The sequence below is a fragment of the Saccoglossus kowalevskii genome, chromosome 12 (genome assembly GCF_978046115.1).
Source record: "Saccoglossus kowalevskii chromosome 12, keSacKowa6.1, whole genome shotgun sequence".
Classification (NCBI taxonomy): Eukaryota; Metazoa; Hemichordata; class Enteropneusta; family Harrimaniidae; genus Saccoglossus; species Saccoglossus kowalevskii.
The window spans coordinates 25,088,765-25,160,853 of NC_140652.1; the positions used below are offsets into that span (position 1 = coordinate 25,088,765).

At 41.7% G+C, this 72,089-nt stretch overlaps 1 long non-coding RNA gene and 2 other non-coding genes across 3 annotated transcripts; 1 reads left to right on the top strand and 2 right to left on the bottom strand.

The window, feature by feature from the left end:
• Positions 1-18,111: 18,111 nt before the first annotated feature.
• Positions 18,112-18,182, bottom strand: TRNAG-CCC (transfer RNA glycine (anticodon CCC)). The gene has a single exon. It is a non-coding gene; the product is annotated as a tRNA-Gly (tRNA).
• Positions 18,183-18,794: 612 nt separating this feature from the next.
• Positions 18,795-18,865, bottom strand: TRNAG-CCC (transfer RNA glycine (anticodon CCC)). The gene has a single exon. It is a non-coding gene; the product is annotated as a tRNA-Gly (tRNA).
• A 9,082-nt stretch (positions 18,866-27,947) lies between these two features.
• On the top strand, positions 27,948-28,843 carry LOC146735663 (uncharacterized). The gene is made up of 2 exons (XR_014931177.1): positions 27,948-28,160; positions 28,654-28,843. It is a non-coding gene; the product is annotated as an uncharacterized LOC146735663 (long non-coding RNA).
• The last annotated feature ends 43,246 nt before the right edge of the window (positions 28,844-72,089 follow it).

Genomic DNA, 72,089 nt, shown 5'->3' on the forward strand with positions numbered 1-72,089 from the left:
GACTGTTAAAATTTCACAGCATTGTGAAAAGTAGAACATACTCAAAAGACGATTTTAAAATATTGAGAACTGGTACAAACATTCTCTCTTTTGAATGCTTAGAAAGATTTAGCAAGGCTGTACATAAATAATCAAAAAGAAACATGGTGAAAAAAAAGTAATGACGGGATCTCCATATTATGCACTATATTTAACTTTTTACAAAACGATAATAGGTTTAAATTTGGAACTGTTACAGCCATTTTAATTATGAGCATTAGTAAACTTCTTACTGAGTGAATGGTTATGCAAATTAGCCATTATCTCCACTTGTGTTTTTCAGTTTATCATGGAAGTTCAAATCTAAATAGCTCGCACAATTCTTGTTTATTTTGAGTAAAACTTTCACACAACGTTTATCAGTTGTTTATTAACAAAGGGGCGTCCAGGCGTATATATAGTATGTTTTGTTTTCATATTACAAAGTTGACAAGCAGGATGTGTGCCGTATAGTCAATCCCGGTCAGTATTTCGCACTTCGTCGAATGTCATTGTCCGAGAATGCAAAGCTTTAAAAATAAGCCCAGACGTCCTTTTGTTCGTAGAGACGTTGTCAAAATAGTGTGAAAATGTCAAGACAAACTGACAAAAACTGTGGGAGCTAATTAATTTTCAATTTCTCTTACCAGCCAGAAAACACGAACGGAGATAGTGGCCGTTTTATGAAAGTGAAGTTAATCGCCCACAAAAATGGCTATTGCATCACGACGACATGCCAAAATCCATCATACACCGACGCTTGCTGATGTTCAATCGTCAGATAAAAACATAAAATAAAAATATTTAGAATACTAGGGAAACGGACGTAAAATCGTCTGCGGAGTCAAAACCTTGCGTGAAAAATGTCATGGCGTCGTGTTATCTTTTCCACTTAGGGAGGGGCACAATGGATTACGTAAAGCCGATGAGATATTCATACAGTTATACAAACATAGCGATCCCCATTGGGTGGGTTGAATCTAAATTTACCTTTCCTCAAACCTTTAACAAATACTCTGTGTGACCATGGAACTATAATTATAGTTATAATTATAATTATAGTTCCATGGTATGACGAAGTTTTTCACGATCTCCGGTGAAATGGATCGTGCGAAGCTAGACGGCCAGGTTGAAATGGGCCGTAATATTTTGCTACACAACGGCTATTCACAGTTTTTGTACTCAATCGCTCAAACGCCGGTGAAAAAAGTCGAAATGGAAGACAACTATTGTAAATCGAAACCGGTTTCATTCAACTACGAGCAGACGCGATGGGTCGATAAAAATTAAAACGAACCCTGACCTCTGGAAATACCTCATTCACAGAGTGCCATAGTACCAGAGGTCACCGAGCACGGCTGTACAACGTACTTTGCGACATCGCTACAGATGCATGCTAGATGACAAGGGGGTTTCCGATTAAGGTAACCAAGATGGCATCGCAGAGTGCGTGATTTTTCCGCGGTGCTTAAAAACAGGATCTCCTTGCCGATGTTTCTGTAATTTTCGGGGTATTTTTTATTTTTAAGTAACCGAGCATTTCACGTTTGTGTATTTTGCCACTGAAAAGTTAGTTATCGATGACAGCACAGCAATGGTCTGAATGGTTTTTATCCACTACTACATCGCAATGCTATCAGCACGGTGATCGTTACAGCGAAACGACAAATGTATAATTAGTCAGTTTTATAATGCCTTCGGAGAAAAAATGCGTGAAAAAAAAATATTGAACAGTACTCCACTGGAAGCTGCCAGGCTAGAAGTTGTCGACGTGTTGCGAGATAAGGGTGAAAAGGTTTACTTATCATTTAGAACTGTATGTTTTTTGTATTCCGCTTGCATGCTGGAAGCGTCTACGTCTGGTCTTTTTTTTTGTAGTTTGCAAGACTAGTTGGTAGCGCTTGAGGTAAGTTAAACAGGGCCGCGGACAGGAAGTTACACATTGCCGCACCGTAACTGAGGCCAGCAACTCATTTGCATATAACATCAACAGTGACTTGTCAATCAAAGAGCAACGTAAACAAACTTTCGGGACTTTTAATCACATACGCGTGCCTCGATTCCCTATATTTTAAAATCCATTTTTGGGCATGTTCCTGCATTGACAATGCTCCGAAATTTCAACACTATCTAGCCAAGACTGTCTGGGTAAGAAAAGCAAAAAAAAAAAAAAATTCACTCCGAGTGCCCACGAACATGCATCTATACCTTAACCCGTTTAATTGATATGTTCTCTCCTTTTTACCCAAAGACTAAGTAGTTAATTATGCGATAAAGAAACAGAATAAAGGTCAAACCGTGAACACAATGAACAAACGATTTGGTCTCTCGAATATATGAAATGAATAGAATGAATAAGAAGTAAACGTCTTGACCAGCCATCATGGAATGTTTACCTGGTAGAATACATTGCATATCATAGACAACAGCTGTAATTATATTTAAGTTAGCTTAAACATCTGTTATTATTGTGATATATGATATGACAAAATCAATAAATATAATCAAATATATAAGTTGTTTTATTCCTTGTTGTATTGTTGTGTCTTAAGTAAAAACACTTCTGAACCCATATTGTTGAGACAGATGCAGAAAACATGTTAAATATTGTGTAATTTTGGTTGAACTGTTAAATTATGGTTTCACATAGAACTTGTATGTGCAAACAACTAACATGGATAATTAACAGCATCTTACGCATTCTGAGTTGAATATTTTCAACATTATCACAAGCTGCAGTAGTCACTGCTAATCTGTGCAATCCAGTAGAAATATTATTAAAATAACACAATTTATAGAAATACATACGCCGTATGCACGATTGCATTTTGAGGTATGGCAAAAATTCCAGGTTAATGAATGTAATTCTAAAAGTAAAATGTTTTCCACACATCTTTTTTACACACCATAGGATCGTAATATCCTTCAATACGTTATATGTTTAACACCAACTGTGTCACGTTTGGGTCACACATCTTAACATGCGAAACCGTTGTATATGGTGTATTTTACCGCGGCTTGCATAATTAAAAACACGCTCTCGGTCAACCAGAACGACGTATTTGTTTAACTAAGGTGCTGGTATGTCACACAGATTTGTTAACGAAAGCAGATAAATGAGATAAATACAACATAGAAATTCGTGATCCGCGAAATTCGGTTTACGATCAACTCACTATATCGTTTCTATAGAAGAAAGTTACCGCCTAATATACTATATCTTGCTCGTAAAGCTGCTTGATTCAAGTGACAACTCGGGACATTCGATGTAATGAATTTTCAAAGAAACGTAATTATGCCAATAACGGATACATTTCAAGTATAATACGACACACAAAATAATATTACATGAGTGAAAATAGCCTTATATGGTAAGAACATACGACATAAAAATTAATTAATTTACATACAAAAATATTTGGAAAATCTTTAACGCAGAGTAGTTGTTACAAACACATTTGCAAGAGCGTCTGTATGGAGTTTTCGGCGTAACACAAATATATATCCTTATACTCATACAAACGTATCTGTATCTGTATCTATTTTCGTAGGCCAACATATTAATTTTATAGGATAACATTAAATCAACAAAAGAATCGCATTCATATCACAAATCTATTCCGTTAGACAATAAATTTACACGTCGGACAAAGCAATTCGATGAATCCAAACAACGTCACGTGAACTCTCTAACCAATCATGTGAATCTGCTTTAAATATATCTATTCCATGGCACTCTAGGTATTGTTTGATTGACCATTGTTAGAAACATAAGAACACATTAGTAGCTATAGACCCCTTTCATAAGCTGAGCGCCCTCAAACACTTCCTGTTTCAGAATAACTGAAAGCGAGGCCAGTAGGTATAGAAACCCCACTGTCTCCATAGACAGACACAGCAGCAGGAAGTACTGTTTTAAAAGTAAGAAACTCTGTGAATTTTGACTTATTTTTATTTTGACCCAGTGCTAAGTGTTTGAGGGCGCTTGATTTATGAAAGTGTTCTATTACACAGAACACATTTATTAATATCACACTATATATCGATATATATATTACAATTTATACCTGTTTGCGAAAACCCTAATATATAAATAAATAAAACATATTATTCCTATGATACCATAATCTTTTAATTGACACTAATTTAACTTGATTTTTTTACAAAGAAAATAAATCCGTTCTATAAATATTTTCCCCCATGATGCCGTATTTTGTCTATTGACCGCCTGTCACGACCCAATTAATTGTATCACTTGTGTGTCTTATGCTACTCGTCTTGCTCGGGCATTTAAGAAGAAAATTTATGTTAGTCAGTCTGGCGTCTACAAACTGCTGCTACGATGGATACAGTTCTTATTGATTTTACAACCATCGTTTTAGACACTATCATTTTCATATTCCTCAATTAGCGATGTGGCAAAATACTACCACCTGTTCCACCTGTCCTGCCAATCATCGGAAACCTGCACATGATATGGAGTCGAAACGATTGGCAGGATTTGATGAACATTGCCAAAAGATACGGTAACGTGTACAGCTAGACACAAAAGAAATGGTTGTGTGGAATGGTTATGATGAAATTAAGCAAGCTCTTCTGAGACAGACAGAAAGAGAGTTTCAATGAAAGACCCGTCAACATTCAGAAAGAGATTCTGGACAACCATGGGAGAGGTGAAACACATCTCATTGGCATTGAACATTGTTCTCAATTTCATTCATCGACAAGTTAATATTTAAAATCCGCCTATTTGCATGAAAAACGTTGAGAACCGTCTTTTTGAGTGAAAAACAATTCAACTAACTTAATTATTAGAAGGAGAGTAGAACAACTGGAAATTAAGTGAACGTATACACGGGCAGGGACATAGGAAGTTTAATAGAGTTTTAATCCGTGAATTTGGTTGAGGAAGTTTCAGGAAAACATGCACCATTAAAACCGAGGGGTAAAGGTACGCGTAGAAGTACAGACAAGCCTTGGATAACTAAAGTAATTAGAAAGTCGATTAAAAGAATACATGCACTTTACCATAAACTTGTCAGCAATAATTTTAGTGATCCATGATGATTACACACTCATTATAAAAATATAGAAATATTCTTACGAAAATATTGAACTGTGTTCATTGCAAATCAGAACAACATGAAAGAAACATGGGCCACTATAAATGATTTACTTGTTAACAACAAAAAGATTCCGTGAGTGTTATTTCTGTACTACTGTGTTATCTAATTAACCTCTCTATATCACAAGGTGTCTTTCCCGATGATTTGAAAACAGCACGGGTTATTCCAGTACAAAAAAAGAAAAATCTGAGGATATGGGAAATTACAGACCTATGTCGATTTTGCCTATAATTAGTAAATTATTTGAAAAAAGTATGAATAAACAACTAGTTAAATATTTTGATAGTCATAACATGTTCTACGAACACCAATATGGTTTTAAACAAAAAACAGTACACTCTCACTCATTAGCTTGACTCAATATCTACTTCATGAAATTGACCAGGGAAATGTTACTGTTGGATTCTTCATAGACTCTAAAGCATTTGACAGTATCAATAACAATATCATACTTGCCAAACTCGATCATTATGGTGTTAGGGGGTTACCTTTGCAATGGTTCACCAGTTATCTCGCCTCTAGGAGTTCGTTTACGAGGCGCGGAATGTAAATTTATTATTTTTTGTATACTAGAAGAAAACGTACTAATAATTCAAAATTACGTACGTATTGGAGGCCGTGGCGTGTGTGTTTTAAAATGATGTGTGCATTTAAAAAAAACGGCGTGACTGTGCGTTTTAATGGTATGTGCTTTAAAAAAATCATGTGTGTATATTAAATGGCGTGGGTGTTTTAAAAAACGTGTGTTTTAAAAATGACGTGTGTGTTTTTAAAAATGGCGTGTGTTAAAAATGACGTGTGTTTAAAAACGACGTGTGTGTTTTTAAAAATGGCGTGTGTTTAAAAACGACGTGCGTGTTTTTAAAAATGGCGTGTGTTTAAAAACGACGTGTGTGTTTAAAAATGACGTGTGTGTTTTTAAAAATGACGTGTGTTTAAAAACGACGTGTGTGTTTTTAAAAATGGCGTGTGTTTAAAAACGACGTGCGTGTTAAAAAATGACGTGTGTGTTTTTAAAAATGGCGTGTGTTTAAAAATGACGTGTGTGTTTAAAAATGACGTGTGTGTTTTTAAAAATGACGTGTGTGTTAAAAACGACGTGTGTATTAAAAAATGACGTGTGTGTTTTTAAAAATGGCGTGTGTTTAAAAATGACGTGTGTGTTTAAAAATGACGTGTGTGTTTTTAAAAATGACGTGTGTTAAAAACGACGTGTGTATTAAAAAATTACGTGTGTGTTTTTAAAAATGGCGTGTGTGAGGTCGAATGAAAATTTCGTGTGTGTAAAAAGAAAAAAAAACGCGTGCATTAACTTATTTACGCCTGTGGGGGCGCTGTTTTGAATGATTTTTTTTTCGTGTGTGTGTGCAAAAAAACGCGTGCGTTAACCTTTTTACGCCTGTGGGGGCGCTATTTGAGAGATTTATTTCATGTGTGTGTTAAAAAAATCGCGTGCATTAACCTATTCACGCCTGTGGAGGCGTCGTCTCAAGTGGTAGCCATTTTCGTTTGTGGATTTCTATAGCGTCAATAAGATACGTAAAAAGGAACTTGTCCAGCACGAACGTTTTATTCATTTTGCCCTATAAATTTACCGACACTGTGTATAACTCAGAGACCTGGTGATTTATTTGTGTGGTTGGTTGCTGAAGACAATGTGTGGACGTCTGGTACAATGGGGCAGAAGAAAGTACTCATACTGGTCTCACAGGCGTTCGGAACGTTTCTTGGATAATAAAAAATGACCTAAAGTAGGCTCGGCATATTTAGTCAGTCGCCGGTACATTTGCCTACCACTCATATAAAAAAAGTCGATCGATTGTTTCTACCGATATCATGCTTGAGTTGTGTGAAGTTTCGAAATACAATTTTGAAAATCGTGTTATTTTCGGACAATTTCGGTGTCATGGTGTAAACGCTTTCCCACATTGTGTTATCATATGAGTAGTAGGCGAATGTACCGGCGACTGATTAACTATGCCGACCCTACTTTAGGTCATCCAAGAAACGTTCCGAGCGCCTGTGAGACCAGTATGAGTACTTTGTTCTGCCCCATTGTACCAGACGTCCACACATTGTCTTCAGCAACCAACCACACAAATAAATCACCAGGTCTCTGAGTTATACACAGTGTCGGTAAATTTATAGGGCAAAATGAATAAAACGTTCGTGCTGGACAAGTTCCTTTTTATTTCCTTATTGACGTTATAGAAATTTTATTTTCTTTATTGACGTTATAGAAATTTTCTTTTCTTTATTGACGTTATAAAAATTCACAAACGAAAATGGCTACCACTTGAGAGGACGCCTCCACAGGCGTGAATAGGTTAATGCACGCGATTTTTTTAACACACAAACGAAATAAATCTCTCAAATAGCGCCCCCACAGGCGCAAAAGAGTTAACGCACGCGTTTATTTGCACACACACACGAAAAAAAAATCTATTCAAAACAGCGCCCCCACAGGCGTAAATAAGTTAATGCACGCGTTTTTTTCTTTTTACACACACGAAATTTTCATTCGACCTCACACACGCCATTTTTAAAAACACACACGTCATTTTTTAACACACACGTCGTTTTTAACACACACGTCATTTTTAAAAACACACACGTCATTTTTAAACACACACGTCATTTTTAAACACACACGTCATTTTTAAACACACGCCATTTTTAAAAACACACACGTCATTTTTTTAACACGCACGTTGTTTTTAAACACACGCCATTTTTAAAAACACAGACGTCGTTTTTAAACACACGCATCGTTTTTACACACACGTTATGTTTTTAAACACACATTATTTTTAAAACACACATTATTTTTAAAATACACATGTCCTTTTAAACACACACGTTTTTTTAAATACACATAATTGTAAAACACACACGTCATTTTAAGACACACATCATTTTTAATTCACGCGTCATTTTTAAAACACACGTTTTTTAAAACACCCACGCCATTTAATATACACACATGATTTTTTAAAGCACATACCATTAAAACGCACAGTCACGTCGTTTTTTTTAAATGCACACATCATTTTAAAATACACACGCCACGGCCTCCAATACGTACGTAATTTTGAATTATTAGCACGTTTTCTTCTAGTACACACAAAATAATAAATTTACATTCCGCGCCTCGTATTACGAGGCGCGGAATGTAAATTTATTATTTTGTGTATACTAGAAGAAAACGTGCTAATAATTCAAAATTACGTACGTATTGGAGGCCGTGGCGTGTGTGTGTTTTAAAATGATGTGTGCATTTTAAAAAAAACGGCGTGACTGTGCGTTTTAATGGTATGTGCTTTAACAAATCACGTGTGTATATTAAATGGCGTGGGTGTTTTAAAAAACGTGTGTTTTAAAAATGACGTGTGAATTAAAAATGATGTGTCTTAAAATGACGTGTGTGTTTTAAAATTATGTGTATTTAAAAAAACGTGTGTGTTTAAAAGGACATGTGTATTTTAAAAATAATGTAAAAATAATAACGTGTGTGTAAAAACGATGCGTGTGTTTAAAAACGACGTGTGTGTTTTTAAAAATGGCGTGTGTTTAAAAACGACGTGCGTGTTAAAAAAATGACGTGTGTTTTTTTTACAATGGCGTGTGTTTAAAAATGACGTGTGTGTTTAAAAATGTCGTGTGTGTTTAAAAATGACGTGTGTGTTTAAAAATGACGTGTGTGTTTTTAAAAATGACGTGTGTGTTAAAAACGACGTGTGTGTTAAAAAATGACGTGTGTGTTTTTAAAAATGGCGTGTGTGAGGTCGAATGAAAATTTCGTGTGTGTAAAAAGAAAAAAAACGCGTGCATTAACTTATTTACGCCTGTAGGGGCGCTGTTTTGAATAGATTTTTTTTCGTGTGCGTGTGCAAAAAAACGCGTGCGTTAACCTTTTTACGCCTGTGGGGGCGCTATTTGAGAGATTTACTTCATGTGTGTGTTAAAAAAAATCGCGTGCATTAACCTATTCACGCCTGTGGAGGCGTCGTGTCAAATGGTAGCCATTTTCGTTTGTGGATTTCTATAACGTCAATAAGATACGTAAAAAGTAACTTGTCCAGCCCGAACGTTTTATTTATTTTGCCCTATAAATTTACCGACACTGTGTATACCTCAGAGACCTAGTGATTTATTCGTGTGGTTGGTTGCTGAAGACAATGCGTGGACGTCTGGTACAATGGGGCAGAACAAAGTACTCATACTGGTGTCACAAACGCTCGGAACGTTTCTTGGATAATAAAACATGACCTAAAGTAGGCTCGGCATATTTAGTCAGTCGCCGGTACATTTGCCTACCACTCATATAATAACAGTCGATCGATTGTTTCTACCGATATCATGCTTGAGTTGTGTGAAGTGGATCGATATACAATTTTGAAAATCGTGTTATTTTCGGACAATTTCGGTGTCATGATGTAAACGCTTTCCTACCTTGTGTTATCATATGAGTGGTAGGCGAATGTACCCGCGACTGATTAACTATGCCGACCCTACTTTAGGTCATTTTTTATTATCCAAGAAACGTTCCGAACGCCTGTGAGACCAGTATGAGTACTTTGTTCTGCCCCACTGTACCAGATGTCTACGCATTGTCTTCAGCAACCAACCACACGAATAAATCACCAGGTCTCTGAGGTATATACAGTGTCGGTAAATTTATAGGGCAAAATAAATAAAACGTTCGTGCTGGACAAGTTCCTTTTTACGTACCTTATTGACGTTATAGAAATTCACAAACGAAAATGGCTACCACTTGAGACGACGCCTCCACAGGCGTGAATAGGTTAATGCACGCGATTTTTTTAACACACAAATGAAATAAATCTCTCAAATAACGCCCCCACAGGCGTAAAAAGGTTAACGCACGCGTTTTTTTTGCACACACACACGAAAAAAAAATCTATTCAAAACAGCGCCCCCACAGGCGTAACTAAGTTAATGCACGCGTTTTTTTTTCTTTTTACACACATGAAATTTTCGTTCGACCTCACACACGCCATTTTTTTAACACACACGTCGTTTTTAACACACACGTCATTTTTAAATACACACACGTCATTTTTAAACACACACGTCATTTTTAAACACACACGTCATGTTTTTTTAAACACACGCCATTTTTAAAAACACACACGTAATTTTTTAAACACGCACGTCGTTTTTAAACACACGCCATTTTTAAAAACACACACGTCGTTTTTAAACACACGCATCGTTTTTACACACACGTTATGTTTTTAAACACACATTATTTTTAAAATACACATGGCCTTTTAAACACACACGTTTTTTTTAAATACACATAATTGTAAAACACACACGTCATTTTAAGACACACATCATTTTTAATTCACACGTCATTTTTAAAACACACCTACGCCATTTAATATACACACGTGATTTTTTAAAGCACATACCATTAAAACGCACAGTCATGCCGTTTTTTTAAAATGCACACATCATTTTAAAACACACACGCCACGGCCTCCAATACGTACGTAATTTTGAATTATTAGCACGTTTTCTTCTAGTATACACAAAATAATAAATTTACATTCCGCGCCTCGTATACATGTATATTGTTTGTATATGTGTTATGTTGAAATGACCGCTGCGCACTGTATAGGCGTGTATGTGTGAGCGGGAATCATGAACGCGTTGATGTTATATACAGTATACAGATTACAAGGCCCACATAACGTAGACGCGATTCTGTTGAATGTTTTCGGTCGTTTCTTCCAAATTATCTTAGTTTTAACGCGTGAAAATTCACTGGCATTGCCAATGTGACAAAATAATAACAATAATTATAACGTACTTTGCTCTTTGTTTTCGTTCTTCATGAGCCACCCGGGAGTGCATTATTATTTAAAACGCGGTGGTCGTCGCACAGCGCGTGTTCTAATTCCATGTAAACAAACAATGTATTTTACACACGTTGTATACGTCCCTGCATGGAAGCACAGTCCCTCAACATCGGGTGTTGAGGGACTGTGATGGAAGGTACTAACGGAAGGAGCCACGACGCTATTGTTTTAGCTTTACCCACAGTCCCTCAACACCGAGGGACTGTGCTTTACCCCATGATCGTTTGTCAATGTTTGTTCACAAACATTGTTCTTGTCAGCTTTTAGCACCTTAGTACAATGGGTTACGACCATCTCGAGCATTTGGTAATATTCGGAGCATCTTCGGAAGCGATAGTCGAACCTCGCATGTACAATATTGAAAATGGCGTTTAGTTTGAATGCTGTTGTTTCCGGGGATCTTGGCGAACTTTAATGGAAAATTGTCAAATATAACATTGATATAACATTGATTAAAGAAGAACTGATGAAATATCGTGAATTTTGTATTCGCAATGGTGATGAGACGTAATCAATGATTGCTTGACACGATTGCATTATTCAATGGTACCATTGTCAGTGCGTGGGTTTGGCGCCCGAAACTGTCGAAATTTTTGACCACCGACATCAGCGAACACCAACAGAAAAGATAGTTTCGAAAGAAGAGCATGCCTAGACACTTTCTCTGTGATAATATTTTTTAGGAGTCCTTAGGAATTGTTGTTGTATGCACTCGGAATCTTGTTATAGTCACAGTTACTAATAATTAAAACATGTGAAATTTGTGAAGTCAAACGTTCATCTGTTGAATTTCCGGTTGTGAAATACGTATTTTGACCTTTCACACCTAAACAAACCCAGTGCGCATGTGTGATGACCGTAGTTTCATAATGCGCATGTTTTTTTATGGTCACATTAAAAATCGGCGAAGTTATATCATATTCCGCTAACTTGGTACTTGTGTAAACAATCGCAAACGATCATCGACATCAAAGATGAGCTAGACAATGTCCTTATCAGGATTAATTTGGGTTGAAACAAAAGGAAATAAGCCAGTTAAGAGGCTTAACTGGCCACTTGATAGGCGTCGTGGCTCCTTCCGTTAGTACCTTCCATGGTCGCTGTGAGTCCCATATCGAACAGGACGCGGCACGACGACTGCCGCCCTTTTAAATACATCACTTGTAAATAACTATTATGGACTTTTGCGGGCCATGAGACTATTGTTTACAGCACAACTCACTTGACTTGACTTTACATATTATTGTGCCGGTAGTACACAGATCTGAAGTGGCACACCTCTCAAACCGACAGTTTGGTTTATTTAAGGACATGATTTCAAGCGATTTAGTTTTAAAAATGACAGCAGTATATTTATCAGTGCTTACCAGAAACAACTAACGAAAACCGTCTCCGATAACCCCCGGGGAGGTCATTGCATATTAAAACTTTACACCATGTGCATTCTTGCTAACAAAAATAATAGGCCCCGAGCCCGAGGGCTGGCAGCACATTGGCACCCCCCCCCCCTAGACCAAAAATCAAAATCGGCCGCCATATTGTATTCCACCTCGTACCAGCATGAAATGTATCAAAAGACAATCATGCTTCAATTAAATAATTTTATAGATTACCATTATATTTTGTGACAATAAACTTTATTTCGGCGAAACAACAATGATTGATAGAAATCTTTCTTCATTGAGGGTAACAGTGCATGACCAAAGTTCAATGTGAAAATGGAAGGTTGCGAACAATGTAGATTTTGATGGTCAATATCGGCGTCGTGCAGGGTAGTAACTTTTTGAAAATTTCATGGTTTATATATTGAAAAAAATTGTCAGTGCTGTATTTAAAGGAAAACGATCATGTAACATGAAAACGACAACAAGGTTCGTATATTTCCCAAGACATACCACAATCGTTATATCTGTACATTGGGTTCTCGGAACTGGCAACTTTTTCAGCTACGTAATTGGAATGACACGATTTTTACACGATTATCAAACTTTCAGCACGCCACGATGTTTTATTTCACCGTGAGCGCAGTTTAAATTCAACTTTTCATAAACAGGAGCACGCGTAACGGTAATTAAAATCACATTTGCATACGACCTTCCCAGTGGCTAGTGGTTGGGATCGCCGGGAAAATCGGAAGGATATGCTATTTTGATTGAAGTGGCCAAGAGAACCAATTCGTGGAGTGTAGTTATCGTATAATACAACCTTCGCTACAACATTTTTGATAAGCAATCTCCAATATAATACATCTAATAGGCATGACCAATACACGATATTTTTTATATGAGATGAGATAAAATTACAAGGTACATGATGATGTTAGATATAAAGTATGGGGTACTTTTTTAAAAGAGACTTTAGCACCGAATCTCTCTCTCTCAGTTTATTTAATTCTCACCAAGAAGCCCTGGGAAAAACCCACCTTGATTTATAATTGATTTGAACAATCGTAACATCTTGGTTTTAAATAAGTCGGTATATTATTCTAATATTAGCAACAGTGGCATCACATATATCAACGATCTATTGATCAACGCCACGCCAATAACATTCTCCACTGGTTAACAAACCCTTGTGCACTTTTCGTAAAGTTGAAAATGAAACAATGTGTCATTTATTTTATTATTGTTCCTACCCCCGTAACGGTAATTTCTGAACAAAATTCTCCAGTTGGTTCCCAGAATGCAATTTAACAGATGTTCGTCCCAGTGCTCACGCTATAATACTCGGTTCAACTGAGTTGTCTCAACTCGCGGAACTCACAAATCATCTTCTCATTCTTGGTAAAATACACTTATATAAATGCATTTTAAATTTTAATATTTACATAACCATGGTCAAAGATATAAAGTAGATTGAGAATATATTGCAATGAAGAATAGTAAGGCCACACTGATTTAATTTTATGGATGACATCCTCTGGAGACCCAAAAAAATGCTGCCAAAAAAATGCTGCTAAAATCACAGGACTACGGAGCTGGTATTACGAATTGAACCACAGAACACAGTGTATCAAAAAAACAACAACAAGTCTTTATTTGTAGGAGGCACATGATGTTGATGTACACATCACTGTCACAGGTATAACCATTTCAGACAAGCTCTAGTACATGTAGTCATGATGAAGTACCTTCAGTCAGAAACACTGCATTCAAGGTACAGCATGAACATCATTTTCAGTACAAGTCAAGGCGGAATGTACATATCACTACTTTATGATAATAACTAACAAAACATTGCAATGATACAGAAATGTCCTTGCTTGCTCCTCTCTACACACCTTGGGTTAGCTTTAACTGTGTTGTCAGGTGAAATGAAGCCTACATGTTAACGCTGCAAGTATGTCTAGTGTCCCATGTCTAGGGATCTCAACCTCAAGTATCAAAAAAAAACAAAAAAAACACAAAAAATGATCTCTTGCACTCCTCTGCACCCCACACATCGATCTCTTCAACAATAGGTGTTTCCTTGCTTCTCAGCTATCCCATCCTTAGGCCACCATACACTTCCACTCCTATCCCATTTCTCTCATCGTTGCATCGCGGGACAGCCACTCTGGACAATATGTCCTTATAGCTGTGTAAACGTCACATCTCCCTGGCCGACGTCAATTGCGTACCAGTCTACAACAATCCCTCCGTTTTCCCTCTGAACTTTTATGCTCACGTATTTTGGTGGCGTGGTCGCCATGTTGGAATTCCAGGCAACACAGTACGCATGTGCAGAAGATCATTTACGACATAACTGACACGTTTTGACGTAGTCCAAACCGGCGTTTTGCGACAATATGGGTTGGCAAGTTCCAGACTGAAAACCGATCTGTGGAGACTCGTCGTAGGAGATTTTTTTTTTTTTTTTGAGAACAGGCGAAAACTAACGCGCGCGCGGATGTCATCCACAAAATTAAGTCGGTGTGGCCTAAACTAAACGTACATTACCAAAAGCTGTCCATCTTACAGGAACAAATCAAACTCGGGCTTATTAAGTTAAATTAAATTCATTTATCCAGGTAGATTTTACCACACTCAGTTCATTTTGAAAATACTAGTATAAACAACAAGAGAGATAACAGTTGAACTTCCGGAAATGAATTTATAATTACTGTTGTTGTTAATGGTTTTAAATATGTCTCCAATTTGGCCTAAGTAGACACACGTCAGTGGTTCTTTCTGAGCAGATATTAATCGAAAACACTCGTATCACCAAGGTTATTGACAATTAATAAAGACGTTTAAGATTCGCGTCATCAAATATAGCCCTGGGTAATATACACTACAGTTCAATTATAACAATCAACTGGCGAAATCAAAACATAAACACGTGACACAAGGGACTTTTATGATAATTAGAGACTACATGACTGATCTATGGATCTTATAGTATAGCCCTTGGTGATATAAACATTTATTTTGTCGTATCAATAAACTGGCTATATTGCACTACTGGTTACGTAACATTATATATATATACGTCATATACGGGTGCAGGATTTTATTCTGCTCATTTTCCGAATATTCCACAGTGTTGCGTTCACCAATGAAAGCATACACAGATCTGGAGCATGTAAGCATATTGAAGAGATGCTGTAGTCGAATTTTACTTGCTGTCCGGGAGAACATTTGCATCAGACCGAACACATATGACATAGCCAAAAGTGGTTTGCAAAAATTGTGGGGATTTAAAGTTTTCCACAGTAAAGGAAGGACATTTCTGCAGAGCTCTTGTCGTTCACTGTCGCCGATATCCAGTATTGTTCCATATAGAAGGTGACCACATTTGATTAAGCAACATTTCATCAACGATGGTGGAACTCAACGATACGAATATCCACGCCAACTACTCTTTAACGGAAGACGTATACGGCCTAAATCTTTCAACTGAAACGATAGTCTGTTTCACGATCATTTTAACAGCGGAAATGTTTTTCACAATAGCAGGAAATCTACTAACAATCGTCACCATTCTGATGCACCATGATCTGCGCAACAACGTTCATAACTTATTTGTTTTGAATTTAGTCATTTGTAATTTCATACACGGAGCTTTTATTCCGCTGCATTTAGTTTTCATACTTGTGCCCGGTTTTACAACGAGACTTGGCTGCTCTTTCTTAATAACAACCCCCTGTAATATTTTTTTGCTGTTATCCCTTTGCGGGATTATTTTGCTATCGATTGAGAAGTACATCTATATTCATCATCCGTTTAAGTATCCAACAATATTCACTTCCAAGACAGTTATGATATTCATTGCCTTATGTTGGATAATACCACTTACGATTATTACTCTGCAGATTGTTTCTAACGCGGGATCATCATGTATTATCGAGATTAAGCTTTATAAGATTGGTTCACAAAATACAAAAATTATTCAAGTCGTGTTGGCTTCTTTGATATTGACAGTGACCTTTTTCACAAACTGTAGGACCATGTTGACCGTTCGTCGACTCAATCGTCGCGCCAAAAATGCTTTTAGCGTGACTGGAAATGCAGTTCAACCAGCGCCACTTTTCACGAAAAAGGAAATGCGTTTATTTTTGGAAGCCATCATATTGACTGTGATGTTCAGTGTACTTGCACTCCCACAAATGACTGTCAGATATATGATCGAGTCATATTATTTTAGTTCGGTTGAAGATATTTTAGTAAGTGTTTATGCAAGTAGATGCGTGACTTTTATTTATTACGTGGTATCGCCGTTCATTCACGCGTACAATAAAGACCTACGTAAAAGTTACAGGAAACTATTTGGATATCGGAGTAATAGAGTTTATAGCTTAGAGCAAATTTGAGACATATATTTTATACTTCGAATATTCAATTATATGCCATTCTATGCTAGCATAGTAACATAGTTTTAGTATGATAAATAATTAGTTCTCTGTATACATCTACTCGTGCTACAGTGTGAATATGTTATCATAATTCACCTATACTTATTATTTCTTAGTCAATTTTAAAATCTTGTCTGTAGATTTCACACGACCTATGTCAACATCAATTCTGATATGCACGGCAACAGAGGAGGATTTTTTTATTTATCATACGTGCATTTTATTCTATTTTACATTTTCACTGATTGTGACTTGCAGTAACATTTCGATTTATATTTGCTTTGCCGCCTCGACATTAATTGAGATGTTTAAATGTAGCTGCATTCAGAATATCATTTGATATTCATTTGAAATTCATTTGATATTCATTTGATATTCATTGAAATGTATCAAGTAAGATCGTAACTTGCATTTGAACTTAAAATTCAACTTGCGTTGAGATTTCATTTGTATTGAGATTTTGACTTAAAGTTGCATCTAAAATTTCACTTGCATTAATATTTAGGTTATGCCATGTTTTTATTTTTGTATTTATTGTATTTTATTTGCAGTTTACGCAATAGTGTGTTGACCTTTATCATAAAATTACAACCTTAATGAAATATACATTTAAAAATGAAAAAAACAAAAATATAGATCCTTGCTAGTTTCTAATGTATCTTCTCATTTACTTGACAATAGTCAACAAATATTTTGTATCATATTAATTGTTATTAAATTAATATGAACTAATTAAGTTTCAATATAACCTAGCTACTTTCTCGTGTACCTCTCATATGACTCTACAATTTTCTTGGTTTTTATTCGTTAATAAGTGTTGTTGTAGACTTGTATCTATGTCACTCACATAAATATTCTTGTATATTTTTCCAAGTTGACATATTAAAATTATGGCGTGCAGTTAGCATGTTTTTTTTGTTTTCATATTACAAAGTTGTCAAGCAGGAAGTTTGCCGTATATTCAATCCCGGTCAGTATTTCACGCTTCGAGTGTCATTGTCTGAGAATGCAAAGCGTTAAAAAGAAGCCCAGACGTCATTTTATTTGTAAGACGTCGTCGAAAATGTTAGAACATTTCACGTCAAACTGACAAAAACTGTTAGAGCTAATAATGTTTTAATCTCTCTGACCAACCAGAAAATACGAACGGTGATAACCATGCGAAGTTCAACACTATTCTAGTTTCAGTACAAGAGGTCGCCATACAACATACTAGTTTGGAGTTTTTTTATAGTAGAACTATAATTGCACTACCCGGGAATCGAACCCGGATCGCAAAAATGGGAATCTTACATGCTACCACTACACCAGTAGTGCTCACATGATGTTTAGAAAGTTACACATGTATAATGTATCGATAATGTATAAACATCGAACTATACAAAACTTTATTTAAATACTGTGTTTGTCAATTTGCCTATCACAGAGTGCTTGATTTTTTTCCCGCGGTGATTAAAAACAGCATATTGTTGGCGACTTTTCTGTGATTTCCAGGGTATTTTTTTTAAATTAACAGAGGATTTCACGTTTATGTATTTTGAGACTGAAAAGTTAGATATTGTTAGATACATTGCATCGTAATGCTGTCAACACGGTGATTGTTACAGCGAAACAAAAATTATTTACTTCAGTGTTAAAATGCCTTTTGGAGAAAAAATGCATGAAAACATTTTATGGTTTCGTCCACATTGCGAGAAAGCATGAAATCTATGAACCAAGATAACAAAAGAAATTGTGACCTTCTTTTTCGCAGTATACCACTGGAAGCTCTCACGCTATAAGTTGTTGGCATGTTTGCGAAATAAGGGTGAAACAGTTTACTTTTATTTATATATATTTTTTTTTATTCTGCTTAGCATGCTGGAAGCGTCTACGTTTTTTTTATTTTATTTTTTATCTTTTTATAGTAGAACAGGCGGAAAAAGTAATTGCACTACCCGGGAATCGAACCCGGTTCGCAAGAATGGGAATCTTACATGCTACCACTACAACAGCAGTGCTCATGCGATGACACTTATTTGCAGTTGTATTTGAAAACATCGAACTATACAAAACTTTATTTGAATACTGTGTTTGTCAATTTGTTGGCTATTACAGCTTACATCATCAATCGACACAGTCTGAGAACAACCTCTTTATTTTGTGTTTGATACTTATTCCTGTTTTTGACACGGTTTTCCAAGTCAAAATGACATTTTACGAATAATTGTAAACAGGGCACATGTTTTTTAACTTATCGATTGAATTCAGGCAGTTACATGTATATGCATTTAAATGATTAACGTATCAATTCATGCAACTCACACGTTGTACCTATGGCTTAATTGTGTGTAATTACTTTTAACTTTTAAGCTGTACATTGCAAAGTAGCACATATTATTTCCAATCGCACGATTTTTAAAAGAACAACATATTTATTTTTATTTAATACAAAGTACTACACAATGTAACACATTGAACAACTGGTACGATTACATAATGTAATATACATATGACAATTAAACGTCGATGTGTTCAGCAATTATACATACATTTATATTCGAAAAAAAATATAAAACACGTACGTGACTGTAAATTGTGGCCGAAACTTCCTACATTCGTTTCGTAAACAGTCTTACTGGCACATGCGGAACACGTGGAAGCAAAACATTTAGTTGATGTCATTGCTTTTCCCGGTCAGTGGCTGTTTGCTATCTAACACAAATAAACGAAAATCGTTTTCCAATCAATAATTTCTGATCGAGTGTCTAAAGCAAATATAAAAAAAATACTATATTTGGTCTGGGCACTGAACACCTTCGTTAAGGTACACCACTCTAGGATTTATCGTCAACTATTGTAAACACATTAATTACTCATTAGATTTCATCTTCTCTGATAAGTGAAATCCGCTCACTTAAAAAAATCGCGAGTGAGTGTAAACGTAACAATTGTTCACACAAAATCCCTCTAAAATGTGCTTTAAACGACGTTTACACCTTTTACTGATATTTAGCATTGTTGCTATGAGAGAAGCTTCTGAAAGTCTAAAACCGAAAACGTTTAATAAAACACAGCAGCTTGCGGAGGTTGGAAACTGAAAAGCGTCTTGAATTGGCAAATTGCATTTTGGTGTCATACATGGTCAATGTACGGACACCTCCAAATGTGCTTCAAACTGAATACACTCGAAACTCCATTTGTGACGCACATTTTGTGTCGTAACAACCATGTGGCCACGATTTAACTAGTATCTTGTTCACACCGGGATAAATTGACCATCATCAAATGTGTATGGAACATTATTAAGCGTAGAAATACCCCAATGTTTACTTTCATGTTTGTCGAATCACACGCGATGTTTGACGTCGTTACGGTGCGGACAATTCCTATAGTTACGTCCGATTTCACGTATGACTCGGACGCGGGATTTCACAATGAACGGAAATTGTCAGTGGTCTATTCAGTTGGGGTTTGATTTTTGTTGGAGATTTTTCGAATCACAGTGAGCCTATTTTACTTTAGATAGATCTATAGTTTTGACACCCTGGTGTCAGTCATACATGTAATATTTTTTTACTAAGTAGGTGAATAACATAATAATAACGAGCATACAACGCTCAATTTGGGACCCACTTGGTGTATAATTAAAACTAGGCTGGTTCCCGCCTGAGGAGTCATGGCGCACCAAGCCACAAGAGGCCGGTAACGAGTAAAGACGTATTGTATGGCCATGAGGCTGCGCCCCGTGAAATAGCAGGTATTGTTGGTACTATCAGGGGGGAAATTCTCTCTCTTTGGGGTTCTCCACACTTGTCAGGGGGTATCTCGTCTCGTCTCTATGTCACGTCCCCTTGAGGTACGGGATCGGGAATGTCACTTATACTGTACAGTCAAATAAGACACACACTACGAAATACGTTTCAACTCTCGTCTTAGTCGATCTTTTGGAGCACTCTATAAGACACAGCGCCCTGGGGAAAAGTCCCCAAGACTCTCACAAGGCTGAACCAAGACTCGCCCAAGACTGGACTGCCTCAAGGCTCGCCAGGACTGGACCACGACTCTCCAGGACTGCACTCTCTCTACTCGACTGCCCAGGACTGCGTCTATCGTGCTGTGCTCCCCAAGACCAACTCAAACTCTCTTTATTCATTTTCACAACTCTAACCAATTACAATGCAGTAAAAAGACTCTAGGGCGTAACCTTCAATCATAAAGCCAATCACACTAAGTACTGAATACGTCATATCTTTTGATTAATCGTTCACTACATTAATAACTATGGATACCAACTGTCAGAATCGCGACGGTTATCTGGTAATAAGTTCCAAATCACTGAGCCAAGTTCCGTCCAAAACTTCAAATAGGCCTGAACGATGACAGACATAACACAGCAATTCAGCTAATAATCAACTAATTAAGTCGGTCAACAGATACGCAAAAACAAATTCATGACAGTACCCACAACCCCGAGGGAAAATAGACGTATTCTAGTGCCCGAATTAGATCATGCAATATGTGTTTTATAACACATTACACGTTCATACTAAACGAAGCCCGGCGTAGAATTGCCGAAGGAACGGGCATAGATCGTCTGTCGTCTTCTTCTCGACGTCTGCTAGCGGTGTCCCGATTTCTTCACAAAACGATGTAAAGACGCTTCTAGAAAACCTGATAGCGTCCTTCGTCCTCGGTGCATCTTTGTTTTCTACTAGTGTGTCAAGTTCTTCTTCTTAACTGAAGCTAAATCGTCCAGTCTTTCGAGGCGGACCATCGATATTAGCGACCGAACTAGCAGGTGACGAGTGACGTCATTCCCGGGCACTAGTTGATGTACTAGTCTCCCAAGGAAACTAGTAATTTTCCTGGCACTACTATGGTAATTTAGCCGATAACACGTGATCCTGTTTTGACCAACTACAGTACTAACGAGTCATGTGTTATAATAGTGATTACAGCTTTCTGATTGGTCCATCACGTTCTTATTCCTTGTTCCATTTCCCTTGCTCACCTTACGTCAGCGCTAGCCCTCGTGGTCGTTGCATAGTACGTCAAGCCGGGGTTACCCACGCTCTCAAAAGTTGTATGAATATAAAACTGTTTTTTGTTTTTTTGTTATAAATTTGCACAAAAATAGCGAGAAATGAAGAACCACCTCAAGTATGAACACTAAGCAGGCGGAATAAATGGACGAGACTTGTTGTAGTATTACAGACACGTTTACGCAAAACGGAACTTGGAATGTTGGCAAGTTACGTCACTTAGTCACATGCCATTGGTCCGGAATCTGGCCCAGTGAAACAATATGGCGTTTAAAAGTAACCCGCGTTCTACTTGCCATTCGCAAGGGCGCCAGGAACCAGCGAATAATCAAAACACGAACCTAACTACAGAGGGCGAGCTACACAGACATAATACATAATTACGCTAGTGTGTGATCACAATCAACATACACCGTACCACCACCGTTGTTCTCATTGTCATTTTTAAAGCGTGTGAACAAGGTATATGCGTAGTATACGTTCAGTGCCCGTATTTCAGCAGGGAGTCTAATTCAAAAGAAAATAACGAATCAGTGGCGGATCTAGGGGGTTCTTCAAGTTGGGGTCCGGACCTCCCCCTTCCCCCAGGTGAAAAATTTATTCAATTTGTTTTTGTATAATATAAAAAAAAACATTAATTTAGTCTGGCGATTTTAAAGTTTGGACCCCCCCCCCCATAAACAAATCCTGTAATCGTCCCTGCGAATTCTGCTGCAAAATCGTCTGTCTGTATCATATGTTTGATACAGAGGTTATCACATGACAACCACGTGATACAAACGACTTGTATCTCTTGCAAAGTTTGAGTTGTGTTTAATATCCCGGGCTACTAAACCTAAAACGTTGGACACACACAGACACATAATGATGTGTGTTACTGAATTTTAGAAATGGGGGTTAAACATGCATTTGATTATGAATCTCATTTGTTCATAGCATATCCAAGAACAGGTACACTTGTTAAACGAACCACTCAAGAGTAAATCTGAATGATAACCAAACATGAAGACTTCATTCCTATGCGTTCAAATACAGTACTAGCGTGTTAAACTTGTATTCCATGAATATCAGTCTTATACAAGACATTCAAAACTCCTGAAATTTGACTCGCGAAATTTAAAACGGTGTCTTCACTAGACTGCACATCCACTCAATAATACGCAATACACGGTATCAATAAGGTAAGGTTGCAGGATTTAGCCACATGACAGTCCGACCAACCATTTATTTGTACTATACAAAAAACGCAATAAAGAATCGCATTACTGAAAAGTTAGTAATAAACTTGAAGATGAAAATTAACTGAAACAAAATGCATATTCCCCTTTGTTTGGCACACAGCCGCCCAGAAAAATCCAGAGATAAAAAACCCTTATTGAGGAAAAATACAGCTGGAAACCTGTACCCGTAGCCTTGCCATGTGTGCCAGAGGGTGGATTTCGGGTTTCATCCAATATGCTAAATTAGACTTAAAAAATAAAAAAATATATATTTATGCACGACTGAACTGTGGCTAGTCCAGCATAGAATAATTGCTCACCGCAGACTTCTGCTTTTATACGTACAAATCACGTGATTAACATAAAGCCAACGATTGGCTGTTATCATCATGTGAAGACAATAGTTTCCCGCTATACTGGCGAACCGCGGGAAACTTTATGGCTTCACTAGACTGCACATCCACTCAATAATACGCAATACACGGTATCAATAAGGTAAGGTTGCAGGATTTAGCCACATAGAATAATAAAAGAACGGGAAAAGGGGAGCTTGTAACAGATTTACAATCCCAAATTCTTCGACACTGCCAAACGGCTGGTTAGCGAGTCCATCACATACCTATCCTTAGATGACTCTGACCTCCAACGGCCATGGCGCTTCCAGCACCTATCACCAACCCCCGCATTGGCGGCAGCTGTAGCACCTCCCGATCGCAAGGAGTGCAACCCGAAGGACAAATTCGCCCCTCCAACCTCTTTAAGACGACGCACTATAGTTTCTCTAGCCCTGGTGTAACTGAGCTTTTTATTGTGTTTAACAAATGCACATTTAACTCCTGACCTAACCATGGGCCTAAACAAAAACAATGAATCACTCAAATCAATCGATGCTGCTTTTACGTATCTCCGTAACATCGACACTGGACATGCTGCCGAATCAATTGTTGCAACAACTACAGAATTGCCCTCACGATACTGGTCAGTTTTACTGAGAGTAATATTTATAGCAATAATGTGGCTGTCAAAAACTGTGACATCGCAACAACGCAACGAACTTACTTCGTCAAACATGAGAAAGGCAGAAAAGCATAATAAAATCATAGTTAAATCACGTAATATTAGCATATCTGAACACTCTACCCACTTAATACAAAGCTTACGTAATAAGTCCGCAGATACCGGATCCTTTCTCACCCTATCCATACGTTGGTTACGCTTAGCTGTTTCAATAAGGCTGACTACAAAAGGATGAATCGTAGATCAGGATGCCCACCTGTAACATGGGCCCACTTAATTGCATAAATACAACTCAAAATAACCCCGGCAGAGGCATTACTTTCTAAAAGGTGTGTGATGAATAAAGAAACATGAACAGCGTTCGCTGGCAATGCCAACTCATCCTTATCCTCGATAAAATATCCGCCACTTTTGAAAGTAGAAAAAATACTTCGTTGTATTGTCACTGCGGGACATCAAAAGATAACTGGGTAACTGTGAAGATAACCGGGTCAGCTCCGGATGCATTGTTGACGAGCTTGCACCAATTTCCCGTGTTACAGATGTGGATAAATTTAAACCTGCAAAAAAAACACAGTCAAATGAGTCTCAACTCATACCATTGCATCATGGTTTACATTGATTACTCAAAGTGTATACGTAGAGCTACCAAATCAAAATGTAGCGTCCCGCCACTAAAAATACCCATATGGCGCTTCGAACCATGTACCACATTAAAACGTGGAAGTACCTTACTGGCACGTACAAAATACGCGAAATCGCCCCCACTGGGACAAATAATTGGCCAAAATGCAGCAGAGTGCCAACACGGTATCAGCAATGTACCAATAGCAGTATCATTTTCCATTTTCTTTATTACTTGTGTTACAAGCTTTGGAGGGGGGACCAGCCAGTTATTTTCACCTTTCCATGTTTGTGAAAATACATCAATAGCTTCAGTGCCTGGACACCACCACTTAGAATTAAACCTTACACATTTCTTACTGAAGTTGGAAGCAAATCTATCAATAGAATGAGGACCCCACATGGAATCCAGTTCATTATATATACTTACATTGATACTCCAATCATCACTATCAATAGTTTTACTAAGCCTATCTGCTTCAACATTCTTCCCCCTTGGCACCCATTCCGGAACTACGTGCGACCCCATTTGTTCGCAAACGTCAGCAATACTCAATGCTACCTCTTGCAGCTCGGGTATCTTACTGCCGCCTTGCAGTATTCTAACCACATTCTGGTTATCTGTGCGCACCAGCACATTAAGCCCGACAAGGCCTGCACTGTTACCCAGTAACATGCGACGAACTGCCTCGAGTTCTCTCCACGTGGAGCTCTTGATGCTTTCAGCATCAGACCATCTACCAATGGTTTCATGTCCATCCAGGCCAACAATATATCCACCATAACCACTGGCAGATGCATCAGTATACATAATACTAGTACATCGTCTAACGTCAACTAGCGACATGCCATTAACTATTTCTATATTGTTCAACCAAAACCACAGCTCCCTTAATGCCAAATTGTCAATTTCAACCACAGAATTCCAACTCGCACGTTTTGCTAAACAAGCAAACAAAAATCGTGTGCGTAATCGCACAGTCGAGCCCACACCGGCATGCATAGAGACAATATGGCCAATAACTGCTGCCAGTGCTTTCGCGTTGCATGTACATTTCCCCGATAAACATGCATTAATAATCTCACACAATACACATTTCAGCCTCGTTACTCTGTCAGCGGATACATAAATCGTACCCTCCTTCATATCTAATTATTGACCTAACCAAGCTAAGCTAGGCGACCATTTACACTTATCAGTTGCTAACAAAAATCCATATTTAACCAGATCCAAACGCACCTGCTTACTCACAATACAGGCCTTCCCGAGGCCAGGGGCGCCACCTATGCCATCATCAACAAACATGACAACTTTGATGCCTTGGGAGCGCCACCAGACGACCATAACCTTACCAATTTTAGTGAATAGATACGGCGCCGTGGAAATACCAAAAGCCAGCACGGAAAATACAAAATATTTACTCACGCTACCAAACTTCCAAGAAAATCCAAGATACCGATTATGACCCTGATAAATCTCGATATGATGGTACGCAGATTTCAAGTCAAATGTGAATAAATAATCGTTACAGACAAATAACCTCCTTGCTATTGAAATATCCTCACAACAGAATTTATACTTGAACAAATGCAAATTTATGTGCCTGCAGTCCAAAACTAGCCTGCGCTTACCGTCTCGATTACATGCTACTGTTAAAGGATTGATAACATGTGGAGGGAGTGAAACTTCCCTTATACAACCCTTACTGAGCAACTTGTTAATCTCATTCACTACAAACTCAGAATTATTAACTGCTGATTTATTGTTGGGCAAATTCGCTGTTGGCGGAGTCGTAATAAAGGGTAACCTGTACCCATTACTAATAACATCCAAAACATAGGAATTAGCACCTGTTAGCCTCCAAAATGGTATTGCACCCTTGAGCCTACCAACCGGAGAGACCAAATTATCTGATACATATTCTGACGTATCGGATACAGTGACGTACTCGCCATCAATAAACGAAGCTAAATTCGAACTCGGTACACTAAAACCCCGACCTGAAAAACGGCCAACATCACTACAAAACACTGAACCAGATTGCACTGCATAATTACAGTATGGAATGTCACTTATCTTATTTGCGTGTCCTGCTGTAATTCTCTGACCACTCCCTTGTGACTGAATCGATGTACACTCATTCCTCCAATGGCCCAATTTTCCGCATGCAAAACACGATCCCGGCTTCAGCGCACTGTCATTACTAGGTGTATTTGTACGGGATGGGATACCACGGTGTTGAGAGGCCTGTCCGTCTTGGTTTGATGCGCATGCGTTGTATGGATTGAACCGTTGACTGTACCAACTTTTCTTCCTTTTTTTCGACACTTGCTCCTTTTGCTTACGGCTGGCCCTCGAAACAGCTTTCCAAATTCGCTTTTCGTCATCGGAATCTTCAGCTAAATCATGCGCTTTGTACTCATCAACAACTTTCCACCCCAATTCCTCGCGATCTGCCAAACGGACAAACTTTTGTCTTTGAGCAAGTAGCGACATACCTTCAGCAATCCGTTTCTTAGCAGCGACCAGATGGACGTTGTCACTGGAAATGCTATCAAGCTCCTTCCCTGCTTCGGCTAACTCGTCAACTACTTTATCATTGAATTTGAATTGTTCCTCGCAAGATTTATTTTGAAACGTAGGAAATTGAGACCATTTCAACTCCTTCCAAGATGCCCGCTGCTCCTGAGTGAAAACTTGCTGGGTTGCTGTGATATTTGTAGTTAAGTCATCCAAACGGGTGGACATCATTGCTTCCATATCTTTCAAAAGCTTGGCACTGCTTTCGCCAACTGACTTGGCAACCTGGTCTTGGATTATCGTGGCAATATTCACGGTTTGTTGGGACGCCATGATAAAAAATATATTTATGCACGACTGAATTGTGGCTAGTCCAGCATAGAATAATTGCTTACCGCAGACTTCTGCTTTTATACGTACAAATCACGTGATTAACATAAAGCCAACGATTAGCTGTTATCATCATGTGAAGACAATAGTTTCCCGCTCAATCTGATTAAAATCTGATGTAGTGTACGGGCTTTAATTATTTTGGCTATAAACTTATTTTAATTTTATTTTTTATTACTTTTGTTATTAATGCCCTTTTATTTTATTTTATTTTATTTTATTTTATTTTATTTTATTTTATTTTATTTTATTTTATTTTATTATTTTACTTTGATTTTGATTTTGTGATTTTTTTAATTCCGCCCTACCTACATCTGAGCCGATGCCTATGTAACGAGATTTCAACGAGACCCACTATCGACGATTTTAGTCAACGAATCACATACCTCCTTCTATAGCGCACATGATGACGTCACCGGGCGGAGTCGGGTGGCAAACACACTCAAATAAAATGGCGGATTATACCGACGTTAGCGACCGAGAATAACACGGCTTTTCGGTAAGTTTATCATTGTCAAATGCAACAAAGTCATTTTTATGTTAATATTGTGGCTCGAATGGTTCGACTTTAGATCGTTATTTTGTATAGTTATTCTGGGAGTGACGATTTTGTTTCCGCCGTTTCGACCGAACACCAGTGTCTTTTTCCAGTCGCCTGCCCTGGAGACGGGTGAGGTTTTGTTGAAGATCGGGCCAACATCGTCTACGGTATTGAAACCGTAGCTGTAAATATTCATCAAATTGTATCATCATTTTGTACATTATACAATAACTCTCTATTAAAGTAATTGAGCTGATTTGGACTGGAATAAAATATTTTTTATTGGAAGACATCGCAATTGATCAGGAAATATTTTTTTGCTCCAATTTTCTGCGTCGATGCCGTGGGCCGGTGATCGTTATACAATTTAAAATCAGTTTGCATTGTTTACTATAGCTGTTTACAGTGTTCTAATCATTACGATTTACTTATTTTTTTGCTTCCATTCTAGATAATTATGCTCAGTGATGTAAAATTGAAGCGATGACTGAATGAACGAACCTTGGCTGGCGAAGATGTATCTGGAAGTGTACACATTTGTTGGAAGTGAAAAAAATATTCAATGTAATGACAAAAATTGTAAAATGCTGTGGAATTTCTTTTGCAAATAAAAATATACTAGCAATTTTCTATTAATGGTTTATTCAAGTGGGCAAAATATAATGTACAGAAAGATTGCCCGTAGAGTATCGCTACACTGAAAAGTAAGCAACCGACAGCCTGTATAAAAGGGGGCTGTGATTGGCTGTTACTTATGCGAGATTTGAACGGGACTTACATAGGCGTCGGATCAGATGTAGGTAGGGCAGAATTAAAAAAAATCACAAAATCAAAATCAAAGTAAAATAATAAAATAAAAGGGCATTAATAACAAAAGTAATAACAAATAAAATTAAAATAAGTTTATAGCCACAATAATTAAAGCCTGTACACTACATCAGATTTTAATCAGACTGTTTCCCGCTATACTGAAGAACCGCGGGAAACTTTATGTATTAAGTTACATAGCGCCAACTTTCGGCTCAATTGGTGTGTTGATTTCATGTTCAGCTTCTTGCTACTTTGCGCCCTCTATGTCAAAACCAATCCGCTCGTTCCCTTGACAATTTCATCTGATCGGTAGATAAGTTCCCAGTGCAACTGTTTGATATGCAATATGAGCGTGAATATCTATTTGTATGATACTCAATGTGTTTGTGAAGGGGTAGCCCTTCACAAACACATTGAGTATCATACAAATAGATATTAAGATAGTTAAGATCATAATTTATATAGGCAGTGGCAGTGGCTGGGAACATCATTTGTAAAGGGGTAGCAAGGATAAGACCATTATTTATACAGGGGTGGCAGTGGCTAGGACCACCATTTGTAAAGCTGTAGCATGGCTAAGACCATTATTTATACAGAGGTGGCAGTGGCTTGGACAATCATTTGTAAAGGGGTGGCAGTGGATAGGGCCATAATTTATACAGGGGTGGCAGTGGCTTGGACAATCATTTGTAAAGGGGTGGCAGTGGCTAGGACCATAATTTATACAGGGGTGGCAGTGGCTAGAACAATCACTTGTAAAGGGGTAGCAGGGCTAAGACCATAACTTATACATGGGTGGTAGTGACTAGAACCATCATTTGTAAAGGGGTAGCAGGGCTAAGAGCATTATTTGTACTACCACAGTGGCTGGGACCAACATTTGTAAAGGGGTAGCAAGACTAAGACCATTATTTATACAGGGGTGGCAGTGGCTAGGACAATCATTTGTAAAGGGATAGCAAGGATGAGACCATTATTTATACAGGGGTGGCAGTGGCTAGGACAATCATTTGTAAAGGGATAGCAAGGATAAGACCATTATTTATACAAGGAAGGCAGTGACGTGGGCCATCACTTGTAAAGGGGTAGCAGGGCTAAGAGCATTATTTGTACAGGGGTGGTAGTGGCTGGGACCACCATTTGTAAAGGGGTAGCAAGGATAAGACCATTATTTATACAGGGGTGGCAGTGGCTAGGACAATCATTTGTAAAGGGATAGCAAGGATAAGACCATTATTTATACAGGGGTGGCAGTGGCTAGGACAATCATTTGTAAAGGGATAGCAAGGATAAGACCATTATTTATACAAGGAAGGCAGTGACGTGGGCCATCACTTGTAAAGGGGTAGCAGGGCTAAGAGCATTATTTGTACAGGGGTGGTAGTGGCTGGGACCACCATTTGTAAAGGGGTAGCAAGGATAAGACCATTATTTATACAGGGGTGGCAGTGGCTAGGACAATCATTTGTAAAGGGATAGCAAGGATAAGACCATTATTTATACAGGGGTGGCAGTGGCTAGGACAATCATTTGTAAAGGGATAGCAAGGATAAGACCATTATATATACAAGGAAGGCCGTGGCGTGGGCCATCATTTGTAAAGGGGTAGCAAGGATAATGCCATTATTTATACAGGGTTGGAAGTGGCTGGGACCACCATTTGTAAAGGGGTAGCAAGGATAAGACCATTATTTATACAGAGGTGGCAGTGGCTAGGACCACCATTTGTAAAGGGGTAGCATGGCTAAGACCATTATTTAGACAGAGGTGGCAGTGGCTTGGACAATCATTTGTAAAGGGGTGGCAAGGATAAGACCATTATTTATACAGGGGTGGCAGTGGCTAGGACAATCATTTGTAAAGGGGTAGCAGTGGCTAGGCCCATAATTTATACAGGGGTGGCAGTGGCTATGACAATCATTTGTAAAGGGGTAGTAGGGCTAAGACCATTATTTGTACATGGGTGGTAGTGGCTGGGACCATCATTTGTGAAGGGGTAGTAGGGCTAAGACCATTATTTGTACAGGGGTGGTAGTGGCTGGGACCATCGTTTGTAAAGGGGTAGTAGGGCTAAGACCATTGTTTGTACAGGGGTGGTAGTGGCTGGGACCATCATTTGTAAAGGGGTAGCAGGGCTAAGACCATTATATGTACAGGGGTGGTAGTGGCTGGGACCATCATTTGTGAAGGGGTAGCAGTGCTAAGACCATAATTTATACAGAGGTGGTAGTGGCTGGGACCACCATTTGTAAAGGGGTAGCAAGGATGAGACCATTATTCATACAGAGGTGGTAGTAGCTAGGACAATCATTTGTAAAGGGGTGGCAGTGGCTAGAACCATAATTTATACAGGGGTGGCAGTAGCTAGGTCAATCATTTGTAAAGGGTGGCAGTGGCTAGGACCATAATTTATACAGGGGTAGCAGTGGCTAGAACAATCATTTGTAAATGGGTAGCAGGGCTAAGACCATAATTTATACAGGGGTGGTAGTGGCTGGGACCACCATTTGTAAAGCGGTAGAAGGATTAAGACCATTATTTATACAGGGATAGCAGTGGCCAGGACCATCATTTGTAAAGGGGTAGCAAAGATAAGACCATTATTTATACAGGGCTGGCAGTTGCTGGAACCATCATTTGTAAAGGGGTAGCAAGGATAAGACCATAATTTATACAGGGGTGGCAGTGGCTACGACCACCATTAGTAAAGGGGTAGCATGGCTAAGACCATTATTTATACAGAGGTGGCAGTGGTTAGGACAATCATTTGTAAATGGGTACAGTGCTAAGACCATAATTTATACAGGGGTGGTAGTGGCTGGGACCATCATTTGTAAATGGGTAGCAGTGCTAAGACCATTATTTATACAGGGGTGGTAGTGGCTGGGACCATCATTTGTAAAGGGGTAGCAAGGATAAGACCATTATTTATACAGGGGTAGCAGTGGCCAGGACCATCATTTGTAAAGGGGTAGCAGGGCTAAGAGCATTATTTGTACAGGGGTGGCAGTGGCTGGTACCATCATTTGTAAAGGGGTAGCAAGACTAAGACCATTATTTATACAGGGGTGGCAGTGGCTAGGACAATCATTTGTAAAGGGGTGGCAGTGGCTAGGACCATAATTTATACAGGGGTGGCTGTAGCTAGGACAATCATTTGTAAAGGGTGGCAGTGGCTAGGACCATAATTTATACAGGAGTAGCAGTGGCTAGAACAATCATTTGTAAATGGGTAGCAGGGCTAAGAGCATATTTTATACAGGGGTGGTAGTGGCTGGGACCACCATTTGTAAAGCGGTTGCAGGATTAAGACCATTATTTATACAGGGATAGCAGTGGCCAGGACCATCATTTGTAAAGGGGTAGCAAAGATAAGACCATTATTTATACAGGGCTGGCAGTTGCTGGAACCATCATTTGTAAAGGGGTAGCAAGGATAAGACCATTATTTATACAGGGGTGGCAGTGGCTAGGACCACCATTAGTAAAGGGGTAGCATGGCTAAGACCATTATTTATACAGAGGTGGCAGTGGTTAGGACAATCATTTGTAAAGGGGTGGCAGTGGCTAGGACCATAATTTATACAGAGGTGGCAGTGGCTAGGGCAATCATTTGTAAATGGGTAGCAGTGCTAAGACCATAATTTATACAGGGGTGGTAGTGGCTGGGACCATCATTTGTAAATGGGTAGCAGTGCTAAGACCATTATTTATACAGGGGTGGTAGTGGCTGGGACCATCATTTGTAAATGGGTAGCAGTGCTAAGACCATTATTTATACAGGGGTGGTAGTGGCTGGGACCATCATTTGTAAAGGGGTAGCAAGGATAAGACCATTATTTATACAGGGGTAGCAGTGGCCAGGACCATCATTTGTAAAGGGGTAGCAGGGCTAAGAGCATTATTTGTACAGGGGTGGCAGTGGCTGGTACCATCATTTGTAAGGGGTAGCAAGACTAAGACCATTATTTATACAGGGGTGGCAGTGGCTAGGACAATCATTTGTAAAGGAATAGCAAGGATAAGACCATTATTTATACAGGGGTGGCAGTGGCTAGGACAATCATTTGTAAAGGGATAGCAAGGACAAGACCATTATTTAAACAAGGAAGTCAGTGGCTTGGGCCATCATTTGTAAAGGGGTAGCAGGGCTAAGAGCATTATTTGTACAGGGGTGGTAGTGGCTGGGACCATCATTTGTAAAGGGGTAGGAAGAATAAGACCATTATTTATACAGGGGTGGCAGTGGCTAGGACAATCATTTGTAAAAGGGTAGCAGGGCTAGGACCATTATTTATACAGGGGTGGTAGTGGCTGGGACCATCATTTGTAAAGGGGTAGCAAGACTAAGACCATTATTTATACAGGGGTGGCAGTGGCTAGGACAATCATTTGTAAAGGGATAGCAAGGATAAGACCATTATTTATACAAGGAAGGCAGTGGCTTGGGCCATCATTTGTAAAGGGGTAGTAGGGCCAAGACCATTATTTATACAGGGGTGGCAGTGGCTAGGAAAATCATTTGTAAAAGGATAGCAAGGATAAGACCATTATTTATACAGGGTTAGCAGTGGCCAGGACCATCATTTGTGAAGGGGTAGCAAGGATAATGCCATTATTTATACAGGGGTGGTAGTGGCTGGGACCATCATTTGTAAAGGGGTAGCAAGGATAAGACCATTATTTATACAGGGATGGCAGTGGCTAGGACCATCATTTGTGAAGGGGTAGCAAGGATAATGCCATTATTTATACAGGGTTGGAAGTGGCTGGGACCATCATTTGTAAAGGGGTAGCAAGGATAAGACCATTATTTATACAGAGGTGGCAGTGGCTAGGACCACCATTTTTAAAGGGGTAGCATGGCTAAGACCATTATTTATACAGAGGTGGCAGTGGCTTGGACAATCATTTGTAAAGGGGTGGCAAGGATAAGACCATTATTTATACAGGGGTGGCAGTGGCTAGGACAATCATTTGTAAAGGGGTGGCAGTGGCTAGGACCATAATTTATACAGAGGTGGCAGTGGCTAGGACAATCATTTGTAAAATGGTGGCAGTGGCTAGGACCATAATTTATACAAGGGTGGCAGTAGCTAGGACAATCATTTGTGAAGGGGTAGCAGTGGCTAGGCCCATAATTTATACAGGGGTGGCAGTGGCTAGGACAATCATTTGTAAAGGGGTAGTAGGGCTAAGACCATTATTTGTACAGGGGTGGTAGTGGCTGGGACCATCATTTGTGAAGGGGTAGTAGGGCTAAGACCGTTATTTGTACAGGGGTGGTAGTGGCTGGGACCATCGTTTGTAAAGGGGTAGTAGGGCTAAGACCATTGTTTGTACAGGGGTGGTAGTGGCTGGGACCATCATTTGTAAAGGGATAGCAAGACTAAGACCATTATTTATACAGGGGTGGCAGTGGCTAGGACAATCATTTGTAAAGGGATAGCAAGGATAAGACCATTATTTATACAAGGAAGGCAGTGGCTTGGGCCATCATTTGTAAAGGGGTCGTAGGGATAAGACCATTATTTATACATGGGGTGGCAGTGGCTAGGACAATCATTTGTAAAGGGATAGCAAGGATAAGACCATTATTTATACAGGGTTAGCAGTGGCCAGGACCATCATTTGTGAAGGGGTAGCAAGGATAATGCCATTATTTATACAGTGGTAGCAGTGGCTGGGACCATCATTTGTAAAGGGGTAGCAAGGATAAGACCATTATTTATACAGGGATGGCAGTGGCTAGGACCATCATTTGTGAAGGGGTAGCAAGGATAATGCCATTATTTATACAGAGGTGGCAGTGGCTAGGACCACCATTTGTAAAGGGGTAGCAAAGATAAGACCATTATTTATACAGGGCTGGCAGTTGCTGGAACCATCATTTGTAAAGGGGTAGCAAGGATAAGACCATTATTTATACAGGGGTGGCAGTGGCTAGGACCACCATTAGTAAAGGGGTAGCATGGCTAAGACCATTATTTATACAGAGGTGGCAGTGGCTAGGACAATCATTTGTAAAATGGTGGCAGTGGCTAGGACCATAATTTATAGAAGGGTGGCAGTAGCTAGGACAATCATTTGTGAAGGGGTAGCAGTGGCTAGGCCCATAATTTATACAGGGGTGGCAGTGGCTAGGACAATCATTTGTAAAGGGGTAGTAGGGCTAAGACCATTATTTATACAGGGGTGGTAGTGGCTGGGACCATCATTTGTAAAGGGGTAGCAAGGATCAGACCATTATTTATACAGGGGTGGCAGTGGCTAGGACAATCATTTGTAAAGGGATAGCAAGGACAAGACCATTATTTAAACAAGGAAGGCAGTGGCTTGGGCCATCATTTGTAAAGGGGTAGCAGGGCTAAGAGCATTATTTGTACAGGGGTGGTAGTGGCTGGGACCACCATTTGTAAAGGGGTAGCAAGGATAAGACCATTATTTATACAGGGGTGGCAGTGGCTAGGACAATCATTTGTAAAGGGATAGCAAGGATAAGACCATTATTTATACAGGGGTGGCAGTGGCTAGGACAATCATTTGTAAAGGAATAGCGAGGATAAGACCATTATTTATACAAGGAAGGCAGAGGCGTGGGCCATCATTTGTAAAGGGGTAGCAGGGCTAAGAGCATTATTTGTACAGGGGTGGTAGTGGCTGGGACCACCATTTGTAAAGGGGTAGCAAGGATAAGAGCATTATTTATACAGGGGTGGCAGTGGCTAGGACCATCATTTGTAAAGGGGTAGCAAGGATAAGACCATTATTTATACAGGGCTGGCAGTGGCTAGGACAATCATTTGTAAAGGGATAGCAAGGATAAGACCATTATTTATACAGGGGTGGCAGTGGCTAGGACAATCATTTGTAAAGGGATAGCAAGGACAAGACCATTATTTAAACAAGGAAGGCAGTGGCTTGGGCCATCATTTGTAAAGGGGTAGCAGGGCTAAGAGCATTATTTGTACAGGGGTGGTAGTGGCTGGGACCATCATTTGTAAAGGGGTAGGAAGAATAAGACCATTATTTATACAGGGGTGGCAGTGGCTAGGACAATCATTTGTAAAGGGGTAGCAGGGCTAGGACCATTATTTATACAGGGGTGGTAGTGGCCTGGACCATCATTTGTAAAGGGGTAGCAAGACTAAGACCATTATTTATACAGGGGTGGCAGTGGCTAGGACAATCATTTGTAAAGGGATAGCAAGGATAAGACCATTATTTATACAAGGAAGGCAGTGGCTTGGGCCATCATTTGTAAAGGGGTAGTAGGGATAAGACCATTATTTATACAGGGGTGGCAGTGGCTAGGACAAGCATTTGTAAAGGGATAGCAAGGATAAGACCATTATTTATACAGGGTTAGCAGTGGCCAGGACCATCATTTGTGAAGGGGTAGCAAGGATAATGCCATTATTTATACAGGGGTGGTAGTGGCTGGGACCATCATTTGTAAAGGGGTAGCAAGGATAAGACCATTATTTATACAGGGATGGCAGTGGCTAGGACCATCATTTGTGAAGGGGTAGCAAGGATAATGCCATTATTTATACAGAGGTGGCAGTGGCTAGGACCACCATTTGTAAAGGGGTAGCATGGCTAAGACCATTATTTATACAGAGGTGGCAGTGGCTTGGACAATAATTTGTAAAGGGGTGGCAAGGATAAGACCATTATTTATACAGGGGTGGCAGTGGCTAGGACAATCATTTGTAAAGGGGTGGCAGTGGCTAGGACCATAATTTATACAGAGGTGGCAGTGGCTCGGACAATCATTTGTAAAATGGTGGCAGTTGCTAGGACCATAATTTATAGAAGGGTGGCAGTAGCTAGGACAATCATTTGTGAAGGGGTAGCAGTGGCTAGGCCCATAATTTATACAGGGGTGGCAGTGGCCAGGACAATCATTTGTAAAGGGGTAGTAGGGCTAAGACCATTATTTGTACAGGGGTGGTAGTGGCTGGCACCATCATTTGTGAAGGGGTAGTAGGGCTAAGACCATTATTTGTACAGGGGTGGTAGAGGCTGGGACCATCGTTTGTAAAGGGGTAGTAGGGCTAAGACCATTGTTTGTACAGGGGTGGTAGTGGCTGGGACCATCATTTGTAAAGGGGTAGCAGGGCTAAGACCATTATATGTACAGGGGTGGTAGTGGCTGGGACCATCATTTGTGAAGGGGTAGCAGTGCTAAGACCAAAATTTATACAGAGGTGGCAGTGGCTGGGACCACCATTTGTAAAGGGGTAGCAAGGATGAGACCATTATTCATACAGAGGTGGCAGTAGCTAGGACAATCATTTGTAAAGGGGTGGCAGTGGCTAGGACCATAATTTATACAGGGGTGGCAGTAGCTAGGACAATCATTTGTAAAGGGTGGCAGTGGCTAGGACCATAATTTATACAGGGGTAGCAGTGGCTACAACAATCATTTGTAAATGGGTAGCAGGGCTAAGACCATAATTTATACAGGCGTGGTAATGGCTGGGACCACCATTTGTAAAGCAGTAGCAGGATTAAGACCATTATTTATACAGGGATAGCAGTGGCCAGGACCATCATTTGTAAAGGGGTAGCAAAGATAAGACCATTATTTATACAGGGCTGGCAGTTGCTGGAACCATCATTTGTAAAGGGGTAGCAAGGATAAGACCATTATTTATACAGGGGTGGCAGTGGCTAGGACCACCATTAGTAAAGGGGTAGCATGGCTAAGACCATTATTTATACAGAGGTGGCAGTGGTTAGGACAATCATTTGTAAAGGGGTGGCAGTGGCTAGGACCATAATTTATACAGAGGTGGCAGTGGCTAGGGCAATCATTTGTGAAGGGGTAGCAGTGCTAAGACCATAATTTATACAGAGGTGGCAGTGGCTAGGACCATCATTTGTGAAGGGGTAGCTGTGCTAAGACCATAATTTATACAGGGGTGGTAGTGGCTGGGACCATCATTTGTAAATGGGTAGCAGTGCTAAGACCATTATTTATACAGGGGTGGTAGTGGCTGGGACCATCATTTGTAATGGGGTAGCAAGGATAAGACCATTATTTATACAGGGGTAGAAGTGGCCAGGACCATCATTTGTAAAGGGGTAGCAGTGCTAAGACCATTATTTATACAGGGGTGGTAGTGGCTGGGACCATCATTTGTAAAGAGGTAGCTAGGATAAGACCATTATTTATAAAGGGATGGCAGTTGCTAGAACCATCATTTGTGAAGGGGTAGCATGGATAATTCCATTATTTATACAGGGTTGGAAGTGGCTAGGACCATCATTTGTGAAGGGGTAGCATGGCTAAGACCATTATTTATACAGAGGTCGCCGTGGCTTGGACAATCATTTGTAAAGGGGTGGAAGTGGCTAGGACCATAATTTATACAGGGGTGGCAGTGGCTAGGACAATCATTTGTAAGGGGTGGCAGGGCTAAGACCATTATTTGTAAAGGGGTAGCAGGGCTAAGACCATTATTTGTACAGGTGTGGTAGTGGCTGGGACCATCATTTGTAATGGTGTAGCAAGGATAAGACCATTATTTATACAGGGGTGGCAGTGGCTAGGACCACCATTTGTAAAGGGGTAGCAAGGATGAGATTATTATATATACAGGGGTGGCAGTGGCTAGGACAATCATTTGTAAAGTGGTAGTAGGCCTAAGACCATTATTTGTACAGGGGTGGTAGTGGCTGGGACCATCATTTGTAAAGGGGTAGCAAAGATAAGACCAATATTTATACAGGGGTGGTAGTGGCTGGGACCATCATTTGTAAAGGTGTAGTATGGCTAAGACCATTATTTATACAGGGGTGGCAGTTGCTAGGACAATCATTTGTAAAGGGGTACCAGGGCTAAGACCATTATTTGTACTGGGGTGCTAGTGGCTGGGACCATCATTTGTAAAGGGGTAGCAAGGATAAGACCATTATTTATACAGGGGTAGCAGTGGCCAGGACCATCATTTGTAAAGGGGTAGCAAGGATAAGACCATTATTTATACAGGGGTGGTAGTGGCTGGGACCATCATTTGTAAAGGGGTAGCAAGGATAAGACCATTATTTATACAGGGGTAGCAGTGGCCAGGACCATCATTTGTAAAGGGGTAGCAAGGATAAGGCCATTATTTATACATAGCTGGCAGTGGCTAGGACAATCATTTGTAAAGGGTTGGCAGTGGCTCGGACCATAATTTATACAGGGGTGGCAGTGGCTAGGACAATCATTTGTAAAGGGGTGGCAGTGGCTAGGACTATAAGTTATACAGGGGTGGCAGTAGCTAGAACAATCATTTGTAAAGGGGTAGCAGTGCTAAGACCATTATTTGTACAGGGGTGGTAGTGGCTGGGACCATCATTTGTAAAGGGGTAGGAAGAATAAGACCATTATTTATACAGGGGTGGCAGTGGCTAGGACAATCATTTGTAAAGGGGTAGCAGGGCTAGGACCATTATTTATACAGGGGTGGTAGTGGCCTGGATCATCATTTGTAAAGGGGTAGCAAGACTAAGACCATTATTTATACAGGGGTGGCAGTGGCTAGGACAATCATTTGTAAAGGGATAGCAAGGATAAGACCATTATTTATACAAGGAAGGCAGTGGCTTGGGCCATCATTTGTAAAGGGGTAGTAGGGATAAGACCATTATTTATACAGGGGTGGCAGTGGCTAGGACAATCATTTGTAAAGGGATAGCAAGGATAAGACCATTATTTATACAGGGTTAGCAGTGGCCAGGACCATCATTTGTGAAGGGGTAGCAAGGATAATGCCATTATTTATACAGGGGTGGTAGTGGCTGGGACCATCATTTGTAAAGGGGTAGCAAGGATAAGACCATTATTTATACAGGGATGGCAGTGGCTAGGACCATCATTTGTGAAGGGGTAGCATAGATAATGCCATTATTTATACAGAGGTGGCAGTGGCTAGGACCACCATTTGCAAAGGGGGAGCATGGCTAAGACCATTATTTATACAGAGGTGGCAGTGGCTTGGACAATAATTTGTAAAGGGGTGGCAAGGATAAGACCATTATTTATACAGGGGTGGCAGTGGCTAGGACAATCATTTGTAAAGGGGTAGTAGGGCTAAGACCATTATTTGTACAGGGGTGGTAGTGGCTGGCACCATCATTTGTGAAGGGGTAGTAGGGCTAAGACCATTATTTGTACAGGGGTGGTAGAGGCTGGGACCATCGTTTGTAAAGGGGTAGTAGGGCTAAGACCATTGTTTGTACAGGGGTGGTAGTGGCTGGGACCATCATTTGTAAAGGGGTAGCAGGGCTAAGACCATTATATGTACAGGGGTGGTAGTGGCTGGGACCATCATTTGTGAAGGGGTAGCAGTGCTAAGACCAAAATTTATACTGAGGTGGCAGTGGCTGGGACCACCATTTGTAAAGGGGTAGCAAGGATGAGACCATTATTCATGCAGAGGTGGCAGTAGCTAGGACAATCATTTGTAAAGGGGTGGCAGTGGCTAGGACCATAATTTATACAGGGGTGGCAGTAGCTAGGACAATCATTTGTAAAGGGTGGCAGTGGCTAGGACCATAATTTATACAGGGGTAGCAGTGGCTACAACAATCATTTGTAAATGGGTAGCAGGGCTAAGACCATAATTTATACAGGCGTGGTAGTGGCTGGGACCACCATTTGTAAAGCGGTAGCAGGATTAAGACCATTATTTATACAGGGATAGCAGTGGCCAGGACCATAATTTGTAAAGGGGTAGCAAAGATAAGACCATTATTTATACAGGGCTGGCAGTTGCTGGAACCATCATTTGTAAAGGGGTAGCAAGGATAAGACCATTATTTATACAGGGGTGGCAGTGGCTAGGACCACCATTAGTAAAGGGGTAGCATGGCTAAGACCATTATTTATACAGAGGTGGCAGTGGTTAGGACAATCATTTGTAAAGGGGTGGCAGTGGCTAGGACCATAATTTATACAGAGGTGGCAGTGGCTAGGGCAATCATTTGTGAAGGGGTAGCAGTGCTAAGACCATAATTTATACAGAGGTGGCAGTGGCTAGGACCATCAATTGTGAAGGGGTAGCTGTGCTAAGACCATAATTTATACAGGGGTGGTAGTGGCTGGGACCATCATTTGTAAATGGGTAGCAGTGCTAAGACCATTATTTATACAGGGGTGGTAGTGGCTGGGACCATCATTTGTAATGGGGTAGCAAGGATAAGACCATTATTTATACAGGGGTAGAAGTGGCCAGGACCATCATTTGTAAAGGGGTAGCAGTGCTAAGACCATTATTTATACAGGGGTGGTAGTGGCTGGGACCATCATTTGTAAAGAGGTAGCTAGGATAAGACCATTATTTATAAAGGGATGGCAGTTGCTAGAACCATCATTTGTGAAGGGGTAGCATGGATAATTCCATTATTTATACAGGGTTGGAAGTGGCTAGGACCATCATTTGTGAAGGGGTAGCATGGCTAAGAGCATTATTTATACAGAGGTCGCCGTGGCTTGGACAATCATTTGTAAAGGGGTGGAAGTGGCTAGGACCATAATTTATACAGGGGTGGCAGTGGCTAGGACAATCATTTGTAAGGGGTGGCAGGGCTAAGACCATTATTTGTAAAGGGGTAGCAGGGCTAAGACCATTATTTGTACAGGTGTGGTAGTGGCTGGGACCATCATTTGTAATGGGGTAGCAAGGATAAGACCATTATTTATACAGGGGTGGCAGTGGCTAGGACCACCATTTGTAAAGGGGTAGCAAGGATGAGATTATTATATATACAGGGGTGGCAGTGGCTAGGACAATCATTTGTAAAGGGGTAGTAGGCCTAAGACCATTATTTGTACAGGGGTGGTAGTGGCTGGGACCATCATTTGTAAAGGGGTAGCAAAGATAAGACCAATATTTATACAGGGGTGGTAGTGGCTGGGACCATCATTTGTAAAGGGGTAGCAAGGATAAGACCATTATTTATACAGGGGTAGCAGTGGCCAGGACCATCATTTGTAAAGGGGTAGCAGTGCTAAGATCATTATTTATACAGGGGTGCTAGTGGCTGGGACCATCATTTGTAAAGGGGTAGCAAGGATAAGACCATTATTTATACAGGGGTAGCAGTGGCCAGGACCATCATTTGTAAAGGGGTAGCAAGGATAAGACCATTATTTATACAGGGGTGGTAGTGGCTGGGACCATCATTTGTAAAGGGGTAGCAAGGATAAGACCATTATTTATACAGGGGTAGCAGTGGCCAGGACCATCATTTGTAAAGGGGTAGCAAGGATAAGACCATTATTTATACATAGCTGGCAGTGGCTAGGACAATCATTTGTAAAGGGTTGGCAGTGGCTCGGACCATAATTTATACAGGGGTGGCAGTGGCTAGGACAATCATTTGTAAAGGGGTGGCAGTTGCTAGGACCATAAGTTATACAGGGGTGGCAGTAGCTAGAACAATCATTTGTAAAGGGGTAGCAGTGCTAAGACCATTATTTGTACAGGGGTGGTAGTGGCTAGGACCATCATTTGTAAAGGGGTAGCTGTGCTAAGACCATAATTTATACAGGGGTGGTAGTGGCCATGACCATCATTTGTAAAGGGGTAGCAAGGATAAGACCATTATTTATACAGGGCTGGCAGTGGCTAGGACCATCATTTGTGAAGGGGTAGCATGGCTAAGACCATTATTTATACAGAGGTCGCAGTGGCTTGGACAATCATTTGTAAAGGGGTGGCAGTGGCTAGGACCATAATTTATACAGGGGTGGCAGTGGCTAGGACCATCATTTGTAAAGGGGTAACAGGATTAAGACCATTATTTATACAGGGGTGGCAGTGGCTAGGACAATCATTTGTAAAGGGGTGACAGTGGCTAGGATCATAATTTATACAGGGGTGGCAGTAGCTAGGACAATCATTTGTAAAGGGGTAGCAGTGGCTAGGCCCATAATTTATACAGGGGTGGCAGTAGCTAGGACCATCATTTGTAAAGGGGTATCAAGGATAAGACCATTATTTATACAGGGGTGGCAGTGGCTAGGACCATCATTTGTGAAGGGGTAGCATGGCTAAGACCATTATTTATACAGAGGTCGCAGTGGCTTGGACAATCATTTGTAAAGGGGTGGCAGTGGCTAGGACCATAATTTATACAGGGGTGGCAGTGGCTAGGACAATCATTTGTAAGGGGTGGCAGGGCTAAGACCATTATTTGTAAACGGGTAGCAGGGCTAAGACCATTATTTGTACAGGGGTGGTAGTGGCTGGGACCATCATTTGTAATGGGGTAGCAAGGATAAGACCATTATTTATACAGGGATGGCAGTGGCTAGGACCACCATTTGTAAAGGGGTAGCAAGGATGAGATCATTATTTATACAGGGGTGGCAGTGGCTAGGACAATCATTTGTAAAGGGGTAGTAGGCCTAAGACCATTATTTGTACAGGGGTGGTAGTGGCTGTGACCATCATTTGTAAAGGGGTAGCAAAGATAAGACCATTATTTATACAGGGGTGGTAGTGGCTGGGACCATCATTTGTAAAGGGGTAGCAAGGATAAGACCATTATTTATACAGGGGTAGCAGTGGCCAGGACCATCATTTGTAAAGGGGTAGCAAGGATAAGACCATTATTTATACAGGGGTGGTAGTGGCTGGGACCATCATTTGTAAAGGGGTAGCAAGGATAAGACCATTATTTATACAGGGGTAGCAGTGGCCAGGACCATCATTTGTAAAGGGGTAGCAAGGATAAGACCATTATTTATATATAGCTGGCAGTGGCTAGGACAATCATTTGTAAAGGGTTGGCAGTGGCTCGGACCATAATTTATACAGGGGTGGCAGTGGCTAGGACAATCATTTGTTAAGGGGTGGAAGTGGCTAGGACCATAAGTTATACAGGGGAGGCAGTGGCTCGAACAATCATTTGTAAAGGGGTAGCAGTGCTAAGACCATTATTTGTACAGGGGTAGCAGTGGCCAGGACCATCATTTGTAAAGGGGTAGCAAGGATAAGACCATTATTTATACAGGGGTGGTAGTGGCTGGGACCATCATTTGTAAAGGGGTAGCAAGGATAAGACCATTATTTATACAGGGGTAGCAGTGGCCAGGACCATCATTTGTAAAGGGGGAGCAAGGATAAGACCATTATTTATACATAGCTGGCAGTGGCTAGGACAATCATTTGTAAAGGGTTGGCAGTGGCTAGAACCATAATTTATACAGGGTTGGCAGTGGCTAGGACAATCATTTGTAAGGGGTGGCAGGGCTAAGACCATTATTTGTAAAGGGGTAGCAGGGCTAAGACCATTATTTGTGCAGGGGTGGTAGTGGCTGGGACCATCATTTGTAATGGGGTAGCAAGGATAAGACCATTATTTATACAGGGGTGGCAGTGGCTAGGACCACCATTTGTAAAGGGGTAGCAAGGATGAGATCATTATTTATACAGGGGTGGCAGTGGCTAGGACAATCATTTGTAAAGGGGTAGTAGGCCTAAGACCATTATTTATACAGGGGTGGTAGTGGCTGGGACCATCATTTGTAAAGGGGTAGCAAGGATAAGACCATTATTTATACAGGGGTAGCAGTGGCCAGGACCATCATTTGTAAAGGGGTAGCAAGGATACGACCATTATTTATACAGGGGTGGTAGTGGCTGGGACCATCATTTGTAAAGGGGTAGCAAGGATAAGACCATTATTTATACAGGTTTAGCAGTGGCCAGAACCATCATTTGTAAAGGGGAAGCAAGGATAAGACCATTATTTATACATAGCTGGCAGTGGCTAGGACAATCATTTGAAAAGGGTTGGCAGTGGCTAGGACCATAATTTATACAGGGTTTGCAGTGGCTAGGACAATCATTTGTAAAGGGGTGGCAGTGCTAGGACCATAAGTTATACAGGGGTGGCAGTGGCTAGAACAATCATTTGTAAAGGGGTAGCAGTGCTAAGACCATTATTTGTACAGGGGTGGTAGTGGCTAGGACCATCATTTGTAAAGGGGTAGCTGTGCTAAGACCATAATTTATACAGGGGTGGTAGTGGCCAGGACCATCATTTGTAAAGGGGTAGCAAAGATAAGACCATTATTTATACAGGGCTGCATTGCTGGGACCATCATTTGTAAAAGGGTAGCAAGGATAAGACCATTATTTATACAGGGGTGGTAGTGGCTGGGACCACCATTTGTAAAGGGGTAGCAAGGATAAGACCATTATTTATACAGGGGTGGCAGTGGCTAGGACAATCATTTGTAAAGGGATAGCAAGGATAAGACCATTATTTATACAGGGGTGGCAGTGGCTAGGACAATCATTTGTAAAGGGATAGCAAGGACAAGACCATTATTTAAACAAGGAAGGCAGTGGCTTGGGCCATCATTTGTAAAGGGGTAGCAGGGCTAAGAGCATTATTTGTACAGGGGTGGTAGTGGCTGGGACCACCATTTGTAAAGGGGTAGCAAGGATAAGACCATTATTTATACAGGGGTGGCAGTGACTAGGACAATCATTTTTGTAAAGGGATAGCAAGGATAAGACCATTATTTATACAGGGGTGGCAGTGGCTAGGACAATCATTTGTAAAGGGATAGCGAGGATAAGACCATTATTTATACAAGGAAGGCAGAGGCGTGGGCCATCATTTGTAAAGGGGTAGCAGGGCTAAGAGCATTATTTGTACAGGGGTGGTAGTGGCTGGGACCACCATTTGTAAAGGGGCTGCATGGCTAAGACCATTATTTATACAGAGGTGGCAGTGGCTTGGACAATCATTTGTAAAGGGGTGGCAGTGGCTAGGACCATAATTTATACAGAGGTGGTAGTGGCCAGGACCATCATTTGTAAAGGGGTAGCAAAGATAAGACCATTATTTATACAGGGCTGGCAGTTGCTGGGACCATCATTTGTAAAGGGGTAGCAAGGATAAGACCATAATTTATACAGGGGTGGTAGTGGCTGGGACCACCATTTGTAAAGGGGTAGCAGGGCTAAGACCATTACTTATACTTACAGGGGTAGCAGTGGCTGGGACCATCATTTGTAAATGGGTAGCAGTGCTAAGACCATTATTTATACAGGGGTGGTAGTGGCTGGGACCATCATTTGTAAAGGGGTAGCAAGGATAAGACCATTATTTATACAGGGGTAGCAGTGGCCAGGACCATCATTTGTAAAGGGGTAGCAGTGCTAAGACCATTATTTATACAGGGGTGGTAGTGGCTGGGACCATCAGTTGTGAAGGGGTAGCAAGGATAATTCCATTATTTATACAGGGTTGGAAGTGGCTGGGACCATCATTTGTAAAGGGATAGCAAGGATAAGACCATTATTTATACAGGGGTGCCAGTGGCCATGACCATCATTTGTAATGGGGTAGCAAGGATAAGACCATTATTTATACAGGGGTGGTAGTGGCTGGGACCATCATTTGTAAAGGGGTAGCAAGGATAAGACCATTATTTATACAGGGGTGGCAGTGGCTAGGACCATCATTTGTGAAGGGGTAGCATGGCTAAGACCATTATTTATACAGAGGTCGCAGTGGCTTGGATGATCATTTGTAAAGGGGTGGCAGTGGCTAGGACCATAATTAATACAGGGGTGGCAGTGGCTAGGACAATCATTTGTAAGGGGTGGCAGGGCTAAGACCATTATTTGTACAGGGGTGGCAGTAGCTAGGAAAATCATTTGTAAAGGGGTAGCAGGGCAAGGACCATTATTTGTACAGGGGTGGTAGTGGCCAGGAACATCATTTGTAAAGGGGTAGCAAGGATAAGACCATTATTTATACAGGGGTGGCAGTGGCTAGGACCACCATTTGTAAAGGGGCAGCATGGCTAGGACCATTACTTATACAGAGGTGGCAGTGGCTTGGAAAATCATTTGTAAAGGGGTGGCAGTGGCTAGGACCATAATTTATACAGAGGTGGCAGTGGTTAGGACAATCATTTGTAAAGGGGTGGCAGTGGCTAGGACCATAATTTATACAGGGGCGGCAGTGGCTAGGACAATCATTTGTGAAGGGGTAGCAGTGCTAAGACCATAATTTATACAGGGGTGGTAGTGGCTGGGACCACCATTTGTAAAGGGGTAGCAGGGCTAAGACCATTATTTATACAGGGGTAGCAGTGGCTGGGACCATCATTTGTAAATGGGTAGCAGTGCTAAGACCATTATTTATACAGGGGTGGTAGTGGCTGGGACCATCATTTGTAAAGGGGTAGCAAGGATAAGACCATTATTTATACAGGGGTAGCAGTGGCCAGGACCATCATTTGTAAAGGGGTAGCAGTGCTAAGACCATTATTTATACAGGGGTGGTAGTGGCTGGGACCATCATTTGTAAAAGGGTAGCAAAGATAAGACCATTATTTATACAGGGATGGCAGTTGCTAGAACCATCATTTGTGAAGGGGTAGCAAGGATAATTCCATTATTTATACAGGGTTGGAAGTGGCTGGGACCATCATTTGTAAAGGGATAGCAAGGATAAGACCATTATTTATACAGGGGTGCCAGTGGCCATGACCATCATTTGTAATGGGGTAGCAAGGATAAGACCATTATTTATACAGGGGTGGTAGTGGCTGGGACCATCATTTGTAAAGGGGTAGCAAGGATAAGACCATTTTTTATACAGGGGTGGCAGTGGCTAGGACCATCATTTGTGAAGGGGTAGCATGGCTAAGACCATTATTTATACAGAGGTCGCAGTGGCTTGGATGATAATTTGTAAAGGGGTGGCAGTGGCTAGGACCATAATTAATACAGGGGTGGCAGTGGCTAGGACAATCATTTGTAAGGGGTGGCAGGGCTAAGACCATTATTTGTACAGGGGTGGCAGTAGCTAGGAAAATCATTTGTAAAGGGGTAGCAGGGCAAGGACCATTATTTGTACAGGGGTGGTAGTGGCCAGGAACATCATTTGTAAAGGGGTAGCAAGGATAAGACCATTATTTATACAGGGGTGGCAGTGGCTAGGACCACCATTTGTAAAGGGGCAGCATGGCTAGGACCATTACTTATACAGAGGTGGCAGTGGCTTGGAAAATCATTTGTAAAGGGGTGGCAGTGGCTAGGACCATAATTTATACAGAGGTGGCAGTGGTTAGGACAATCATTTGTAAAGGGGTGGCAGTGGCTAGGACCATAATTTATACAGGGGCGGCAGTGGCTAGGACAATCATTTGTGAAGGGGTAGCAGTGCTAAGACCATAATTTATACAGGGGTGGTAGTGGCTGGGACCACCATTTGTAAAGGGGTAGCAGGGCTAAGACCATTATTTATACAGGGGTAGCAGTGGCTGGGACCATCATTTGTAAATGGGTAGCAGTGCTAAGACCATTATTTATACAGGGGTGGTAGTGGCTGGGACCATCATTTGTAAAGGGGTAGCAAGGATAAGACCATTATTTATACAGGGGTAGCAGTGGCCAGGACCATCATTTGTAAAGGGGTAGCAGTGCTAAGACCATTATTTATACAGGGGTGGTAGTGGCTGGGACCATCATTTGTAAAAGGGTAGCAAAGATAAGACCATTATTTATACAGGGATGGCAGTTGCTAGAACCATCATTTGTGAAGGGGTAGCAAGGATAATTCCATTATTTATACAGGGTTGGAAGTGGCTGGGACCATCATTTGTAAAGGGATAGCAAGGATAAGACCATTATTTATACAGGGGTGCCAGTGGCCATGACCATCATTTGTAATGGGGTAGCAAGGATAAGACCATTATTTATACAGGGGTGGTAGTGGCTGGGACCATCATTTGTAATGGGGTAGCAAGGATAAGACCATTATTTATAGGGGGTGGCAGTGGCTAGGACCATCATTTGTGAAGGGGTAGCATGGCTAAGACCATTATTTATACAGAGGTCGCAGTGGCTTGGATGATCATTTGTAAAGGGGTGGCAGTGGCTAGGACCATAATTAATACAGGGGTGGCAGTGGCTAGGACAATCATTTGTAAGGGGTGGCAGGGCTAAGACCATTATTTGTACAGGGGTGGTAGTGGCCAGGAACATCATTTGTAATGGGGTAGCAAGGATAAGACCATGATTTATACAGAGGTGGCAGTGGTTAGGACAATCATTTGTAAAGGGGTGGCAGTGGCTAGGACCATAATTTATACAGGGGCGGCAGTGGCTAGGACAATCATTTGTGAAGGGGTAGCAGTGCTAAGACCATTATTTATACAGGGGTGGTAGTGGCTGGGACCATCATTTGTAAAGGGGTAGCAAGGATAAGACCATTATTTATACAGGGGTAGCAGTGGCCAGGACCATCATTTGTAAAGGGGTAGCAAGGATAAGACCATTATTTATACAGGGGTAGCAGTGGCCAGGACCATCATTTGTAAAGGGGTAGCAGTGCTAAGACCATTATTTGTACAGGAGTGGTAGTGGCTGGGACCACCATTTGTAAAGGTGTGGCAGGACTAAGTCCATTATTTATACAGGGGTAGCAGTGGCCATGACCATCATTTGTAAAGGGTAGCATGGCTAAGACCATTATTTATACAGAGGTGGCAGTGGCTAGGACAATCTTTTGTAAAGGGGTGGCAGTGGCTAGGACCATAATTTATACAGGGGTGGCAGTGGCTAGGACAATCATTTGTAAAGGGGTGGCAGTGGCTAGGACCATGATTTATACAGGGGTGGCAGTGGCTAGGACAATCATTTGTAAAGGGGTAGCAGTGCTAAGACCATTATTTGTACAGGGGTGGTAGTGGCTAGGACCATCATTTGTAAAGGGGTAGCTGTGCTAAGACCATAATTTATACAGGGGTGGTAGTGGCCAGGACCATCATTTGTAAAGGGGTAGCAGGATTAAGACCATTATTTATACAGGGGTAGCAGTGGCCAGGACCATCATTTGTAAAGGGGTAGCAAGGATAAGACCATTATTTATACAGGGCTGGCAGTTGCTAGGACCATCATTTCTAAAGGGGCAGCAAGACTAAGACCATTATTTATACAGGGGTGGCAGTAGCTAGGAAAATCATTTGTAAAGGGGTAGCAAGGATGAGATCATTATTTATACAGGGGTGGCAGTGGCTTTGACAATCATTTGTAAAGGGGTGGCAGTGACTAGGACCATAATTTATACAGGGGTGGCAGTAGCTAGGACAATCATTTGTAAAAGGGTAGCAGGGCTAAGACCATTATTTGTACAGGGATGGTAGTGGCTGGGACCATCATTTGTAAAGGGGTAGCATAGAAAAGACCATTATTTATACAGGGGTGGCAGTGGCTAGGACCACCATTTGTAAATGGGTAGCAAGGATAAGATCATTATTTATACAGGGGTGGCAGTGGCTAGGACAATCATTTGTAAAGGGGTAGTAGGGCTAAGACCATTATTTGTACAGGGGTGGCAGTGGCTAGGACCATCATTTGTAAAGGCGTAGCAGTGCTAAGTCCATGGGGTAGCAAGGATAAGGCCATTATTTATAAAGGGGTGGCAGTGGCTAGGACCACCATTTGTAAATGGATAGCAAGGATAAGATCATTATTTATACAGGGGTGGCAGTGGCTAGGACAATCATTTGTAAAGGGGTAGTAGGGCTAAGATCATTATTTGTACAGGAGTGGTAGTGGCTGGGACCATCATTTGTAAAGGGGTAGCAGGATTAAGACCATTATTTATACAGGGGTAGCAGTGGCCAGGACCATCATTTGTAAAGGGGTAGTAAGGATAAGACCATTATTTATACAGGGGTAGCAGTGGCCAGGACCATCATTTGTAAAGGGGTAGCAGTGCTAAGACCATTATTTATACAGGGGTGGTAGTGGCTGGGACCATCATTTGTAAAGGGGTAGCAAGGATAAGACCATTATTTATACAGGGGTAGCAGTGGCCAGGACCATCATTTGTAAAGGGGTAGCAGTGCTAAGACCATTATTTATACAGGGGTGGTAGTGGCTGGGACCATCATTTGTAAAAGGGTAGCAAAGATAAGACCATTATTTATACAGGGATGGCAGTTGCTAGAACCATCATTTGTGAAGGGGTAGCAAGGATAATTCCATTATTTATACAGGGTTGGAAGTGGCTGGGACCATCATTTGTAAAGGGATAGCAAGGATAAGACCATTATTTATACAGGGGTGCCAGTGGCCATGACCATCATTTGTAATGGGGTAGCAAGGATAAGACCATTATTTATACAGGGGTGGTAGTGGCTGGGACCATCATTTGTAATGGGGTAGCAAGGATAAGACCATTATTTATAGGGGGTGGCAGTGGCTAGGACCATCATTTGTGAAGGGGTAGCATGGCTAAGACCATTATTTATACAGAGGTCGCAGTGGCTTGGATGATCATTTGTAAAGGGGTGGCAGTGGCTAGGACCATAATTAATACAGGGGTGGCAGTGGCTAGGACAATCATTTGTAAGGGGTGGCAGGGCTAAGACCATTATTTGTACAGGGGTGGTAGTGGCCAGGAACATCATTTGTAATGGGGTAGCAAGGATAAGACCATGATTTATACAGAGGTGGCAGTGGTTAGGACAATCATTTGTAAAGGGGTGGCAGTGGCTAGGACCATAATTTATACAGGGGCGGCAGTGGCTAGGACAATCATTTGTGAAGGGGTAGCAGTGCTAAGACCATTATTTATACAGGGGTGGTAGTGGCTGGGACCATCATTTGTAAAGGGGTAGCAAGGATAAGACCATTATTTATACAGGGGTAGCAGTGGCCAGGACCATCATTTGTAAAGGGGTAGCAAGGATAAGACCATTATTTATACAGGGGTAGCAGTGGCCAGGACCATCATTTGTAAAGGGGTAGCAGTGCTAAGACCATTATTTGTACAGGAGTGGTAGTGGCTGGGACCACCATTTGTAAAGGTGTGGCAGGACTAAGTCCATTATTTATACAGGGGTAGCAGTGGCCATGACCATCATTTGTAAAGGGTAGCATGGCTAAGACCATTATTTATACAGAGGTGGCAGTGGCTAGGACAATCTTTTGTAAAGGGGTGGCAGTGGCTAGGACCATAATTTATACAGGGGTGGCAGTGGCTAGGACAATCATTTGTAAAGGGGTGGCAGTGGCTAGGACCATGATTTATACAGGGGTGGCAGTGGCTAGGACAATCATTTGTAAAGGGGTAGCAGTGCTAAGACCATTATTTGTACAGGGGTGGTAGTGGCTAGGACCATCATTTGTAAAGGGGTAGCTGTGCTAAGACCATAATTTATACAGGGGTGGTAGTGGCCAGGACCATCATTTGTAAAGGGGTAGCAGGATTAAGACCATTATTTATACAGGGGTAGCAGTGGCCAGGACCATCATTTGTAAAGGGGTAGCAAGGATAAGACCATTATTTATACAGGGCTGGCAGTTGCTAGGACCATCATTTCTAAAGGGGCAGCAAGACTAAGACCATTATTTATACAGGGGTGGCAGTAGCTAGGAAAATCATTTGTAAAGGGGTAGCAAGGATGAGATCATTATTTATACAGGGGTGGCAGTGGCTAGGACCACCATTTGTAAAGGGGTAGCATGGCTAAGACCATTATTTATACAGAGGTGGCAGTGGCTTTGACAATCATTTGTAAAGGGGTGGCAGTGACTAGGACCATAATTTATACAGGGGTGGCAGTAGCTAGGACAATCATTTGTAAAAGGGTAGCAGGGCTAAGACCATTATTTGTACAGGGATGGTAGTGGCTGGGACCATCATTTGTAAAGGGGTAGCATAGAAAAGACCATTATTTATACAGGGGTGCAGTGGCTAGGACCACCATTTGTAAATGGGTAGCAAGGATAAGATCATTATTTATACAGGGGTGGCAGTGGCTAGGACAATCATTTGTAAAGGGGTAGTAGGGCTAAGACCATTATTTGTACAGGGGTGGCAGTGGCTAGGACCATCATTTGTAAAGGCGTAGCAGTGCTAAGTCCATGGGGTAGCAAGGATAAGGCCATTATTTATAAAGGGGTGGCAGTGGCTAGGACCACCATTTGTAAATGGATAGCAAGGATAAGATCATTATTTATACAGGGGTGGCAGTGGCTAGGACAATCATTTGTAAAGGGGTAGTAGGGCTAAGATCATTATTTGTACAGGAGTGGTAGTGGCTGGGACCATCATTTGTAAAGGGGTAGCAGGATTAAGACCATTATTTATACAGGGGTAGCAGTGGCCAGGACCATCATTTGTAAAGGGGTAGTAAGGATAAGACCATTATTTATACAGGGCTGGCAGTTGCTAGGACCATCATTTGTAAAGGGGTAGCAAGGATAAGACCATTATTTATACAGGGCTGGCAGTGGCTAGGACCATCATTTGTGAAGGGGTAGCAAGGATAATGCCATTATTTATACAGGGTTGGAAGCGGCTGGGACCATCATTTGTAAAGGGGTAGCAAGGATAAGACCATTATTTATACAAGGATGGCAGTGGCTAGGACCATCATTTGTGAAATGGTAGCAAGGATAATGCCATTATTTATAGAGGGTTGGAAGTGGCTAGGACCATCATTTAATGTAAAGGGATAGCTGGGCTAAGACCATTATTTGTACAGCGGTGGTAGTGGCTGGGACCATCATTTGAGTGAAGGGGTAGCAGTGCTAAGACCATAATTTATACAGGGATGGTAGTGGCTGGTACCATCATTTGTAAAAGGGTAGCTGGGCAAAGACCATTATTTATACAGGGGTAGCAGTGGCCAGGACCATCATTTGTAAAGGGGTAGCAAGGATAAGACCATTATTTATACAGGGCTGGCAGTTGCTAGGACAATCATTTCTAAAGGGGTAGCAAGACTAAGACCATAATTTATACAGGGGTGGCAGTTACTAGGACAATCATTTGTAAAGGGGTATCAGGGCTAAGACCATTATTTGTACAGGGGTGGTAGTGGCTGGGACCATCATTTGTAAAGGGGTAGCAAGGATAAGACCATTATTTATACAGGGCTGGCAGTTGCTAGGACAATCATTTCTAAAGGGGTAGCAAGACTAAGACCATAATTTATACAGGGGTGGCAGTTACTAGGACAATCATTTGTAAAGGGGTATCAGGGCTCAGACCATTATTTGTACAGAGGTGGTAGTGGCTGGGACCACCATTTGTAAAGGGCTAGCAAGGATAAGACCATTATTTATACAGGGGTGGTAGTGGCCAGGACCATCATTTGTAAAGGGGTAGCAGGATTAAGACCATTATTTATACAGGGGTAGCAGTGGCCAGGACCATCATTTGTAAAGGGGTAGCAAGGATAAGACCATTATTTATACAGGGCTGGCAGTTGCTAGGACCATCATTTCTAAAGGGGCAGCAAGACTAAGACCATTATTTATACAGGGGTGGCAGTAGCTAGGAAAATCATTTGTAAAGGGGTAGCAAGGATGAGATCATTATTTATACAGGGGTGGCAGTGGCTAGGGCCACCATTTGTAAAGGGGTAGCATGGCTAAGACCATTATTTATACAGAGGTGGCAGTGGCTTTGACAATCATTTGTAAAGGGGTGGCAGTGACTAGGACCATAATTTATACAGGGGTGGCAGTAGCTAGGACAATCATTTGTAAAAGGGTAGCAGGGCTAAGACCATTATTTGTACAGGGATGGTAGTGGCTGGGACCATCATTTGTAAAGGGGTAGCATAGAAAAGACCATTATTTATACAGGGGTGGCAGTGGCTAGGACCACCATTTGTAAATGGGTAGCAAGGATAAGATCATTATTTATACAGGGGTGGCAGTGGCTAGGACAATCATTTGTAAAGGGGTAGTAGGGCTAAGACCATTATTTGTACAGGGGTGGCAGTGGCTAGGACCATCATTTGTAAAGGCGTAGCAGTGCTAAGTCCATGGGGTAGCAAGGATAAGGCCATTATTTATAAAGGGGTGGCAGTAGCTAGGACCACCATTTGTAAATGGATAGCAAGGATAAGATCATTATTTATATAGGGGTGGCAGTGGCTAGGACAATCATTTGTAAAGGGGTAGTAGGGCTAAGATCATTATTTGTACAGGAGTGGTAGTGGCTGGGGCCATCATTTGTAAAGGGGTAGCAGGATTAAGACCATTATTTATACAGGGGTAGCAGTGGCCAGGACCATCATTTGTAAAGGGGTAGTAAGGATAAGACCATTATTTATACAGGGCTGGCAGTTGCTAGGACCATCATTTGTAAAGGGGTAGCAAGGATAAGACCATTATTTATACAGGGCTGGCAGTGGCTAGGACCATCATTTGTGAAGGGGTAGCAAGGATAATGCCATTATTTATACAGGGTTGGAAGCGGCTGGGACCATCATTTGTAAAGGGGTAGCAAGGATAAGACCATTATTTATACAAGGATGGCAGTGGCTAGGACCATCATTTGTGAAATGGTAGCAAGGATAATGCCATTATTTATAGAGGGTTGGAAGTGGCTAGGACCATCATTTGTAAAGGGATAGCTGGTCTAAGACCATTATTTGTACAGGGGTGGTAGTGGCTGGGACCATCATTTGAGTGAAGGGGTAGCAGTGCTAAGACCATAATTTATACAGGGATGGTAGTGGCTGGTACCATCATTTGTAAAAGGGTAGCTGGGCAAAGACCATTATTTATACAGGGGTAGCAGTGGCCAGGACCATCATTTGTAAAGGGGTAGCAAGGATAAGACCATTATTTATACAGGGCTGGCAGTTGCTAGGACAATCATTTCTAAAGGGGTAGCAAGACTAAGACCATAATTTATACAGGGGTGGCAGTTACTAGGACAATCATTTGTAAAGGGGTATCAGGGCTAAGACCATTATTTGTACAGGGGTGGTAGTGGCTGGGACCATCATTTGTAAAGGGGTAGCAAGGATAAGACCATTATTTATACAGGGCTGGCAGTTGCTAGGACAATCATTTCTAAAGGGGTAGCAAGACTAAGACCATAATTTATACAGGGGTGGCAGTTACTAGGACAATCATTTGTAAAGGGGTAGCAAGGATAAGACCATTATTTATACAGGGCTGGCAGTGGCTAGGACCATCATTTGTGAAGGGGTAGCAAGGATAATGCCATTATTTATACAGGGTTGGAAGCGGCTGGGACCATCATTTGTAAAGGGGTAGCAAGGATAAGACCATTATTTATACAAGGATGGCAGTGGCTAGGACCATCATTTGTGAAATGGTAGCAAGGATAATGCCATTATTTATAGAGGGTTGGAAGTGGCTAGGACCATCATTTGTAAAGGGATAGCTGGGCTAAGACCATTATTTGTACAGGGGTGGTAGTGGCTGGGACCATCATTTGAGTGAAGGGGTAGCAGTGCTAAGACCATAATTTATACAGGGATGGTAGTGGCTGGTACCATCATTTGTAAAAGGGTAGCTGGGCAAAGACCATTATTTATACAGGGGTAGCAGTGGCCAGGACCATCATTTGTAAAGGGGTAGCAAGGATAAGACCATTATTTATACAGGGCTGGCAGTTGCTAGGACAATCATTTCTAAAGGGGTAGCAAGACTAAGACCATAATTTATACAGGGGTGGCAGTTACTAGGACAATCATTTGTAAAGGGGTATCAGGGCTAAGACCATTATTTGTACAGGGGTGGTAGTGGCTGGGACCATCATTTGTAAAGGGGTAGCAAGGATAAGACCATTATTTATACAGGGCTGGCAGTTGCTAGGACAATCATTTCTAAAGGGGTAGCAAGACTAAGACCATAATTTATACAGGGGTGGCAGTTACTAGGACAATCATTTGTAAAGGGGTATCAGGGCTCAGACCATTATTTGTACAGTGGTGGTAGTGGCTGGGACCACCATTTGTAAAGGGGTAGCAAGGATAAGACCATTATTTATACATGGGTGGTAGTGGCTGGGACCACCATTTGTAAAGGTGTAGCAGGATTAAGACCATTATTTATACAGGGGTAGCAGTGGCCAGGACCATCATTTGTAAAGGGGTAGAAAGGATAAGACCATTATTTATACAGGGATGGCAGTTGCTACGACAATCATTTCTAAAAGGTTAGCAAGACTAAGGCCATAATTTATACAGGGGTGGCAGTAGCTAGGAAAATCATTTGTAAAGGGGTAGCAAGGATGAGATCATTATTTATACAGGGGTGGCAGTGGCTAGGGCCACCATTTGTAAAGGCGTAGCATGGCTAAGACCATTATTTATACAGAGGTGGCAGTGGCTTTGACAATCATTTGTAAAGGGGTGGCAGTGACTAGGACCATAATTTATACAGGGGTGGCAGTAGCTAGGACAATCATTTGTAAAAGGGTAGCAGGGCTAAGACCATTATTTGTACAGGGATGGTAGTGGCTGGGGCCATCATTTGTAAAGGGGTAGCATAGAAAAGACCATTATTTATACAGGGGTGGCAGTGGCTAGGACCACCATTTGTAAATGGGTAGCAAGGATAAGATCATTATTTATACAGGGGTGGCAGTGGCTAGGACAATCATTTGTAAAGGGGTAGTAGGGCTAAGACCATTATTTGTACAGGGGTGGCAGTGGCTAGGACCATCATTTGTAAAGGCGTAGCAGTGCTAAGTCCATGGGGTAGCAAGGATAAGGCCATTATTTATAAAGGGGTGGCAGTAGCTAGGACCACCATTTGTAAATGGATAGCAAGGATAAGATCATTATTTATATAGGGGTGGCAGTGGCTAGGACAATCATTTGTAAAGGGGTAGTAGGGCTAAGATCATTATTTGTACAGGAGTGGTAGTGGCTGGGGCCATCATTTGTAAAGGGGTAGCAGGATTAAGACCATTATTTATACAGGGGTAGCAGTGGCCAGGACCATCATTTGTAAAGGGGTAGTAAGGATAAGACCATTATTTATACAGGGCTGGCAGTTGCTAGGACCATCATTTGTAAAGGGGTAGCAAGGATAAGACCATTATTTATACAGGGCTGGCAGTGGCTAGGACCATCATTTGTGAAGGGGTAGCAAGGATAATGCCATTATTTATACAGGGTTGGAAGCGGCTGGGACCATCATTTGTAAAGGGGTAGCAAGGATAAGACCATTATTTATACAAGGATGGCAGTGGCTAGGACCATCATTTGTGAAATGGTAGCAAGGATAATGCCATTATTTATAGAGGGTTGGAAGTGGCTAGGACCATCATTTGTAAAGGGATAGCTGGTCTAAGACCATTATTTGTACAGGGGTGGTAGTGGCTGGGACCATCATTTGAGTGAAGGGGTAGCAGTGCTAAGACCATAATTTATACAGGGATGGTAGTGGCTGGTACCATCATTTGTAAAAGGGTAGCTGGGCAAAGACCATTATTTATACAGGGGTAGCAGTGGCCAGGACCATCATTTGTAAAGGGGTAGCAAGGATAAGACCATTATTTATACAGGGCTGGCAGTTGCTAGGACAATCATTTCTAAAGGGGTAGCAAGACTAAGACCATAATTTATACAGGGGTGGCAGTTACTAGGACAATCATTTGTAAAGGGGTATCAGGGCTAAGACCATTATTTGTACAGGGGTGGTAGTGGCTGGGACCATCATTTGTAAAGGGGTAGCAAGGATAAGACCATTATTTATACAGGGCTGGCAGTTGCTAGGACAATCATTTCTAAAGGGGTAGCAAGACTAAGACCATAATTTATACAGGGGTGGCAGTTACTAGGACAATCATTTGTAAAGGGGTATCAGGGCTCAGACCATTATTTGTACAGTGGTGGTAGTGGCTGGGACCACCATTTGTAAAGGGGTAGCAAGGATAAGACCATTATTTATACATGGGTGGTAGTGGCTGGGACCACCATTTGTAAAGGTGTAGCAGGATTAAGACCATTATTTATACAGGGGTAGCAGTGGCCAGGACCATCATTTGTAAAGGGGTAGAAAGGATAAGACCATTATTTATACAGGGATGGCAGTTGCTACGACAATCATTTCTAAAAGGTTAGCAAGACTAAGGCCATAATTTATACAGGGGTGGCAGTAGCTAGGAAAATCATTTGTAAAGGGGTAGCAAGGATGAGATCATTATTTATACAGGGGTGGCAGTGGCTAGGGCCACCATTTGTAAAGGGGTAGCATGGCTAAGACCATTATTTATACAGAGGTGGCAGTGGCTTTGACAATCATTTGTAAAGGGGTGGCAGTGACTAGGACCATAATTTATACAGGGGTGGCAGTAGCTAGGACAATCATTTGTAAAAGGGTAGCAGGGCTAAGACCATTATTTGTACAGGGATGGTAGTGGCTGGGGCCATCATTTGTAAAGGGGTAGCATAGAAAAGACCATTATTTATACAGGGGTGGCAGTGGCTAGGACCACCATTTGTAAATGGGTAGCAAGGATAAGATCATTATTTATACAGGGGTGGCAGTGGCTAGGACAATCATTTGTAAAGGGGTAGTAGGGCTAAGACCATTATTTGTACAGGGGTGGCAGTGGCTAGGACCATCATTTGTAAAGGCGTAGCAGTGCTAAGTCCATGGGGTAGCAAGGATAAGGCCATTATTTATACAGGGTTGGAAGCGGCTGGGACCATCATTTGTAAAGGGGTAGCAAGGATAATGCCATTATTTATACAGGGTTGGAAGCGGCTGGGACCATCATTTGTAAAGGGGTAGCAAGGATAAGACCATTATTTATACAAGGATGGCAGTGGCTAGGACCATCATTTGTGAAATGGTAGCAAGGATAATGCCATTATTTATAGAGGGTTGGAAGTGGCTAGGACCATCATTTGTAAAGGGATAGCTGGTCTAAGACCATTATTTGTACAGGGGTGGTAGTGGCTGGGACCATCATTTGAGTGAAGGGGTAGCAGAGCTAAGACCATAATTTATACAGGGATGGTAGTGGCTGGTACCATCATTTGTAAAAGGGTAGCTGGGCAAAGACCATTATTTATACAGGGGTAGCAGTGGCCAGGACCATCATTTGTAAAGGGGTAGCAAGGATAAGACCATTATTTATACAGGGCTGGCAGTTGCTAGGACAATCATTTCTAAAGGGGTAGCAAGACTAAGACCATAATTTATACAGGGGTGGCAGTTACTAGGACAATCATTTGTAAAGGGGTAACAGGGCTAAGACCATTATTTGTACAGGGGTGGTAGTGGCTGGGACCATCATTTGTAAAGGGGTAGCAAGGATAAGACCATTATTTATACAGGGCTGGCAGTTGCTAGGACAATCATTTCTAAAGGGGTAGCAAGACTAAGACCATAATTTATACAGGGGTGGCAGTTACTAGGACAATCATTTGTAAAGGGGTAGCAAGGATAAGACCATTATTTATACAGGGCTGGCAGTGGCTAGGACCATCATTTGTGAAGGGGTAGCAAGGATAATGCCATTATTTATACAGGGTTGGAAGCGGCTGGGACCATCATTTGTAAAGGGGTAGCAAGGATAAGACCATTATTTATACAAGGATGGCAGTGGCTAGGACCATCATTTGAGAAATGGTAGCAAGGATAATGCCATTATTTATAGAGGGTTGGAAGTGGCTAGGACCATCATTTGTAAAGGGATAGCTGGGCTAAGACCATTATTTGTACAGGGGTGGTAGTGGCTGGGACCATCATTTGAGTGAAGGGGTAGCAGTGCTAAGACCATAATTTATACAGGGATGGTAGTGGCTGGTACCATCATTTGTAAAAGGGTAGCTGGGCAAAGACCATTATTTATACAGGGGTAGCAGTGGCCAGGACCATCATTTGTAAAGGGGTAGCAAGGATAAGACCATTATTTATACAGGGCTGGCAGTTGCTAGGACAATCATTTCTAAAGGGGTAGCAAGACTAAGACCATAATTTATACAGGGGTGGCAGTTACTAGGACAATCATTTGTAAAGGGGTATCAGGGCTAAGACCATTATTTGTACAGGGGTGGTAGTGGCTGGGACCATCATTTGTAAAGGGGTAGCAAGGATAAGACCATTATTTATACAGGGCTGGCAGTTGCTAGGACAATCATTTCTAAAGGGGTAGCAAGACTAAGACCATAATTTATACAGGGGTGGCAGTTACTAGGACAATCATTTGTAAAGGGGTATCAGGGCTCAGACCATTATTTGTACAGTGGTGGTAGTGGCTGGGACCACCATTTGTAAAGGGGTAGCAAGGATAAGACCATTATTTATACATGGGTGGTAGTGGCTGGGACCACCATTTGTAAAGGTGTAGCAGGATTAAGACCATTATTTATACAGGGGTAGCAGTGGCCAGGACCATCATTTGTAAAGGGGTAGAAAGGATAAGACCATTATTTATACAGGGATGGCAGTTGCTACGACAATCATTTCTAAAAGGTTAGCAAGACTAAGGCCATAATTTATACAGGGGTGGCAGTTACTAGGACAATCATTTGTAAAGGGGTATCAGGGCTAATACCATTATTTGTACAGGGGTGGTAGTGGCTGGGACCATCATTTGTAAAGGGGTAGCAGTGCTAAGACCATAACTTATACAGGGGTAGCAGTGGCCAGGATCATCATTTGTGAAGGGGTAGCAGTGCTAAGACCATAACTTATACAGGGGTGGTAGTGGCTGGGACCATCATTTGTGAAGGGGTAGCAGTGCTAAGACCATAACTTATACAGGGGTGGTAGTGGCTGTGACCATCATTTGTGAAGGGGTAGCAGTGCTAAGACCATAACTTATACAGGGGTAGTAGTGGCTGGGACCATCATTTGTGATGGGGTAGCAGTGCTAAGACCATAACTTATACAGGGGTGGCAGTGGCTGTGACCATCATTTGTGAAGGGGTAGCAGTGCTAAGACCATAACTTATACAGGTGTGGTAGTGGCCAGGACCATCATTTGTGAAGGGATAGAAGTGCTAAGACCATAACTTATACAGGGGTAGTAGTGGCTGGGACCATCATTTGTGAAGGGGTAGCAGTGCTAAGACCATAACTTATACAGGGTTGGTAGTGGCCAGGACCATCATTTGTGAAGGGGTAGCAGTGCTAAGACCATTATTTATACAGAGGTGGCAGTGGCTGGGACCATCATTTGTGAAGGGGTAGCAGTGCTAAAACCATAACTTATACAGGGATGGTAGTGGCCAGGACCATCATTTGTAAAGGGGTGGCAGGATTAAGACCATTATTTATACAGGGGGAGCAGTGGCCAGGACCATCATTTGTAAAGGGGTAGCAAGAATAAGACCATTATTTATACAGGGCCAGCCCTGTATAAATAATGGCCTTATCCTTGCTAGGCAGTGAAGGCAGTGGCTTGGGCCATCATTTGTAAAGGGGTAGCAGGATTAAGACCATTATTTATACAGGGGTAGCAGTTGCTAGGACCATCATTTGTAAAGGGGTAGCAAGGATAAGATCATTATTTATACAGGGGTGGCAGTGGCTAGGACAATCATTTGTAAAGGGGTAGTAGGGCTAAGACCATTATTTGTACAGGGGTGGCAGTGGCTAGGACCATCATTTGTAAAGGCGTAGCAGTGCTAAGTCCATGGGGTAGCAAGGATAAGGCCATTATTTATAAAGGGGTGGCAGTGGCTAGGACCACCATTTGTAAATGGATAGCAAGGATAAGATCATTATTTATACAGGGGTGGCAGTGGCTAGGACAATCATTTGTAAAGGGGTAGTAGGGCTAAGATCATTATTTGTACAGGAGTGGTAGTGGCTGGGACCATCATTTGTAAAGGGGTAGCAGGATTAAGACCATTATTTATACAGGGGTAGCAGTGGCCAGGACCATCATTTGTAAAGGGGTAGTAAGGATAAGACCATTATTTATACAGGGCTGGCAGTTGCTAGGACCATCATTTGTAAAGGGGTAGCAAGGATAAGACCATTATTTATACAGGGCTGGCAGTGGCTAGGACCATCATTTGTGAAGGGCTAGCAAGGATAATGCCATTATTTATACAGGGTTGGAAGCGGCTGGGACCATCATTTGTAAAGGGGTAGCAAGGATAAGACCATTATTTTTACAAGGATGGCAGTGGCTAGGACCATCATTTGTGAAATGGTAGCAAGGATAATGCCATTATTTATAGAGGGTTGGAAGTGGCTAGGACCATCATTTGTAAAGGGATAGCTGGGCTAAGACCATTATTTGTACAGGGGTGGTAGTGGCTGGGACCATCATTTGAGTGAAGGGGTAGCAGTGCTAAGACCATAATTTATACAGGGATGGTAGTGGCTGGTACCATCATTTGTAAAAGGGTAGCTGGGCAAAGACCATTATTTATACAGGGGTAGCAGTGGCCAGGACCATCATTTGTAAAGGGGTAGCAAGGATAAGACCATTATTTATACAGGGCTGGCAGTTGCTAGGACAATCATTTCTAAAGGGGTAGCAAGACTAAGACCATAATTTATACAGGGGTGGCAGTTACTAGGACAATCATTTGTAAAGGGGTATCAGGGCTAAGACCATTATTTGTACAGGGGTGGTAGTGGCTGGGACCATCATTTGTAAAGGGGTAGCAAGGATAAGACCATTATTTATACAGGGCTGGCAGTTGCTAGGACAATCATTTCTAAAGGGGTAGCAAGACTAAGACCATAATTTATACAGGGGTGGCAGTTACTAGGACAATCATTTGTAAAGGGGTATCAGGGCTCAGACCATTATTTGTACAGTGGTGGTAGTGGCTGGGACCACCATTTGTAAAGGGGTAGCAAGGATAAGACCATTATTTATACATGGGTGGTAGTGGCTGGGACCACCATTTGTAAAGGTGTAGCAGGATTAAGACCATTATTTATACAGGGGTAGCAGTGGCCAGGACCATCATTGGTAAAGGGGTAGCAAGGATAAGACCATTATTTATACAGGGATGGCAGTTGCTACGACAATCATTTCTAAAAGGTTAGCAAGACTAAGACCATAATTTATACAGGGGTGGCAGTTACTAGGACAATCATTTGTAAAGGGGTATCAGGGCTAATACCATTATTTGTACAGGGGTGGTAGTGGCTGGGACCATCATTTGTAAAGGGGTAGCAAGGATAAGACCATTATTTATACAGGGGTGTCAGTGGCTAGGGCCACCATTTGTAAAGGTGTAGTATGGCTAAGACCATTATTTATACAGGGGTGGCAGTTGCTAGGACAATCATTTGTAAAGGGTTACCAGGGCTAAGACCATCATTTGTACAGGGGTGGCAGGATTAAGACCATTATTTATACAGGGGTGGTAGTGGCTGGGACCATCATTTGTAAAGGGGTAGCAAGGATAAGACCATTATTTATACTGGGGTTGCAGTAGCTAGGACAATCATTTTTAAAGGGGTACCAGTACTAAGACCATAATTTATACAGCGGTGGTAGTGGCTGGGACCATCATTTGTAAAGGGGTAGCAAGGATAAGACCATTATTTATACAGGGGTGGCAGTGGCTAGGACCACCATTTGTAATGGGGTAGCATGGCTAAGACCAGTATTTATACAGAGGTGGCAGTGGCTTGAACAATCAATTGTAAAGGGGTGGCAGTGGCTAGGACCATAATTTATACAGGGGTGGCAGTGGCTAGGACAATCATTTGTAAAGGGGTGGCAGTGGCTAGGACCATAATTTATACAGAGGTGGCAGTGGCTAGGACAATCATTTGTAAAGGGGTAGCAGGGCTAAGACCATTATTTGTACAGGGGTGGTAGTGGCTGGGATCATCATTTGTGAAGGGGTAGCTGGATTAAGACCATTATTTATACAGGGGTAGCAGTGGCCAGGACCATCATTTGTAAAGGGGTAGCAAGACTAAGACCATTATTTATACAGGGGTGGCAGTAGCTAGGACAATCATTTGTAAAGGGGTAGCAAGAATAAGACCATTATTTATACAGGGGTAGCAGTGGCCATGATCATCAATTGTAAAGGCGTAGCAATAATAAGACCATTAATTATACAGGGGTAGCAGTGGCTGGGACCATCATTTGTAAAGGGGTAGCAAGGATTAGACCATTATTTATACAGGGATGGCAGTAGCTAGGACAATCATTTGTAAGGGGGCAGCATGACTAAGACCATTATTTATACAGGGGTGGCAGTAGCTAGGACAATCATTTGTAAAGGGATAGCAAGGATAAGACCATTATTTATACAGGGGTGGCTGTAGCTAGGACAATCATTTGTAAAGGGATAGCAAGGATAAGACCATTATTTATACAGGGGTGGCAGTGGCTAGGACAATCATTTGTAAAGGGGTAGCAAGATTAAGACCGTTATTTATACAGGGGTAGCAGTGGCCAGGATCATCATTTGTGAAGGGGTAGCAGTGCTAAGACCACAACTTATACAGGGGTGGTAGTGGCTGGGACCATCATTTGTGAAGGGGTAGCAGTGCTAAGACCATAACTTATACAGTGGTGGTAGTGGCTGTGACCATCATTTGTGAAGGGGTAGCAGTGCTAAGACCATAACTTATACAGGGGTAGTAGTGGCTGGGACCATCATTTGTGATGGGGTAGCAGTGCTAAGACCATAACTTATACAGGGGTGGCAGTGGCTGTGACCATCATTTGTGAAGGGGTAGCAGTGCTAAGACCATAACTTATACAGGTGTGGTAGTGGCCAGGACCATCATTTGTGAAGGGGTAGAAGTGCTAAGACCATAACTTATACAGGGGTAGTAGTGGCTGGGACCATCATTTGTGAAGGGGTAGCAGTGCTAAGACCATAACTTATACAGGGTTGGTAGTGGCCAGGACCATCATTTGTGAAGGGGTAGCAGTGCTAAGACCATTATTTATACAGAGGTGGCAGTGGCTGGGACCATCATTTGTGAAGGGGTAGCAGTGCTAAAACCATAACTTATACAGGGATGGTAGTGGCCAGGACCATCATTTGTAAAGGGGTGGCAGGATTAAGACCATTATTTATACAGGGGGAGCAGTGGCCAGGACCATCATTTGTAAAGGGGTAGCAAGAATAAGACCATTATTTATACAGGGCCAGCCCTGTATAAATCATGGCCTTATCCTTGCTAGGCAGTGAAGGCAGTGGCTTGGGCCATCATTTGTAAAGGGGTAGCAGGATTAAGACCATTATTTATACAGGGGTAGCAGTTGCTAGGACCATCATTTGTAAAGGGGTAGCAAGACTCAGACCATTATTAATACAGGGGTGGCAGTGGCTAGGACAATCATTTGTGAAGGGGTAGCAAGGATAATGCCATTATTTATAGAGGGATGGCAGTGGCTAGGACCATCATTTTTAAAGGGGTGGCAGTGGTTAGGACAATCATTTGTAAAGGGGTGGCAGTGGCGAGGACCATAATTTATACAGAGGTGGCAGTGGCTAGGACAATCATTTGTAAAGGGGTGGCAGTGGCTAGGACCATAATTTATACAGGGGTGGCAGTTACTAGGACAATCATTTGTAAAGGGGTAGCAAGGCTAAGACCATTATTTATACAGGGGTGGCAGTGGCTAGGACCACCATTTGTAAAGGGGTAGCATGTCTAAGACTATTATTTGTACAGGGGTGGTAGTGGCTGGGACCATCATTTGTAAAGGGGTAGCAAGGATAAGACCATTATTTATACAGGGGTGGCAGTGGCTAGGACCACCATTTGTAAAGGGGTAGCATGTCTAAGACCATTATTTATACAGAGGTGGCAGTGGCTTGGACAATCATTTGTAAAGGGGTGGCAGTGGCTAGGACCATAATTTATACAAAGGTGGCAGTGTCTAGGACCATCATTTGTAAAGGGTTAGCATGTCTAAGACCATTATTTATACATAGGTGGCAGTGGCTTGGACAATCATTTGTAAAGGGGTGGCAGTGGCTAGGACCATAATTTATACAAAGGTGGCAGTGTCTAGGACCATCATTTGTAAAGCGGTAGCAGGATTAAGACCATTATTTATACAGGGGTAGCAGTGGCCAGGCCCATCATTTGTAAAGGGGTAGCAAGGATAAGACCATTATTTATACAGGGCTGGCAGTTGCTAGGACCATCATTTCTAAAGGGTAGCAAGACTAAGACCATTATTTATACAGGGGTGGCAGTAGCTAGGACAATCATTTGTAAAGGGATAGCAAGGATAAGACCATTATTTATACAGGGGTGGCAGTGGCTAGGACAATCATTTGTAAAGGGATAGCAAGGATGAGACCATTATTTATACAGGGGTAGCAGTGGCCAGGACCATCATTTCTAAAGGGGTAGCAGGATTAAGACCATTATTTATACAGGGGTAGCAGTGGCCAGGACCATCATTTGTAAAGGGGTAGCAAGGATAAGACCATTATTTATACAGGGCTGGCAGTTGCTAGGACCATCATTTCTAAAGGGTAGCAAGACTAAGACCATTATTTATACAGGGGTGGCAGTAGCTAGGACAATCATTTGTAAAGGGATAGCAAGGATAAGACCATTATTTATACAGGGGTGGCAGTGGCTAGGACAATCATTTGTAAAGGGATAGCAAGGATGAGACCATTATTTATACAGGGGTAGCAGTGGCCAGGACCATCATTTCTAAAGGGGTAGCAGGATTAAGACCATTATTTATACAGGGGTAGCAGTGGCCAGGACCATCATTTGTAAAGGGTAGCAAGGATAAGACCATTATTTATACAGGGCTGGCAGTTGCTAGGACCATCATTTCTAAAGGGGTAGCAAGACTAAGACCATTATTTATACAGGGGTGGCAGTAGCTAGGACAATCATTTGCAAAGGGATAGCAAGGATAAGACCATTATTTATACAGGGGTGGCAGTGGCTAGGACAATGATTTGTAAAGGGATAGCAATACTAAGACCATTATTTATACAAGAAAGGCAGTGGCTTAGGCCATCATTTGTAAAGGGGTAGCAAGGATAAGACCATTATTTATACAGGGCTGGCAGTTTCTAGGATCATCATTTGTAAAGGGGTAGCAAGACTAAGACCATTATTAATATAGGGCTGGCAGTAGCTAGGACAATCATTTGTAAAGGGATAGCAAGGATAAGACCATTATTTATACAGGGGTGGCTGTGGCTAGGACCATCATTTGTAAAGGGGTAGCAAGGATAAGACCATTATTTATACAGGGCTGGCAGTTGCTAGGATCATCATTTGTAAAGGGGTAGCAAGACTAAGACCATTATTAATACAGGGCTGGCAGTAGCTAGGACAATCATTTGTAAAGGGATAGCAAGGATAAGGCCATTATTTATACAGGGGTGGCAGTGGCTAGGACCATCATTTGTGAAGGGGTAGCAAGGATAAGACCATTATTTATACAGGGATGGCAGTGGCAAGGACCATCATTTGTGAAGGGGTAGCAAGGATAATGCCATTATTTATACAGGGTTGTAAGTGGCTGGGACCATCATTTGTAAAGGGGTAGCAAGGATAAGACCATTATTTACACAGGGGTGTCAGCGGCTAGGACCATCATTTGTGAAGGGGTAGCATGGCTGAGACCATTATTTATACAGAGGTGGCAGTGGCTTGGACAATCATTTGTAAAGGGGTAGTAGGGCTAAGACCATTATTTATATAGGGGTGGTAGTGGCTGGGACCATCATTTGTGTGGAGGGGTAGCAGTGCTAAGACCATAATTTATACAGGGGCGGTAGTGGCTGGGACCACCATTTGTAAAGGGGTAGCAGGGCTAAGACCATTATTTATACAGGGGTAGCAGTGGCTAGGACCATCATTTGTAAAGGGGTAGCATGATTAAGACCATTATTTATACAGGGGTAGCAGTGGCTAGGACCATCATTTCTAAAGGGGTAGCAGGATTAAGACCATTATTTATACAGGGGTAGCAGTGGCCAGGACCATCATTTGTAAAGGGTAGCAAGGATAAGACCATTATTTATACAGGGGTAGCAGTGGCCAGGACCATCATTTCTAAAGGGGTAGCAGGATTAAGACCATTATTTATACAGGGGTAGCAGTGGCCAGGACCATCATTTGTAAAGGGTAGCAAGGATAAGACCATTATTTATACAGGGCTGGCAGTTGCTAGGACCATCATTTCTAAAGGGGTAGCAAGACTAAGGCCATTATTTATACAGGGGTGGCAGTAGCTAGGACAATCATTTGCAAAGGGATAGCAAGGATAAGACCATTATTTATACAGGGGTGGCAGTGGCTAGGACAATGATTTGTAAAGGGATAGCAAGACTAAGACCATTATTTATACAAGAAAGGCAGTGGCTTAGGCCATCATTTGTAAAGGGGTAGCAAGGATAAGACCATTATTTATACAGGGCTGGCAGTTTCTAGGATCATCATTTGTAAAGGGGTAGCAAGACTAAGACCATTATTAATACAGGGCTGGCAGTAGCTAGGACAATCATTTGTAAAGGGATAGCAAGGATAAGACCATTATTTATACAGGGGTGGCAGTGGCTAGGACCATCATTTGTAAAGGGGTAGCAAGGATAAGACCATTATTTATACAGGGCTGGCAGTTGCTAGGATCATCATTTGTAAAGGGGTAGCAAGACTAAGACCATTATTAATACAGGGCTGGCAGTAGCTAGGACAATCATTTGTAAAGGGATAGCAAGGATAAGACCATTATTTATACAGGGGTGGCAGTGGCTAGGACCATCATTTGTGAAGGGGTAGCAAGGATAAGACCATTATTTATACAGGGATGGCAGTGGCAAGGACCATCATTTGTGAAGGGGTAGCAAGGATAATGCCATTATTTATACAGGGTTGTAAGTGGCTGGGACCATCATTTGTAAAGGGGTAGCAAGGATAAGACCATTATTTACACAGGGGTGTCAGCGGCTAGGACCATCATTTGTGAAGGGGTAGCATGGCTGAGACCATTATTTATACAGAGGTGGCAGTGGCTTGGACAATCATTTGTAAAGGGGTAGTAGGGCTAAGACCATTATTTATATAGGGGTGGTAGTGTCTGGGACCATCATTTGTGTGGAGGGGTAGCAGTGCTAAGACCATAATTTATACAGGGGCGGTAGTGGCTGGGACCACCATTTGTAAAGGGGTAGCAGGGCTAAGACCATTATTTATACAGGGGTAGCAGTGGCTAGGACCATCATTTGTAAAGGGGTAGCATGATTAAGACCATTATTTATACAGGGGTAGCAGTGGCTAGGACCATCATTTGTAAAGGGGTAGCATGGATAATACCATTATTTATACAGGGGTAGCAGTGGCAAGGACAATCATTTGTAAAGCGGTAGCAGGGCTAAGACCATTATTTATACAGGGGTGGCAGTGGCTAGGACCATAATTTATATAGAGGTGGCAGTGGCTAGGACAATCATTTGTAAAGGGGTAGCAGGGCTAAGACCATTATTTATACAGGGGTGGCAGTGGCAAGGACCACCATTTGTAAAGGGTTAGCATGTCTAAGACCATTATTTATACATAGGTGGCAGTGGCTTGGACAATCATTTGTAAAGGGGTGGCAGTGGCTAGGACCATAATTTATACAAAGGTGGCAGTGTCTAGGACCATCATTTGTAAAGCGGTAGCAGGATTAAGACCATTATTTATACAGGGGTAGCAGTGGCCAGGCCCATCATTTGTAAAGGGGTAGCAAGGATAAGACCATTATTTATACAGGGCTGGCAGTTGCTAGGACCATCATTTCTAAAGGGTAGCAAGACTAAGACCATTATTTATACAGGGGTGGCAGTAGCTAGGACAATCATTTGTAAAGGGATAGCAAGGATAAGACCATTATTTATACAGGGGTGGCAGTGGCTAGGACAATCATTTGTAAAGGGATAGCAAGGATGAGACCATTATTTATACAGGGGTAGCAGTGGCCAGGACCATCATTTCTAAAGGGGTAGCAGGATTAAGACCATTATTTATACAGGGGTAGCAGTGGCCAGGACCATCATTTGTATAGGGTAGCAAGGATAAGACCATTATTTATACAGGGCTGGCAGTTGCTAGGACCATCATTTCTAAAGGGGTAGCAAGACTAAGACCATTATTTATACAGGGGTGGCAGTAGCTAGGACAATCATTTGCAAAGGGATAGCAAGGATAAGACCATTATTTATACAGCGGTGGCAGTGGCTAGGACAATGATTTGTAAAGGGATAGCAAGACTAAGACCATTATTTATACAAGAAAGGCAGTGGCTTAGGCCATCATTTGTAAAGGGGTAGCAGGATTAAGACCATTATTTACACAGGGGTAGCAGTGGCCAGGACCATCATTTGTAAAGGGGTAGCAAGGATAAGACCATTATTTATACATTGCTGGCAGTTGCTAGGATCATCATTTGTAAAGGGGTAGCAAGACTAAGACCATTATTAATACAGGGCTGGCAGTAGCTAGGACAATCATTTGTAAAGGGATAGCAAGGATAAGACCATTATTTATACAGGGGTGGCAGTGGCTAGGACCATCATTTGTGAAGGGGTAGCAAGGATAAGACCATTATTTATACAGGGATGGCAGTGGCAAGGACCATCATTTGTGAAGGGGTAGCAAGGATAATGCCATTATTTATACAGGGTTGGAAGTGGCTGGGACCATCATTTGTAAAGGGGTAGCAAGGATAAGACCATTATTTACACAGGGGTGTCAGCGGCTAGGACCATCATTTGTGAAGGGGTAGCATGGCTGAGACCATTATTTATACAGAGGTGGCAGTGGCTTGGACAATCATTTGTAAAGGGGTAGTAGGGCTAAGACCATTATTTATATAGGGGTGGTAGTGGCTGGGACCACCATTTGTAAAGGGGTAGCAGGGCTCAGACCATTATTTATACAGGGGTAGCAGTGGCTTGGACCATCATTTGTAAAGGGGTAGCATGATTAAGACCATTATTTATACAGGGGTAGCAGTGGCTAGGACCATCATTTGTAAAGGGGTAGCATGGATAATACCATTATTTATACAGGGGTAGCAGTGGCTTGGACAATCATTTGTAAAGGGTAGCAGTGCTAAGACCATTATTTGTGCAGAGGTGGCATGCAGTGGCTGGGACCATCATTTGTAAAGGGATAGCAGGGCTAAGACCATTTTTTGTTCAGGGGTGGTAGTGGCTAGGACCATCATTTGCAAAGGGTAGCAGTGCTAAGACCATTATTTATACAAGGGTGGTAGTGGCTGGGACCATCATTTGTAAAGGGTAGTAGGGCTAAGACCATTATTTATACAGAGGTGGCAGTGGCTGGGACCATCATTTGTAAAGGGGTAGCAGTGCTAAGACCA